Source organism: Salvelinus fontinalis, chromosome 36, assembly GCF_029448725.1.
Source record: "Salvelinus fontinalis isolate EN_2023a chromosome 36, ASM2944872v1, whole genome shotgun sequence".
Taxonomy (NCBI): domain Eukaryota; kingdom Metazoa; phylum Chordata; class Actinopteri; order Salmoniformes; family Salmonidae; genus Salvelinus; species Salvelinus fontinalis.
In genome coordinates, this window is record NC_074700.1 from 3,438,615 (window position 1) to 3,510,703 (window position 72,089).

Sequence of the window (72,089 nt, forward strand, 5' to 3'; positions counted from 1 at the left end):
TTGGTGTCTCTTCTGACAGATAACAGAGTGATAGATATATATTTTAATCTCTTTCCATTATGACATCGCTCAGCTGATGCCCGCACAGCAGAACACATCACCGGGAGATGGGTGACAAATAAGAAGGCGTTGATAGAGTACATTATAGAATGTTAATAATAATGGCAGCATTAATGAAAGATTTCAGATTGGTACTGTACAATGTGTCTTTGCCATGGCATCTCCCACATTTGGTTACTCATCCAGATTTGATGTACAGGAAAGCTGGTTTGACAATGGGACAAACATTTATGATTGTATTCATTTCCTCCTATATGGATAAAATATGTCATTGTTATGCACTAGTACACACCAGTATTAAAGTAGGTAGTTGTGGACAAAGAATAATGGGTTGATTGCATAAGCAATACGTTAATATATTCTTTAGCGCCTATTGATGGAGTTGTGGAGAAAATGTTCATTTTTACCTCATGTGGACATTCAAACAAGATGACAAATATAACTTGGCTATATACATGGGGTACTGCAGAACTTTTTGAGGATCGTAGGGCCAATACCGAATCTTTTCAGCCTCCTGAGGGGAAAGAGGCTTTGCCATACCTTCTTAACGACTGTGATGGTGTGATCATTTCTTAGTGGTGTGGACAAAAAGTAACTTAAAGGGCCTCCCGGGTGGCGCAGTGGTCTAGGGCACTGCATCGCAGTGCTAGCTGTGCCACCAGAGTCTCTGGGTTCGCGCCCAGGCTCTGTTGCAGCCGGCCGCGACCGGGAGGTCCGTGGGGCGACACACAATTGGGCTAGCATCGTCCGGGTTAGGGAGGGTTTGGCCGGTAAGGATATCCTTGTCTCATCGCGCTCCAGCGACTCCTGTGGCGGGCCGGGCGCAGTGTGCGCTAACCAAGGGGGCCAGGTGCACGGTGTTTCTTCCGACACATGGGTGCGGCTGGCTTCCGGGTTGGAGGCGCGCTGTGTTAAGAAGCAGTGCGGCTTGGTTGGGTTGTGCTTCGGAGGACGCGTGGCTTTCGACCTTCGTCTCTCCCGAGCCCGCACGTGAGTTGTACTAGCGATTGGATACCACGAAAATTGTGGAGAAAAGGCGATAAAAATAAATAAATAAGTAACTTAAAGCCCTCGACCCGCTCCACTACAGCCCCTCGTTTCCTGTAGTCCACAATCAGCCGATTTGTCTTGCTGATGTTGAGGAAGAGGTTGATGACCTGGCTCCACACTGCCAGGTCCCTGACCCACTTATAGGCTGTCTCATCGTCGGAGATCAGGCTGACCACCGTTGTGTCATCAGAAAACTTAATGATGATGTTGGAGTCGTGCGCGGCCACACAGTCGTGGTTGAATAGAGAGAACAAGAAGGGACTAAGCACGCCCCTGTGTTGAGGATCAGCGTGGCAAATGTGTTGTTGCCTACCCTCGCTACCTGGAAGTGGCCTGTCAGAACGTCCAGGATCCAGTTGCAGAGGGAGGTGTTAAGTCCCAGGTTCCTGAGCTTAGTGATGAGCTTTGAGGGCACTGTGGAGTTAAAGGCTGAGCTATTGTCAATGAACAGAATTCTCACATAGGTGTTCCTCTTGTCCAGGTGGGAGAGGGCAGTGTGGAATGTAATAGAGATTGCGTCATCTGTGGATCTGTTGGGGCGTTATGTGAATTGGAGTGGTTTCAGGGTGTCTTGGATGATGGTGTTGATGTGAGCCATGACCGGCCTTTCAAAGCATTTCATGGCTACAGACGCGAGTGCTACGGAGTGAAAGTTAGTTAAATTAATAAAAATAATAAAACTGTCATTTAGAAAGGTTACCTTGGTGTTCACTTTCAACTCCTTGTTGGAACCAAAATCATCACATTTTTTGGTCAGTGCAATACAAAAACAATAGACACTATACATCCATTTAGTCCCAAACCCTATCTCTCTAAATTAGCACTAATGGACCACTTTCATCCCCCTCCTCCTTCCTTCCCCCAATTGCAACAAAAATCCTGTACCACTCAACCCTTATCCACTTGGTTACCTTGTCGGGCGTAGATGATCTCACTGTCTATCTACATCCAGGAAGTTATGTCAAGACAGGCAAGGTCATTACTCATGAATAAGCCCCCGAAGTGCTCTCACGTTAACTTACCCTGCTTGGGGACGCCCGAGAGCAACCTTCGCAATTAGCCAACCTGCTATTCATCTGACTGACAGTCCCTAGCCTCCTATCTACCCATGGCGCAAGGATAGAACAGCATCCCAGACCCATGGATGGAGGCGGGGGCCAGATCCACCGGCTGCTACCCGAAACACCAGGGCCAACACTTTGTTGATAATTTATTGAGTTGTCAAAAGATTTCACACTTGAAATCCTATTGTTGATTCATGGTTGAAATCTGGCTTAGAATTATGGATGTCAATAATAATAATAATATGATTTCAAGTTGGAAATCTGTGAAGTATTTCTATAACCACCTGATTACATTGATGATGGAAGTTAAAATAGCATGATACCATTGATAAAGGAAATTTAAATGACAAGGAAACTACCCTGAGGGTAATGTTAGGGTTGAAACAATGTAAAACCGTAAATGACTAATAGCTTAGGGCACGATCACAAAAAAGTATCTACTGTATGTAAATATGTGAAACATGTAAATACATTTCAGATGTTAAGGTAATAAATAAATATACTCACAGTGCATTAGCAGTACAACCCTATTAACTTGTGAAATGTTTTTCAGTTATTTGCATGCAGTGTTTGTGTATGGCTTTAATTTGCTAACATGGTTGCATGTCAATTGACCTTGTTCATCTCTTGGCTCCAGACTGATGGGTGCTGCAGGCATCCCCTTCAGGGTGCATACTTTTACTAGCAAGATGAGTGTCACTGTCTTCGTGATATCTGTAGCCTTCTATACCCACACGCCTTCCTAGCAACGTAGCAATGCTGATCTGCAAATCACAGGTTGTCTGTCTGCTTCAAATGCTAATTTACTGTATAATCATCAGCTCAGTACAGATAGTCATAGACTAGAGTAACGTCCACTTACAGTCACTCACAGTAATGTTTTCTTCATGTCACTTTTATCCATTTTAGTCAAACTCATTTCATGTCAGCTTCTTATTTTCAGTAGAACCATTCACTTGATTTTCATTTATATGTTCAAATATATAAGAGACATAATGGAAATTGAGAGACACGTTTTACTCATTTTCCCTCATTAACTGTACATCGCAGACACCATAAATCTAATCTAAGAAAAAGTGTCTAATTTCTTTATTATTTCAGTACACGCACTGAGCCAATTAGATAATCATTATAGCGAGGCAGGTGGTGCACTAATACAAGATAATAACACACCTTGGGCATTTCGAGACACTGTGCTGCGCGGGGCTTTTCAGCAACAGTGCACAGCACACATGTCTAATTGGCTGGTGGAACAGGAGGGCAAATGGAAGAGAAGAAGAAAAGGAGAAAAAAAACACCAGGTTATAACCAAAACGATTTATGTCTCAAAAATGTGTGTTATTGTATTTATAGCTCCAAGCTGGTTATTTTGACTTGGACAATTAACATGCTGTTTGGTGGATAACCGAGTATAGGCACTAGGCAGCCACATGTAACTTCATAACACATGGAGGATTGAAGTCTCTAGAGAACAAGAGAGAAGTAGATGTTTGTTCGAACTACAAGAAAGGGTAAATGAAAAGAGCCGGGGGTCACAATCTCCTCCTCCCCCTTCTTCTGTCTCCCCTGATTAAAAACATACAAACAAACAGAGAACAGATTGCCATGAATTCGGATGAGGTGCTTCCTTTACACATATTCATTTGATTACAAGAGAACGGGACAACAAAAATAAAGGGATCAAGCAAATATGTTTGCTTTGATGTGGAACTTCCCCGCTAAGTCTTGTTGGATTGTCATAAGGAACTATTCTATTGAGGCACAACATCAGACATGAATCTGAGGCTTCATACTCACACATCTTAAACTTAAAAAATAATAATTGTCTTATTGTCAGAGAAAGGGTACACATCAAAATCAAATCAATGTTTATCGGTCACGTGCACAGTTTAGCCGGTGTTAGTGGGTGCAGTGAAATGCATGTGTTGCTAGCTCCGAACAGCGCTGTAAAATGTCAAACAAGAAGCCTACACGAATCATTTGAAAAAACTTGTAACTCGAAGTTAAGCACGCAGAATGCATCCAATTAAAAACCCAAAGAACACTGTCAGTATTCCAAATGCAAAGTATGCGTATATACACCAAAAAACATATAGTAACAATGATATGTATAGTGAGCTATGTCAAGAATACAGTATGTACAGTAGATACTCAGTGTGTATAAGCAGTGTAACAAAAATTCAATGTGCTGTAGTAGATGTATTCGAATGAGCTACAGTGTATGAGAATACCCACAGTGTTAAAACAGTACGGGAAGTGTCCAGGGTTTAAAAGCTGTTTGTATGAATAGCAGCAATGTGACTGGAGCGCGATGAGCTTCTAATATAAACATACTGCGTTTGACGGTCCTGGCCTGTCAGTTTGCAGAGTATCACAGTCACACATATTTTCTCGAATGCAAACGCTCCTGGCAACAGGTGAATGCTCATGCCTGGATTCTGTACACATCAATTACTGTTTGTGTGTGATGGTGTGGGTGCAGTATTTTCATCATACATCATGTACGACATAATACATGTTCAGTCAAGTAATGTCCAACTGTCTAAAACAAAAAGTTTTTACATATCAAAACGCATATTCAGTCATGCAGTCATCTCATTCCAAGCAGGACTATACATTTGTTCATAATGTTATAACACAAAAGGGAAGGAACAATTTTAGACTCACATAACTTGTAAAATAAGACAGGTGCAGTTATGCCAACTATGGATGGTCTTCAGTGACAGCTATTTACTGTACTGTATGCAAACGACTTCTGCCACATGTATTCAAAGAAACGTAGCTTTGGGATTCAAAAATTGCTACAGTTCACACATGCACTTATATTGAATTATACCCATAGTAACAATGGTGTTATTTCCAAAATTATATTGATTTTAGATTCTGGTACAGTAAATCCATTTGGGAAAATCCATGGTGTATTGGATAAGGAACATTAATAGGCAACTTCGGGCCCACCGCCCTCTCTTTAATAAGATGTTTATGGTGTCCCCCTCTCTCCCGTCAAGGAGCATGCCACCTTGAGTGATAAACATACTTAGGGTCACTTATTCAAATTAGCTTGGTGCTCTGGAGTCATCACTCTTCATTTAATGTCCATTCAGAGCCCTTCCTGACCTGCCAATCATAATCTAATGTCCAATCAGAACCCTTTAGTGTTCCCTGTCACCACTGAGATAACTGCATTAGTGAGGCAGTTTTTCTGCAGCCTCCCTCCCTACAGCGAGACCTGAGATTCCAGGGCTGCACCTCCAGTGCTTTAAGCTCATGTAAATGACCTAAACAGCCACTTCATCTCCCCGGCACACTTAACAACACAGCATAACACCCAGGAGCGCGACAGATACAGCGGGGTGTCACGTTCAGAAAATGGGGTTTCATTTCATAGCTAACGGAGGACAAGAATCCTATCAATAAACAAGGATCAGATAGCTGTTTTGTATTCAATGTTTCTCCCTCCCCTCTCTCACCTTCATGTTTCATTATCAGACATCTTATACGCTGAGTGTACGAAACATTAAGGACACCTGCTCTTTCCATGACATCGACTGCCAGGTTAATCCAGATGAAAGCTACGATTCCTTATTGTTGTCACTTGTTAAATCCACTTCAATCAGTGTAGATGAAGAGGAGGAGACGGGTTAAAGAAGGATTTTTAATCCTGGAGTCAATTGAGACATGGATTGTGTATGTGTGCCATTCAGAGGGTGAATGGGAAAGACAATAGATTTACAGTGCCTTCAGATATTATTCACACCCCTCGACACATTCCACATTTTGTTATGTTACAGCCTGAATTGAAAATCAATTCAAGTGCAATTATTTTTTTTGTCACTGATCTATATACAATTTATTAAAAATGAAAAGCTGAAATGTCTTGAGACAAAAAATATTCAACCCCTTTGTTATGGCAAGCCTAAATAAGTTCAGAAGTAACAATTGGCTTAACAAGACACGTAATACGTTGCATGGACTAATAATAGCATTTAAGGTGATTGTTGAATGACAACCTCATCTCTGTACCCCACACATACAATTATCTGTAAGGTCCCTCAGTCAAGCAGTGAATTTCAAACACAGATTCAACCACAAAGACCAGGGATGTTTTCCAATGCTGCGCAAAGAAATACAAAATAAAACAGACGTTGAATAACCCTTTGAGTATGTTGAAGTTTACCTGTACAGATAAAAAATATTCCAAAACACGCATCCTGTTTGCAAGAAGTAATACTGCTATAAATGTGGCAAATCAATTCAGTTTTTGTCCTGAATACAAAGTGTTATGTTTGGGGCAAATCCAATAAAACACACTACTGAGTTCCAATTGCCATATTTTCAATCATAGTGGTGGCTGCATCATGTTATGGGTATGATTGTAATCGTTAAGGCCTGGGGAGTTTTTCAGGATAAAAAATAAATGTAATGGAGCTAAGCACAGGCAAAAACCTGGAGGAAAACCTGTTTCAGTCGACTTTCCACCAGTTACATATTTTACTTAAATCTGCTTAAAAATCTATGACAAGACCTAAAAATGCGAGACAACCAATGATCAACATCCTATTTGGCAGAGCTTGAAGAATAAAAAAAAAATGTTGCACAATTCAGGTGTGGAAAGCTCTTAGAGATTTACCCAGAAAGACTCACAGTGCATCTCAATATTAGGAAGGTGTCATTAATGTTTTGTACACTCAGTGTATCTCACACCCCCCACCACCACCCCAAAAAATAAAAGACAACAACAACATTTGTTCTGTCTGGAAGATTTGCAGATGTTCTTACCTGAGATATCCAGGAGGGAAAATAAATCTTCAAAAATGACAGCAGACATCAATCTTTTCCACATCCCTAAAGACTGAATAAAATTGATAACTATTAAATGGATTAATGACTAAAAAAGTTTTGTGAAACAAGACAATATATGAATGCTCATCAATGGCCAAGATAATAGATGCTCATATCTGAACAGCCATCACGCCATATCCTGTAGTAAGATACGAAGATAAAATCGCTCACACAAAACACACACACACAGCCAACCCTGCTGTCCCATGTATATAGAGGAATTAATATGGCCCTTCATAGATCCGTAGCGTGTCTTTTATTGTGTTAGCACCTCTGCGGGACTAGAACGTCACTGTCTCTGCCACGTCTCTCTACCTCCATCTTAACTGACACAGTGGTTTGAGCGATGATAGCTGCCGCTGCTCCGAGGGAGAATCTAAATGAACTGACAGCGACTGGTGCCAAGAAGACACCTCGCTCCCGAAATCCTCTGACAACCTTATTTATACTAAGGACTTTATATAGAATGATGAGGCCTGGAATCCATGCAATTGAGGCATCGCAAGATAGCACATAATTCCTCACACCAGGTTTATCTTTTAGACAACCTGCTTAGGGATGTGGTTGCTCTTGACTACTGTCATATTCAGACATGTGTGACTCTACACAACATGTAATATGTATTTATTTTACATTGTAGATTTTTAAGAGGGCAACACAGGTACAATACGAAAGTGAAGTGATCTGGTTTGGCTGAGGGTGTAGTCAATTGACGTCATGATTTCGGAGATAGCATAGAGGCAGGAAACATAACAGTTGGACACCATTTTGTACAGATTCACAGTGATTGGTCAGTTTTCTGTTAGCCCACTGTTACAGTCACAACAAACAAAGAACACAGCCCATGGCAAGAGACCCACTGGACCATGGTGTGTTGTGCACAATGGGGCATTTGTTCAATTTGCCGCCTCGCCAATTCAAAGTGGAACTCTTTGCCGGCCACATAATGGCACGCTGGTGCAGTTGGTACAGTTACTCCATAGTTTACTCCATAGAGGACAGAGGCAAGCGTGAAAAAAAATGAATCACAACTTTGGGGTTTTACCTTGTGTGACAACCACTGTCAGGAACTAGAGGATTTATTAGGGAGAAAAAGAGGATGAGACCAGTTGCTATGCTGCACAACTACTGTTTATCTCTCAAGCTGTGAGGATTAAAGACAATGTCTTAGAAGCTGTTTGCCGGCTGATATCCATCAAGCTTTCATAGCTGGATATGGAGTAGCGAGAGGGTTTACTCAGGCAATACCGGTTTAACAGCCTAGAGCCAATAGCAAGACAGATCATTTGATGAGTAAATATTTAAACAAAGGAAAATCCCATATAGATATCAGGCATTTCTTTCGCTGTATATCTAATCGGAAAATAAAGCAGCAGTCTATGGTTGAAGCGATGACACACAACAGCACCCTCGTTTTCCAATAGATTTTACTCCCAATATGTCCATCACAACTGTTGCCATTCTCAAATATGCTGCGAGAGTGGACCTAGGAAAGTGTGCTCTCTTTAAAAAAAAACTGAGCATTGACACGACAGTAATGCCTTTTCCTTCATTAGCCCCATTACCTAATAAAAAATGCATGTAGTCATATATTTGCTTCACTGCTATTGCTACAAATATAGACCTAGAAACAGACTGAGAGATTTCTGACATTTACATTAGCTTTAACAGTTTGTGGTAATAAATCGAGGCAGTAAGAGAATATTACTTTTTTTGGGGCGTCAGCTGCAATGTCATTAAATGCATTGGGAGGAGTAAGAAAGGAAGGAGGAGAGAGAGATGGTGTGCGTGAATGTTTTTTAGGCTAGTGTGGAATCGCAGTCTGCTGGCTCAGGGAAATAAATAGATCTGCCCGAGCCATATCCCACACCCCATGGTGCCCACAGGAAGATAGGGAGAACAAGGGAATGAGAGAGGGAGGGGGAGGGGGAGAGAGGGCTGAAGAGAATTACATTTAACTTTTAACTCAAATGAAGTTACACCATTTACTCATGACAGATTATATTGGCAAAACCATACAAATCCGTCAAGTGTGGAAAAATAAGGACAGTCAGTCAATTTTGGAACAATTTTAAAAGGTTAGTAGCTCTACCCAGAATTCTTCCTGTTTTTCTTTGTGTATACCGCACACAGAGTCTTCAAGATGTTCCAATATGGCATCCTGGTCAATCTGGAGACAAAAGAAACACACACCTGGATAGCGGAGTAGAACACACTCTTAGCTGGCAAAATGAGATTGTCTGAACAAGTTGGGATGCCAATATTGGAAAAGAAAAGTAGATCCTCACACTCTAGGAGCTGATGAAGACAGCTTGTCTGTTGAAACGTTGGTTATACAATTATTGCGTCTGAGCTCCAAGAGTGTGAGGCTCTCCTTTTCTTTTCCGATATGGCATCCCAACTTGTTCAGCCAATCTCATTTTGCCAGCTAGGACAGCATTTGGATGAATGCGACCATGCTCTTACAAGAAAAAAAAAAACATGTTAGCTACACTTTCACATGTGCCTTTTTCACATGAAAATGAAAATGCAATTTCACATGTGAAAATGTGATTTAGCATGTTAAACTGCTCATTTAACAAGACTTTTTTTGTAAGGGCATGTCCGTGTCTGGCAAAGGAAACTGGGAATTTCCTTCCCTTCCCTCCAGGGATGGAGACACTTTGTCCTAGTAGCAAACCGAACACCTGTTCCTCTCAACCTGTCTCAATTTATCCTCCATATGCTCCAGCCACAACCATTGGAGGTCTGCAGAACACAACTCATGAATAATCCATAAAGTGAATTTATTTTTGAATCCGTTTTATTTATTTATTGTGTGCGGAAGGCTAATGAGAAGCATCAATCATGGTTTAAAGCGGAGGGAAAAACAAATGCCTGTACCCCCTCTGTAGGATATTCACCAGACGCAACAAAGACAGATGCTTTATCAGACGTGGAATGGTTTTATTTGTTGTAGGTCCTTCAAACTAACCCAGGAATAAAGAGGCAAACATGTCAAATGAATTGCAAGCAAGCATTGGGGTTTGACCTTCTGAACCACACCTAAGCTAACTACAAAGCTACGTCACATGCCTCCTGGTCTTTGTACAGTACTATTTGGATTTCAACAAATATCTACTCAATAAATATTTGCACAAACTGCATCTGATGAAGACCTTCAAGGTCTGTGTCTGTGGTTCTCTCAAATTTTCAGCAACTGGATGACATCGAGACATTTCAAAAAACTTATCGGACATTACTGCAGGACATGCAATAATCTCGGACGGGATTCAGCTATTCAAACGTTGACTGCCAGGGCAGTCGCTGTTGTTCTCTTTAAATAAACATAATCGTCAACTTAAGGCTGACTGTTGGGAGTCGCAGTGCCACGTTGCAGTACACTGAGGAAAGTAACAGAGCAGAGAGAAAACAATCTCTCCAGCCTTCCATCGACTTTAGCTAGTGCACTGGGCTCCACTGCACTGTCAACTCAATTTCTTTTGTTCACTGAAAATATACATGACTGAGAGACACTGTTGAGCAAATGTGAATCGCTTACTAGTCAGACCAGAGGGAAAAGGAGGGTTGACAGCATCAGCAGATTTCTCACTGCGGTGCTATCTCACATCATGCCCACTCAGATTATTCTGATATTGTGCGTTTCTTTATGGGGAAACAAATCATGGAAGGAAAAAGTACAGACTGCAAGATGTCAGAAAGAGTAGGTTCCCTATCAAGCTTAGACTACAGAAAGAACAGCCAGCTTAGAACTAACTACACCTTATCATTTCTGGACCGCATACTTTGAATGGGCAACAGGCAACTGCTGTGTTCCTCTCTTTCTCTGCTCATAATCCAGCTGTCTGGTGGTGGGGGATGCATTATCATGCAGAGTTCAGGCATAGTTCACTGCCATACTGTAGGAGCACAGATTCGCCACATAAGGCAGCACTGAGTCGGACCACTCTTTGATTATCTCTCTTTTCTCCACACAGCATTGAAAGAGAAAAACCTGAAAAAAAACACAATGATGTATACCACCCAAGCCATGTACACTACTGGTCCAAAGTTTGAGAACACATACTCATTCTAGGGTTATTCTTTATTTTGACTATTTTCTACATTGTAGATTAATAGTAAAGACATCAAAACTAGGAAATAACACATATGGAATCATGTAGTAACCAGAAAAGTGTTAAACAAATTAAATACATTTTATATTTGAGATGCTTGAAAAAGCCACCCTTTGCCTTGGTGACAGCTTTGCACAATCTTGGCATTCTCTCAACCAGCTTCACCTGGAATGCTTTTCCAACAGTCTTGAAGGAGTTCCCACATATGCTGAGCACTTGTTGGCTGCTTTTCATTCACTCAGAAACTGGCAAATCTGGCGCAGTCCATGAGGAGGAGATGCACTGCAGTACTTAATGCAGCTGGTGACCACACCAGATACTGATTGTTTCTTTTAATTTTGACCCCCCCTTTGTTCAGCGGCACATTATTACATTTCTGTTAGTCACATGTCTGTGGAACTTGTTCAGTTCATGTCTCAGTTGATGAATCTTGTTATGTTCATACAAATATTTACACATGTTAAATTTGCTGAAAATTAACACAGTTGACAGTGAGAGGACATTTCATTTTCTGCTGAGTTTAACAGAAAAAAGATACAGCTACATATGTAGGATCTTAAATTGATTAACCTGATGGAGGAGAACTTTCCCGCGTTGCAGGACATTTATAACTTGTTGTGTATTTGAGGTTGAAAAAGGCTTTTGAAGATTTTAATTTCCACTTTGAAATTTCAGACTTAATTTTCCCTTACGGAAAATGTATCAGCCCCTTCAAAACTGCCCATTAATTATAATCCACTTAATAATTAAAATGTCCCGTAGCTGAAGCATTATTATTATATTATTCCCTGCTGTAGCAAACTGGCTCAAATTAAGGGCCTACATCTGTAGGGAGATGGTTATGTGCTGCCTAGCTTTATAAAGCAGGCAGGGATGAAACATCGCCATCTCCATAAAATGATTATGTTATTAAATGAGATACCGCAATACTCTTGTAAGTGCGTAATCCAAGGATCTCCGGCTGGCATACAAATGTACCAGATGTCAGTGAGTATAACACAAAGCTCTGGAATGAGCAGCAGAATCCTCAAAATCCTTTCCCACATCCTTCTGTTCTGTCTCAGATGCACTGGTAGCCTGATGCTTGTTTTTATGGGCTGCATTGTGTTGTACTGAGTCAGTTCAGATTTTCAAATGAACCAATGCAGACACAAAGAGTACAATTGGGGCAGAATCTCAGAAAATGTATGTTTCTTACTTTTTCGCTTCCCCTGACAAACTTGAAACTTTATTTCAGTATTTCTCTCTTAGAAGTGTTTTGCTTTGCTGTTCACTCGTTCTCAATTCCCAGGTGCACTGGTACTCTAGCCATGTGCTTGTTTGGGCTACTTGTTCTCAATTAGTTTAGGTTACCAATGGCTCAAATGCCATACAGCGTAAAGTTTGGGCAGAAAACTGACTTAGTAGCTTTGCATTCCTGACAAACTTCAAACCACTTCTTTCACAAATTCTGTCTTAGGAGCACTGTGCTTTGCTGTTCTCTCTGTTATCTCCCAGGTGAAATGTTAGGGGTGGGTGGACCGAGTCGGAGTCTCTCGCAAGGCAGGATAAAAGCAAAACATCTGATTTTCCCCTAAGAGAAACATTGACAACTTTACGGCAGAAGCATGCATGGCCGGTGTGCAGAGCCCATCCCCATTGAGTCAGATTGAGTGTTAATTCAGCCTAATTTGCCATCAGTCCCGCTAATTGCATCTGACTGGCTTTCCAGAGAGTATTGTAATTCCCTTAAATTAGTTTAAGCGTCTGTGATGAGGTATGCTTGAACTCAATTAATGCAAAGTGATATGTGATTTGTTTTCCTCATTGTTTACCATTAGCAGCCCACTCAGTAGAAAGTTAGCTAAAATAATAACTGGGGAATGTTTAATTGAATTAATTGTTTGAACGGTGCATTAATTCCATTGCTCTTAGGGACTGCTATGGGCTCCGTTTTACTTACAAAGTCAGAACTACCTCCTTTAGGGGGAACGGACCTCAAGCACTCTAATATATCATATTGAACAAGGATCACATGGTTTTAAATAAAACAAGATAAAATGTGACATTTCTAGTGGTGTAAAGAACGTAAGTCAAAATGCTCGTTTTTGGGGGTATCTGTACTCACTACATATATTGTTGACTACTTTTCCTTTTATTCCACTAAATAATGTACATTTTACTCCATACACTTTCCCTGACACCCAAGAGTACTTGTTAAATGTTGTAAAATCAGTAAAGTAGTAAAATTCTCAAGAGAACATCCCTTGTAATCCCCACTGCCTCTGATCTGGAGGACTCACTAATAACAAGTGCTTCGTTTGTGAATTATATCTGAGTGTTGGAGTGTGCCCCTAGCTATCAGTAAAAAAAAAAATGTAACTGAAAATTGTGCCGTATGGTTTGCTTAATATAAGGAATTCAAAATGGTTCATAATTTTACTTTTAATACTCAACAAATACTTTTTGAATTTAAATCAAGTATTGTTTTACTGGGTGGCTTTCACCTTTACTTGAGTCATTTTCTATTAAAGTATCTATACTATTAGTCATGTATGACAATTGAGTACTTTTTCCACCTGTCACATCTTCTCCTGCTCCTCCCCTCCGGTGTACGAAGTCGCCAGAATACTAACCACCGGTCCTGGGATTCATCATTACGCAAACCTGGCACTCATCATTAGGCTCACGCGTTAATAATCATTATGATTCACACCTGGACTTCATCATTTCCTCCCCTTTATATATCACTCTCTTATGTTCACTCACCAGTTGGTACTATTATTGTGTACCGGCGTGTAGCCACATAGAATTGTCTCGTTCCTGGTTTTGTTGTTTTAATAAACATTGCACCTGCTTCCTGACTCACAGCTCCATTATAACACCACCACTGGAGATTTCTCAAATACTGCTGATGCACAGTATTTCGATATCAAGCATCGTTGTCGAAACAAAGTAATTTAAGTCCATTAAATGTGCATTTTTGATTTTCCAAGGAAAGTGGTACGATTTCTGCAAAGCACTGATTTCGTTAACGACCTTTCTCCCTTTGTTTTATTATAAATGTTTACTCAAAGTTGATCTCATTGCCGGGTACTCATGTGTGAGTCCTCAGCTGGCTGACATGTTGTCACAGAACATGTTTTAACTCCACATGTGGAACCAAAACTCACTTTCCTTGTAATTTTCCTCATCATTCTATTCCCTTTGGAAGCACCTTGATGTAAATTGGTAACATGTCAAGTAATAAGTGCATTAAACCAAATTGTGCCTTTAAAATAACGTATCCTGTCACACACTTAAAATTGACTTTGTGTAGAATTAGTAAGGGTGAAACATACTGTACGTTGTCTTTTGACTTGATCCCGATTTTATGCTGATCTTATCAAACATCTATGTATGACTAACAATAAGTCACATTATACATTACACCACAGTCATTCAATCTATGTTTTCACAATCATGTATAATTATCAGGTACTCAGATCCAGGTCATTCCAAGTGAAAACCTAGACAGCCAGTTGATTGCACAGTAATCTGTATATTCAACTTCCAAGCATTACCAAACTATCACACAATTAGATCTAATATACAGAGAGGAGAAGACCTGGGATAACTATAGTTTTAGCTATGTTTTGTGGAAAGGCTCAATTTCTTCAGGGAAACAAATAGTTACTTTGGAGGTGACTGCAACTATTTGAATACAAAAAAATGACCGCTTTTTGAAACTATTTGCATGCAGACGTCAAGAAGTAACTACTTTAGTTAGCTATTTGAATACAAATCTGAGAAAGCAACTACAGTTCTTTTCTGAAATAGGCTGCCTTCAACTAATGGCAGGGCTGAATGTTGAAGATAGAAATAGAGTAAATAGAGAATGCACAATCTCCTATACTATTCCCATATTTCTGATACAAATGTATTGTGTAGATCAATGTTGACTATCTGAACCTTTTGTGAAGTCCATTTTTTTGAATGTCTGTGTACATAATCAAACGATTAGTTGTATGATACTTGAAAATACCGCAGATACATTCTTAGCCATCTTTGTCCATCTGAGGGTAAGTGTTCTTGTTTCAAAACAAACAATCAAATGTATTTATAAAACCATTTTTACATCAGCAGATGTCACAAAGAAACCGAGCCTAAAACCCCAAACAGCAAGCAATGCAGATGTTGAAGCACGGTGGCTGGGAAAAACTCCCTAGAAAGGCAGGATCCTAGGAACCTACAGTAAATACAGCCGTCAAATCCTGTTTCGTCCGCTAGGGACGTTTTCTTTTTTGACATGACTAGTAATCAATGTATGGTCCATCCTGTGTATATGTAATTTTGTGTGATTATTTAGTAAATAAATAATTTTGCCAATTTTTGTATTGCTGATCAAATTTGTTAGCCAGGGTTCGTGAAGATAACCAATAATTTTACAACGCTCAGATGAGACTGAATATGGTGACGATTAATAATTGACTGCTATTGATATAAAAGATCTTTAAGAGTTTATTCAAAAGAGAGCAGCTCTATAAACACTCTTCCGTGGTGCCACAGGTTATTACCGAGTTAATTGTTGCATGGTTTAATTCAATCACGTTGTCAATCAAACGTTAGGTAATTGATTTGATAAAATAGCCTGTCCATATAATTTAATCAGAAAGAGACACAACAACTACAATGATGTCAAACCAATATACTGTCTGCTGTGACTGTAGGGGGACTATTCTCTCTAACCCCTGCCAAGAGATCAAGATGGCGATGCTGAGAAGGGTACGGCTCTTGCTGGTTCCTGCTGCTTCTTTATGGCTGTTTTTGCATTACTTATTACTTTGTTTGCTCAGAATGTTATTCCAGTCTACTGAGCCATTTACTTTATGTTCATATTCTCATCCTTTTATTTCTTATTGTTGTTGCATTGTCAAGAAATAACCTGTACGTAAGCATTTTGTTGGACGGTGTATACCATGTGTATCCTGCAAATACGACTAATAAAACTTGAACATTGAAATTATTGGACCTCTCTTTTCAACATCAGTACAGCATTGGGGCTGGCAGCGTAGCCTAGTGGTTAGAGCGTTGGACTAGTAACAGGTTGCAAGATCGAATCCCTGAGCTGTCAAGGTATAAATCTGTTGTTCTGCCCGTGAACAAGGCAGTTAACCCACTGTTCCTATGCCGTCATTGAAAATAATAATTTGTTCTTTGTGTCATTTCCCCCCCACATGGTTTTTACTTGTACACATTTAATACTGCAATCATTATATGATTTTCAAACTTCTTAATTACTACTGGGTCAGTGGATCCACTTCTGTCTGACTGATTTTGTCTGATTTGTTATGATTGTCACAAGCCGGCTCATAGCCTGTGACACGAACAACAGGTATAGGCCAATTTAAGTGTTCTTTATTATAAACAAACTATTAACTTAAACTAAGAAAAAGGAATGAGGTGTGGAAGTATCATGATGTAAGGTGTATGTAAAGTGCATGGATGCGTGAATATGTGTGTGAAAATGACTGAGTGAAAACTATGCAAAACTACAAAGGAACAAACAAAACATGAGCATACCTGGAGGAGCAGAGAGAGAGAGAGAGAAGTGATTAGTGAAACAGTTTAAATACTTAGAGCCCAGGTGACTCCAATCACTAACGACCCTCCTCTGCCTGCAGGAGGAACCGCCCCCTGCACTGCAGAGGAGGAGCCGTGACATGATTGTTCTCTATTATATCAACTGAGTGCTTTCCAAGCGTTGCGATGATGAAGGTTTTCTTTCTATTTCAACCAGAATCAACAAATGTGACCCGTTTCAGGAAACTAGGAGCATATCATGGGTTACTTCACAGGAGAGCCGTTGGAACGTAAACTTTTCATTTTAATCATTTTTGTCAGAAATGCCTTCTCGAACATGTCAACTTTCATGTCCCATCTGTAAATACAAATAAAATTGTTAAATTACAAGCCTAGTAAGCCACAGAAAAAGCAAGGAAGCTTCCTGCTAGCCATGATTGACTGAGATAAAGAGTGGGCTGGACATGCCGAGAGATGAGCTCGGATTGGTCTGCCATATAGCACACTTCTGTCTATTTTCAATAGAACTTCACAGCAACAACTGTTTCAGAGCTCCTGAGTAGAGCAGCGGTCTAAGGCACTGCATCTCAGTGCAAGAGGTGTCACTACAGTCCCTGTTTTGATTCCAGGCTGTATCACATCCGGCCGTGATTGGGAGTCCCATAGGGCGGCGCACAATTGGCCCAGCGTTGTCTGGGTTTGGCCGGGTTAGGCCGTCGTTGTAAATAAGATTTTGTTCTTAAAGAAACTGGAGATTGGTTCTCTCTGTTACCAACAGACAAGCACATAGACACGAATCATGGAATGTAATGTTGTCTTATCACCAACCTATCGTAAATCTACTGTCAGGGTTAAATCTCCCAGAGGCCCACCTTCAGCCGACACACACAGATGAGTGTGTTCTAAGAAAACTATTATGTTGCATAAAACAACCATTTGATGCAATAACAGTATTGAAACAATCTTACAATTTCTGTTCTGACAGGTGTCAAGCATCCCTTTCAATTGGAACTGGTTATGTACAGAGACTGGGGCATAAAACAGTTCATCAAATGGAGTTACTCTTTGTATATTCTGTGCTATGACCCGAACTCCTTCTGGTGCTGCACTGCATGCATTCACATATCATTGTTCTAAATCTTAAATCACACTCAAGTGTTTGTTTCACTTGACCCGCATATCCCGCCTCCAAATGCGGGCCAGTTAGTTTAACCTCTCTGGGATATGTGGGACGGTAGCGTCCCACCTGGCCAACATCCAGTGAAAATGCAGAGCGCCAAATTCAAATATATTACCATGAAAATTTAACTTTCATGAAATCACACATTCAATATACCAAATTAAAGCTACACTCGTGTCAGATTTCAAAAATGCTTTACGGCAAAAGTAAACAATGCTATTATCTGAGGATAGCGCCCCAGCTAACAATCACAGACCATCATATTTCAACCCTCCCGGCGCGACACAAAATGCAGAAATAAAGATATAATTCATGCCTTACCTTTGACGAGCTTCTTCTGTTGGCACTCCAATATGTCCCATCAACATCACAAATGATCCTTTTGTTCGATTAATTCCGTCGATATATATCCAAAATGTCCATTTATTTGGCGCATTAGATCCAGAAAAACACTGGTTCCAACTTGCACAACGTGACGACAAAATATCTCAAAAGTTACCTGTAAGCGTTATCCAAACATTTCAAACTACTTTTGTAATACAACTTTAGGTATTTTTTAACGTGAATAATCGATAAAATTGAAGACGGGATGATCTGTGTTCAATACCGGAGGAAAACAATGGCATGCTTTCTGGTCATGCGCCTCTAACAAACAATACACTTCACTGGAGCCTCATTCAGAACATGGCTACTTCTTCGTTTCTCAAAGGAAAAACTCAACCAATTCCTAAAGACTGTTGACATCCAGTGGAAACAATAGGAACTGCAGGAAGGTCCTTTAGAAATCTGGATTCCCAATGAAATCCCATTGAAAAGAGAGTGACCTCAAAAAAAAAATTCTGAATGGTTAGTCAAATCAAATCAAATTGTATTTGTCACATACACATGGTTACCAGATGTTAATGCGAGTATAGCGAAATGCTTGTTCTTCTAGTTCTGACAATGCAGTAATAACCAATGAGCAATCTAACCTAACAATTCCACAACTACTACCTTACACACACAAGTGTAAAGGGATAAAGAATATGTACATAAAGATATATGAATAAGTGATGGTACAGAACTGCATAGGCAAGATGCAGTATATGGTATCGAGTACAGTATATACATATGAGATGTAATGTAGCATTATTAAAGTGAGCTGGAGTTGAGTCAGTATGTTGGCAGCAGCCACTCAATGTTAGTGGTGGCTGTTTAACAGTCTGATGGCCTTGAGATAGAAGCTGTTTTTCAGTCTCTCGGTCCCTGCTTTGATGCACCTGTACTAACCTCGCCTTCTGGATGATAGCGGGGTGAACATGCAGTGGCTCGGGTGGTTGTTGTCCTTGATGATTTTTATGGCCTTCCTGTGACATCGGGTGGTGTAGGTGTCCTGGAGGGCAGGTAGTTTACCCCAGGCGATGCGTTGTGCAGACCTCACTACCCTCTGGAGAGCCTTACGGTTGTGGGCGGAGCAGTTGCCGTACCAGGCGGTGATACAGCCCGACAGGATGCTCTCGATTGTGCATCTGTAGAAGTTTGTGAGTGCTTTTCGTGACAAGCCGAATTTCTTCAGCCTCCTGAGGTTGAAGAGGCGCTGCTGCGCCTTCTTCACAATGCTGTCTGTGTGGGTGGACCAATTCAGTTTGTCCGTGATGTGTACGCCGAGGAACTTAAAACTTACTACCCTCTCCACTATTGTCCCGTCGATGTGGAGAGGGGTCCTCGGGGTTTTGCCTGCCAAATAAGTTCTGTTAAAGTCACAGACATGATTCAAACAGTTTTAGAAACTTCTACTAATAATACTATGCATATATTAGCATCTGGGACTGAGAAGGAGGCAGTTTACTCTGGGCACGCTTTTCATCCAAACGTGAAAATGCTACCCCCTATCCTAGAGAAGTTAACGGCTCCGCTCCATTGGTTGCTTGTGTGGACCACTCACTGTATCTAGGCCGAGGCTTCAAACAGTTTTAGTGACCTGTTCTGCATTAGCACACAATCAAGTTGACTTATCAAGGTTTGCATGCAGTTTCCCTCAGTTTGAGTAGAGGATGTGACAAGTACCTCACTCTGGCTAGGAGACACTGGACAAGTTGTCACTTCATCTTCAAGTACAGGGGCCTGGACATCTGTGGCCACTTGTCTCACAGCAGCAGGGTGCTTTGACCTGGTCAACATTCAGGCTTTCATTTCAGACTGATACTCGTCTAGACGTTCATGTATCTCAGCTGCCATCCACCTATCAGCTGTTTTTTAACTTTAAAACCGCAGAAAGAGAAGGATCTGGGCAGTGTTTCACAAACATCATCGTTACCTCTTGGCTGGAGTCCTTGAAGCTCCAACCCTGCCACCTCAAACACTTGTCAGCCACATCCACTGCCTTGTTCAGACGGATCCTGTACTCCATGGCATTTTCTCCTTGTAACGGCTTTCTTCTGTGGACGAAGGAGAGGACCAAAGCGCAGCGCGGTTAGTGTTCATCATGTTTAATAAGGACAATAGACGTGAACACTACAAAATACAAAACAACAAATGGGAAAAAACGAAACAGTTCTGTCTGGTGCAGACACACGAAGACAGAAGACAACCACCCACAAAACCCAACACAAAACAGGCTACCTAAATATGGTTCCCAATCAGAGACAATGACTAACACCTGCCTCTGATTGAGAACCATATCAGGCCAAACATAGAAACGGAAAACTAGACACACAACAACGAATGCCCACTCAGCTCACGTCCTGACCAACTCTAAAACAAAGAAAACAGGTAATGAATGGCGGACGTAAAGGTAATGGCGGACTGAACGAAGTTATGTAGAGCACCTCAAGATAAAACATAATATTCGAAATATCTGCTAAATTAGACTAAAATATTAGCACTAAATAATCTGGTGGGTGATAACCTTCAATCTGGATAATAACACAAAAAAAATCCTAAGACTAGAGACATTTATCGACAAATATTACGAAAACAAGCAACACCCAAACATGACGGAGAATAAGACAGGGGAACCGAATCAAAAACGAAAACGTGACTCCTCAACCGACACGGATGATCTAATATTCTCAACACCAGCAATGGTAAAGGTCGAAACCGATCTGTTAAAATCAATAAATGACAAACTGGGTATACTTGAATTAGTTAGTAAAGATATAAAAGACTTGAAGGCAAGCCTAGAGATGAGTGATGAAAAAGCTGCGACATTGGAGAAGGAAACACACGCGCTAAAAGTGACGGTCAATAAGATTGAAACCGAAATGAATGAATTTAAAAAGGAGAACAACGTTCTGAAAGAATGCTTACTGGACACACAAACTAGATCCATGAGAGAGAATTTGGTACTTACAGGTATCCAAGAGAAAGAAGGAGAGGTTCCTGAATCTGTAGTTAGAGAGTTCCTTTTTGCAGCGCTTCAGATTCCACGCGAAGTAATCGATAAGATCCAACTTGAACGTGTACACCGCCTCGGATAGAGAGGGCAGAGGTACGAACGCCCAATCGTTGCCAAATTTGCTTCATTTAAAGATAAAAGAATGGTTAAAAGCCTGGGTAAAAGACTTGCTGGGACCAAAATTGGCATGAATGATCAGTTTCCGAAAGAAATTGCAGAACGGCGCAAAGTTCTGTATCCAATTTTCAAAGAAAATAGATTAAAAGCGAAATGAGTAGCTCTCGTCGTGGATAAACTATATATTGATAACCAGTTGTTCAGAGAAACAAAGATTACTCCATGGTTATTTTAAAAATTACAAAGTTCTCATAGATGAGGAAAATAAACACAATTCAAGCCCGGTTACTGATTGTAACAATACAATACAAAATATAGCTTTTCTATAAATCTTCACATATAACTAATTGAACACAAGCACTATTTCTACATAGTGAAGATAAAAACTAAGTAAACAGAAGGCACAGTATGTGTGGATGGTGTGGTGTGTGTTTATTTTTATTTGTTATGTTTGGAAAGTTGAGTGAGTGAGTAATTAAATAGTTGCATATCCCAGAGCCAGTGTATTGCTGTGGGCCGGGTATGAGAGGGCTTTCAATGTTGTTCAAATGATGGATATACTTTTATAATGAATTATACGTCTTATTTATTTATTGTCCTATCATGGGGAACTACATTTTTAAAATAAATGATATCTAATTATTTATTATCCTATTTTAATGGTACGGTCCATGGCCCTATACCCTAGACACCCACATGAATGGCCCAGATACTAAGGAGAAGTCCCTAACTGTTTTATGTGCATGCTGTAAACGGTCTGTATGCAGCCAAAATGAGGACAGGGACCATGAGCAGCGCTGCCCCCTCAAGATTCTGAGCCTGCTTGGCAGGGTTGGTCCTGCAAAGCCAAAGCCCCCTAAAAGGAGAGCATAATAAACAAGGAAATTCTCAAAGCTGCTAATGAGAACCTTGACGACCTTGTACCTAGCCGGTGGGGATTCTGGTGGGGTGCCCCCACCCAGGCAGTGGCAGTGCTGGCAACACTAGCTGCAGTAACCCATGGGGAGGGGGTCACACTCGGACAGTCAGAGAGGGGGTATATTATTGTGGCCCTGGTGGCACGAAACCAATCGGACTGCATGGAGATGCTTGGGAACATGGTCAAAATGGATGACCCTATTGTGGGTGTTTCAGGAAGAGGGTGTACATTTGACCTCCATCATCTAGGATGTGACAATGGTAAATAAATCTCTACATTTATGCTCATTTTTTGCATGGTCTTGCAGGCCTTCTCATGCAGCTGCAACTGCAAGTACATTTGTAAATCATGACCCATCTTGAGTTGGGCTCTGGGATGGTGCAATTGTTGAGAGGGTGAGCTTATGGTTGTGTGGGGGTAAGGGCTGGATGTGTGTGGGTGTATGTGTGTATCCCACAACTGTTGTGAAGGAAGAAGTAAAAGATGTTAGGGACTATAGAGGATGATTCACAGCAATATGTAATAAAAATCGAGGTGAGGGCGATGGAAATGCATTTGGCAATGGATCTGCTTCGGTTCGGTGGATGGTGCTGTGTGCACTTTTCGAAGGATGGATCCCAGTCGGTCCGGGGCTGTGCGATGCGGGGGGTCGGGGGTGGTCTGCCGGGCATTGGGATGACAACCCAACTCGAGATGGGGGCTTTTGGCGGGTGGAATAGTGGGGACCAATTGGAGGTTTGCTTAGTGGAGATGCAAATGTCATGGTACAACTATATAGACACTCAATCATTATGTTACTTTTTAATAGGACGTTTACAAACATATATTTTGATAAAAATTATTGAAAGGTGTGTCTCATTATGGTAAGTGGTGAAATAAGTATAGCCAGTTACAATTGTAATGGCTTAGCAGATAATAAGAAAAGACGATCAGTATTTACCAGGCTAAAAGAGAAGGATTATAATATCTACTGTTTACAGGAAACCCATTCGACAGTTTTAGATGAAGTTTTGTGGAAAAAGAACTGCGGGGGGGCAAAATATATTTCTCCCATGGGCAAAGAAATTCAAAAGGGGTGATGGTTTTAATTAATAATAACTTTGATCCAAATGTGCAACTTGTCCAAACAGATCCTCAAGGTAGATGGATTATTTTAAATATGTTATTGGACAATAAACATATATGGCTTATTAACCTATACGGTCCGAATAATGATGATCCAAGCTTCTTTGACAATATATATAAGAATGTATCAACTCTACAAGCAACACTAGACTCTATTATTATAGTGGGAGATTTTAATACAGTCTTAAATACCTCTATGGACCGGAAAGGAAATCACACTACAAACTATCACCCTCAGGCACTTAAGGAAATCAGGAATGTCATGGATGTATTGGAATTAGTGGATATATGGAGACTTAAATACCCTGACCTAGTGAGATATACATGGCGGAGGCTTAATCAAGCTAGTCGCCTTGACTACTTTCTTATATCATTCTCTCTGGCACCAAAAGTTAAAAAGTGTTTGATAGGGGACAGAATGCGGTCGGACCATCACATAATTGGCATATATATTACTCTTACAGAATTTCCACGTGGGCGAGGATATTGGAAATTTAATCAAAGCCTACTAGATGATAAATTGTTTAGAACTAGGACAGAAGAATTTATAACTGACTTTTTTAGACATAACATAGGTACAGCAGATCCCCATATTGTATGGGACACTTTTAAGTGTGCCTTTAGAGGCCATGCAATTCAGTACTCATCTATAAAACAAAAGCAATTTCGATCAAAAGAGTCCATATTAACAAAGGAAATTGAAGGACTAACAGTACAGTTAGATAACAATAAAAACGGTACCATAGAGGCACAGAATAAGTTAGAGGAAAAACAAAAAGAAATGGAGGAACTTATTCAAGAAAGATCCAGTGTAATATATTACAAAAATAAAGCGAACTGGATGGAATATGGGGAAAAACGCACCAAATTCTTTTTCAATCGTCAATATAGAAATGCTACCAAAAAAAACGTATTAAAACTTGTTACAAATGATGGAGTCACGCATGATTCACCAAATGATATTTTGAAAGAGGAAGTAAAGTACTTTAAGAATATATTTTCGTTTCAGGCTCCTCCATCTCCACTAACTGAAACTAATTGTATGGATTTTTTCCCTAATAATAATGTAAAATTAACATCTGTACAGAAAGACTCATGTGAAGGCCTAATTACAGAGGAGGAACTACTTGATGCAATTGGGGCCTTTAAGGATGGGAAAACTCCAGGACTGGATGGCATACCAGTGGAAGTATACAAACATTTTTTTGATATACTCAAAGGACCATTATTAGCTTGTTTTAACCACTCCTAAATAAATGATAGATTATCAGACACGCAACAAGAAGGTGTGATATCATTATTACTGAAACAGGACCCAAGTGGTATATATAAAGATCCAGTCCATTTAAAAAATTGGAGACCTCTTACACTTCAGTGTTGTGATGCAAAAATCCTAGCAAAATGCTTGGCGCATAGAATAAAAAAAGTTTTGTCAGATATTATTCATCCTAATCAGACAGGTTTTTTACATGGACGATACATTGGAGATAATATAAGGCAAGTACTGGAAACAATGGAACACTATGAAATATCGGGGACACCAGGCCTGGTTTTCATAGCTGATTTTGAAAAAGCTTTTGATAAAGTACGACTGGAGTTTATATATAAATGCCTAGAATATTTCAATTTTGGGGAATCTCTTATAAAATGGGTAAAAATTATGTATAGTAACCCTAGGTGTAAAATAGTAAATAATGGCTACATCTCAGAAAGTTTTAAACTATCTAGAGGAGTAAAACAAGGTTGTCCACTATCGGCATATCTATTTATTATTGCCATCGAAATGTTAGCTGTTAAAATTAGATCAAACATTAATATTAAGGGATTAGAAATCCAGGGCATAAAAACTAAGGTGTCATTGTACGCTGATGATTCATGTTTTCTTTTAAAACCACAACTAGAAACTCTCCACGGCCTCTTAGAGGATCTAGATACATTCGCTATCCTCTCTGGATTAAAACCAAATTATGATAAATGTACCATATTACGTATTGGATCACTAAAAACTACACATTTTACATTGCCATGTAGTTTACCAATTAAATGGTCTGACGGTGATGTGGACATACTCGGTATACAAATCCCAAAAGAAAGAAATGATCTCACTCCAATACATTTTTATAGAAAGTTAGCAAAAATAGATAAGATCTTGCTACCATGGAAAGGAAAATACCTGTCTATTTGTGGGAAAATCACCCTGATTAACTCTTTAATCATATCACAGTTTACCTATTTGCTTATGGTTTTGCCTACACCTAGTGACCTGCTTTTTAAATTATATGAACAAAAAATATTCAATTTTATTTGGAACGGCAAGCCAGATAAAATTAAAAGGGCCTATTTATATAACGAATATGAATTCGGAGGGCAGAAATTATTAAATATTAAAGCATTAGACCTCTCACTAAAGGCATCAGTCATACAAAAGTTATACTTAAATCCAAACTGGTTCTCTAGTAGATTGGTACGAATGTCTCATCCTATGTTCAAGAAGGGCCTTTTTCCCTTTATTCAGATTACACCTGCTCACTTTCGGTTGCTTGAAAAGGAAATAATTTCCAAAATATCTTTATTTTTTAAAAAAGCCTTAGAAAGTTGGTTGCAATTTCAGTTTAATCCACCTGAAAGGACGGAACAAATAGTACAACAAATCTTGTGGTTAAATTCAAATATAGTAATTGATAAAAAAACTGTATTTATCGAAGAAATGTTTAAAAAAGGTATAATTTTTGTGAATGATATCATAAATAGGACTGGTGGAGTAATGTCACACATGCAGCTAACACAGACATATGGAAATGTCTGCTCTACCCAAAATTACAACCAATTAATTGCGGCATTACCACAAAAATGGAAGAGGCAGGTGGAAGGGGATAAAAGTAAGGAACTTGTATGTCGGCCTTATATTAAAGAACATAAATGGTTAAAGAAAAGTGTGATAAATAAAAACATATACCAATTTCATTTAAGGACCAAAAAACTTACAGCTGTGCCATATAAATTGCAAAATAGTTGGGAAGAGATTTTCGATGTACCCATTCCATGGCACATGGTTTATGAATTGATACGCAAAACAACGCCGGATTCAAAACTTCGAATTTTTCAATTTAAATTATTGTACAAAATTCTTGCAACTAATAGAATGTTATATATATGGGGGATACAATCTTCCCAGCTCTGTAGATTCTGCTGTGAGGAGGCAGAGTCATTAGACCATTTATTTTGGTATTGTCCGCATGTAGCTCGTTTTTGGTCACAGGTCCAGGAATGGTTGAAGAATTGCAGCATTTGCGTAGAACTAACGCTACAGATAGCAATACTGGGGGATTTGAAAAGCCATAGTCAATCAATCAATAATATAATAATTATTTTAGCAAAAATGTTTATTTTTAATTTACAATCCGTGGAAGCTATGAGAATAGGAAGATTCAAATCTTTTGTGAAGCATCACAGCACAGTTGAAAAATATATGGCAAATAAAAATCCGAAATGGATGATGTTGGAAGATAGATGGGAAAGGTTGAGTGGAGCTGAAGGGTGGGACTAATAACAAGATAAACAATGTAGGGCATACGGGATCTGTGAAATGTGTATAGGTGCGGAGCTATTGTGAAATAGCACAGTTACAAGTGGAAATCAAACTGGATGGACAACAGAAATAGAGGAAGGACTAAGAACAAACAAGAGAGAACTATTATAAAGTAGACTGTGTCTGTAAAATGTGTATAAGATGTATAAATTGAAGGTAAAAACAGAAATGTTTATCAGTTTACTCCAATTGGGGGATCGGTGGTAGGGTTTGCAGGGAATAATAATAAAGGTATACTCTTTAAAAAAGTATGTATGTCTATGTAGGTATGTGTATGTATATATGTGTATATGTATGCATACGTGAATGGATATATATATTTACCCAAAAAATATGGGGGATTGGAAATGATGCAGACAATTACTTTGGAAGCAACATTCTTTCCGCAATATTAAGCTGATCCACCCCCCCAAAAAAAAAAAAAAAAAAAAAACACAAAAGAACTATGGCCAGAACGTGACACTCATAGTACTGGCAAAGTGTTATTGAAATCGGCAAGAGGCATGGATGAACATGTTGACTCACTGAAATGTTGTTTCGGGAATATCTATTATCACTTTAGGGTTCTCTTGAGGTTGCAGTGATGTATTTGCTGCGGAGGGTTATTTTTACAATGTCTAGCTCTCCCCATACACTTGGACATGATCTCCTGTGACTGTTCTATAATCGGGAAGCCCATTTCATCAGGTAAGCGTCCATGAGCTCCTCCCAGTCATGTACTGAGTACTTGTCAGACCCATCCCCTCTGAAGCATGGAGACTCTCTCAGGTTAGACTGCATGACCAACTTCATACAAGATCAATTAAGTGAGGGTGTGTCAGTGAATGTCTGGCATGCACTGGTGCTCTCAGCATGTGGGCCTCTATCCTCCTTCCTAATCTGAGCTGATATGGACTCTTCTATCTGATGAGCGAGTTGTGTGATAAGATTTCGCAAGTCAAGATTGGTCACCTCTGAACTATCTGAGGAGCTGAGGGTGTGTCGTTAGGCACCTGAGTAGAGCAAAAGATTGGTGAATTTACAACATCCATAGTTCTAGCTGGGGTCTGAGGCAACTCCCTGAAAAACGTCCCTCTCCCAAGACCAAGGTTCAAGCTCATCACTGGAAACACGGTCTCATTTTCCAACATTGTCAGTCAAATTCACTATACGATACACAGATGAATGGATGAGTAATAAAATGAAATGTATGCGTCAACAATTTCAAACAAATCAAAGTTCATTGAAGAGATATACATAACACATCAGTTTTTTCTCTTTACATGTGTAAGAGATTTCACTTCCAACCTATCTGTAGCAAAGCAACTCCCAGCGACCAAGCTGGTGTTGATCAATGGTGATTCACTATGATCCATGTTTAACAGGGTCACTGCACCAATGTAACCGGTTCTGTACCGGTACCTCTCTGCGTTGTGTTCTGGTGAGGTGTAGGTGGAAGGTGGAAGGTAAGGGAAAGCGCTAGACACAATTCTGTCTCTCTTTTAGTGACTGCATGGAATGTATACAAATGCAAGTATATTTGCCTGAAATAAAACAAATGACAATGCATCATACCCGTGAGAAAATCGTCAGAACACTCACCCTGTCTGTACCTGAAAGAGACCCTCTCACACACCCGAAGCTAATGGTACCTGGGCTAGCCTTGCAAAGGTGCACTCAAAAATTAGCTGACATAAGCATACATAAACACATACCTCTCCTTATCACGCTTTGAGCAAACTGAGGAGTAAAAGCAGTTACTTGATGTGGAAGAGTTCCATGTAGTCATGGCTCTATATAGTACTCTCTGCCTCCCATAGTCTGTTCTGGACTTGGAGACTGTGAGGAGACCTCTTGTGGCATGTCTTGTGGGGTATGCATGGGTGTCCAAGCTGTGTGCCAGTAGTTTAGACTGACAGCTCGGTGCATTCAATATATCAATACCTCTCATAAATACAAGTAGTGATAAAGTCAGTCTCTCCTCCACCTTCAGCCAGGAGAGATTGATATGCATATTATTACTATTAGCTCTCTGTGTACATCCAAGGCCCAGCCGTGGTGCCCTGCTCTTTTTTGTTGAACCTGACAACACGACTGAACAGTATTCATGGTGTGACAAAACTTGCTGACAGTGTTATTTAGAAGGCAGCGCATCACTTTATTATAGACAGACTTCTACCCGTCTTAGCTACTATTGCATCAATATGTTTTGACCATGAGAGTTTACAATCTAGCCTTTCACGAGTATCTACCCCGGGTCCGGGATCACCCCCCACCCCCCCCACACTGAGTAGCATAGCCTAGCATAGCGTCACAATTAAATAGTAGCATCTAAATATCATTAAATCACAAGTCCAAGACACCTAATGAAAGATACAGATCTTGTGAATAAAGCCTCCATTTCAGATTTTTAAAATGTTTTACAGGGAAGACAAAATATGTAAATCTATTAGCTAACCACGTTAGCAAAAGACACCACTTTTCTAACTCCATCAGTTTCTTACTCCATCAGGTGCTATCACCAATTCGGCTAAACTAAGATATTGATAGCCACTAACCAAGAAAAAACCTCACCAGATGACAGTCTGATAACATATTTATGGTATAGGATAGGTTTTGTTAGAAAAATGTGCATATTTCAGGTAGATATCAGAGTTTACAATTGCACCCACCGTCACAAATGGACTAGAATAAATACAATGAGCAACGTGTTTACCTAATTACTAATCATCAAACATTTCGTAAAAATACACAGCATACACTAATCGAAAGACACAGATCCTGTGAATACAGACAATATTTCAGATTTTCTAAGTGTCTTACAGCGAAAACACAATAAATCGTTATATTAGCATACCACATGTTCAAACATTACCAGAGCATAGATTCTAGCCAAAGAGAGCGATAACGTCAACATTGCCAAAATATATAACATTTTTCACTAACCTTCTCAGAATTCTTCCGATGACACTCCTGTAACATCATACTACACAATCCATATAGAGTTTGATCGAAAATGTGCATATTTAGCGGCACAAATCGTGCTTACACAATGGAAATACTGTCCAACTACTCAAGCAATCTGCCCGGCAGCATCATGATAATACAACTATTTTTATCGAAAACTATTCATAAACTTGACTAAAAAAATACAGGTTGGCCATGAAATGAAAGATGCATTAGTTGTTAATGCAACCGCTAAGGTAGATTTTTAAAATTAACGTTACTAGACATAGAGTGTGCGTTACAGACAGACTAGTGCCGCAATAACGGCGTCACTATTTACCGTTATTGAGTTTACATTTTTCCACATAAAAATGGAATAACATCATAAATAGCTCTTACTTTTCGACGAGCTTCCATCGGAATCTTGGCCAAGTGGTACTTTTGTCCCAAAAGAATCGTTGCTTGGTTGTAAAACGTTGCATTCAACTTCTGATATAGCAGCTAACTATAGCTAACAATTGCTAACATTAGCTAACGTGTCCAAATCCTCATTACGCAATACTGAGGAAATTCCGAAAAATAGCAATATACTCGCATAATCTGATATAACTCGGTTTCAAATAGCTTCGTTATGATGTTTCTAACACCTATATCAAATTAAATTACAGACTGATATATCTAAAGTTCATTACTGAGCGTTCGAAAATGGCATCCCGCGGTCTCTCTCTGCGTAAAGTTCAACGTTGAAAAGAAGGCGTACCTCACTCCTTGGTGTTTTATAACCTCTGAGAGCTACGTAGGAAGCCCATTCCACTTCTCATTGGTTACTGACATCCAGGTGAAGGCGGGTGCAGTTCGTGTCGTTCCATAGGATATACACACCCCTTTAAACTGAACTGAGATCAGAGCTTCGCTCTCAGACCTTCGCAAAACCTGTCATGGATTTCGCTGTAGAAAGAGTTCTGTTCCACTCAGAGACAAAATTCAAACGGCTATAGAAACTAGATAGTGTTTTCTATCCAATAATAACAATAATATGCATATTGTACGATCAAGAATTGAGTAGGAAGCCGTTTCATCTGTAGAGACAATTATGCTAATTTGAAACAGCACCCCCTATAGTCGCAAGAAGTTAACGAATTCAAAATTACAATTCGTATTTCATCATTTGGCCCGATATACTTGGATGTGTAGTGTCAGCGTTTGTTGCTGGCATGTCATTCCTACGTTTGCTTATCTTGCCAATGAAAAAGTAATTAAAGCACTTTGCAATATCAGTGGGCTTTGTGATGACTGAGTCATCTGATTCAATAAATGAAGTGCCCGAGTTGGCTTTTTTTTCCCAAAAATGTTATTTAAGGTGCCCCAAAGCTTTTTACTATCATTCTTTATATAATTTATCTTTGTTTCATAGTCAAGCTGCTTTTTCCTTTTATTTCGTTTAGTCACATGATTTCTTAATTTGCAGTACGTTTGCCAATCAGTTGGGCTGCTAGACTTAATTGCCATACCTCAACCATACATTTTTTTAAATTCCTCATCAATCCAAGGGGATTTAACAGTTTTTACAGTCATTTCATTAGTGGGTGAATGCTTGTTAGTAACTGGAATAAGTAGTTTCATAAATGCATCAAGTGCAGCGTCTGGTTGCTCCTCATTACACACCACAGACCAGCAAATATTCTTTACATCATCAACATATAAATCACTACAACACTTCTTGTATGACCTCTTATACACTATATTAGGCCCATCCTTCGGGACTTTGGCTTTCCTAGATATGGCTGTTATATTATGATCACTACATCCTATGGATTTGGATGCTGCTTTAAATGTTGTTACATTGTAAGTACAATGTAACTAAAAGGGATATACCTAATGTTCTCCTGTCTCCTAATGTATCCCGGTTAGCCTATTGTCTGCAAAGGTTGTTACATTGTAACTGCATAGTAATTATAAAGGTTATACCCTACTGGGTTTCACTTTACATTAAGTTGCTTGCTCCTGGGTAAGTACATGATAATTACAAGTATATCCTATGTAACTACGTTGTTCTTACAGTACACTTGATTGGCTATAGGTCATATAATAATTTGAGCCAGGTCATAATATAGAAATAAATACATTGAAATGACCGATAGTTAATGAATGGGCGTGCCTTGTTACAATTGTTGTTACAACGTCCTAGCTTATTTATTAAATTATTTATTAAGTATTGCATGTGGATTCGATGGTAGTGGCACCTTGTAGTTACCATGTAGCAAGTTCAGAATTTAGTTTGAGTTATGGTTTATTCAAATGATAATTCAAAGGTGACTTTCAAACGTGTATTTACAAAGCATTCGTTCCATTGTGGAACAAGAGTAGTTACATCCGTAATTATACATGTGGGCTAACCCTCAGAACATGGATGTGTAATTACACATTTCTTGTGCAAATTGTGCAATAACTAATAGTGCTTCAATCTTATTAGCATGTAATTACATACACATTGTAACACCTATGTAACGAATATTTGTTGCTATAGTTATTACTGTGTAGTTACTTAGTAATAGGGTCAACTTAATGTAAATTGTTATCTAGATTCCAAAGTCCTATCTAACAACATTGTTACTGTATGTTACTGTCTCATTCATTATGGAAATATTATTTTTTTGCATTTGAATGTGCAAAAGTGGTCCATCCTAAAGTTGAGGTGATTCCATGTCCCTCGTGTATTTAATCCTGGGCTATAGGCTATATTAATATTCATATCTCAGAGCCCGCCCAAACCATGTGCTTATGATCATATACAGTGCATTCAGAAAGTATTCAGACCCCTTCCCTTTTTCCACATTTTGCTACGTTACAGCCTTTTTCTAAAATCGATTCAATTAATTGTTGTCATCATCAATCTACACACAACACCCCATAATGACAAAGCGAAAACAGGTTTTCAGAAATGTGTGCAAATGTATTAATAATCATAACTTATTTACATAAGTATTCAGACCCTTTGCTAAGAGACTTGAAATTGCCAAGCGTCACGTCTGGAGGAAACCTGCACCATCCCTACGGTGAAGCCTGGTGGTGGCATCATCATGCTTTGGGGATGTTTTTCACCGGCAGAGACTCACAGACTAGTTAGGATCGAGGAAAATATAAACGGAGCAAAGTACAGAGAGATCGTTGATGAAAACCTGCTCCAGAGTGCTCAGATCCTTAGATTGGGGGGAAGGTTCACCTTCAAACAGGACAACGACCCTAAGCACACAGCCAAGACAACACAAGAGTGGCTTCGGGACAAGTCTCGGAATGTCCTTGAGTGGCCCAGCCAGAACCCAGACTTGATTCCGATCAAACATATCTGGAGAGACCTGGATATAGCTTTGCAGCGAAGCTCCCCATCCAACCTGACAGAGCTTGAGAGTATCTGCAAAGAAGAATGGGAGAAACTCCCCAAATACAGGTGTGCCAAGCTTGTGGCGTCATAAAAAAATACAAAATAATATACATTTAAAAAAATGCTTGTTGCATCATAACCAAGAAGACGCAAGGCTGTAATCGCTGCCAAAAGTGCTTCAACTGTAAGGGCTGTCGTTCTCCTCATCCTCGGACGAGGAGAGGAGAGAAGGATCATCAGACCAAAATGCAGCATTAGGGAAATAAGCCATCTTTTATTATTAACGACGGCACACGAAAACAAACACTTTTACAAACTTACAAAACAAGAAAACGACGTAGACGAAAAAAACCTGAACATGAACTTACTTAACTAAGACGTAAAACTCACGGACAGGAACAGACTACATCGAAACGAAACGAACAACCGAACAGTCCCGTATGGTGCAAGACATAACACAGATACGGAAGACAATCACCCACAAACAAACAGTGAGAACACCCTACCTAAATATGACTCTTAATTAGAGGAAAACGCAAACCACCTGCCTCTAATTAAGAGCCATACCAGGCAACCCAAAACCAACATAGAAACAGAAAACATAGACTGCCCACCCAAAACACACGCCCTGACCATAAACACATACAAAAACAACATAAAACAGGTCAGGACCGTTACATCAACAAAGTACTGAGTAAAGGGTCTGAATACTTTTGTAAATGTGCTATTTCAGTTGTACATTTGCAAAACATTCTACAAACTGGTTTTTGCTTTGACGTTATGAGCTATTGTGTGTAGATTGATGAGGAAAACAAACCAATTTAATCAATTTTAAAATAAGGCAGTAACCTAACAAAATGTGAAACAATTCAAGGGGTCTGAATACTTTCAGAATGCACTGTATTTCGACAAATTTAACTAACTGTTGTAGGTTTTTGGCTGTACTTGGCAGACATCAAATAAATATATTTTTATTTTCAAATAACTTCCATATATTCAAGTACCTTCAAATATTATTTGGTTTTCTGAGATCTCTATTAGATTATCGAAGAAAATAGTTGTCTTTTAGTTTAAACTCTATATAAAATATATTTGACTGCCTCGAGTATTTGAAAAGTTGGTCTTTTCAAATTAACTACAAAATACAATTATTTTCTGGCCAGGTCTGCAGAGGATCAGACGGTTAGGTATTGATGGAAGCTGCTTTGTCAAGTCATGTGATTTAGCTCTAACCCCTGCTCCCCTATTTGTCCCTCGGTGGGCATGGCTCAATGCTCTGTGGCACTTGTGATGGACATTTCAAATTGAGCGCCTATATTCTCTCTCCCAGTTTTTCAGTGTCACTTTCTCCATACTATCCGCACTGGAATAATGAGCCATTTCAGAAATTACACTCAGGGGTACTTGCCGAATCCTCCAAGATCCTGGATTTCTCACTTCTTGTGTCTTTGGAAGGCACAGCTCCATCGGCCATGCCCGGCCTTTGTTTCGGGGCGATAACTTGGCCAGGAGAATATCCCGAGCTGGTTGAATGAAAAATATTGGCTTCGTCTGATGCTGAACAGGTGGCTGCCTCTGCTCCTCTTTTCGGATGGCTGGTTAGGCATTTTCCACCTCATAAAGGAATCTGCTGTGCCAGAAAAAAACAATGACAGCCCTCCAATTTATGCCTTGGACTAGTCTCTAGCTAGCTGTCCATCTGCATTCCGGTACAGAAAAAGACCACTGTCGTGTCAGATTCCAAGGCTCGGTCTGAGCCCTGTGGCTATGTTGAGCAGCAGGATTCTGTCAAGCCGCTGAGAAAGCCAGGAAGCCGGGGGAAAAGTCTTGGTAGGAAACATTATTTTTATCCGAAGTAAGGGGGGATTCTAAAAGTGAAAGGTCGATTCATGTCAGCTCATTTCTACTGCATCTTTCGAGTTAAAGAGTATACACTTGTGAAATAGCTGTTTTTACAAGTTGAGTTTAAATGTCACACATTAATCCATACTTCCTCCAAAATTCTGTTTTTCTATGTTATTCAGTTTTCTTATTATCCAGTCTTCAGTTATGTATATAAAGTGCAAAATTGCGATGCAAACTAATAATTTTATAGTTTTCTCCAAAAAATTAAGCCCATAACCATGTGTGTGAGGTGCATACTTTTGTTTCAAATTAGATTTGTTTAAGACTACCAAGAAACACTGCGTGTTAGCACACTGCAGTAAAAAGTTAAGTGACCCATTTCAAGAAACCCTGCGTACGTCGCTCGTAACTACTTCACAGCAAAGGCATTTGAACTATTATATTCAACTGGCAGCTTCATTAAATAGTACCCGCAAAACACCACTCTCAATGTCCACAGTGAAGAGGCGACTCCGGGATGATTGCCTTCTAGGCAGAGTTGCAAAGAAAAAGACATATCTCAGACTGGCCAATAAATAGAAAATATTAAGATGGACAAAAGAACACAGACACTGGACAGAGGAACTCTTTTTAGAGGCCAGCATCCCGGAGTCGCCTCTTCACTGTTGACATTGAGACTAGTGTTTTGCGGGTACTATTAAATGAGGCTGCCAGTTGAGGACTTGTGAGGCATTTGTTTCTCAAACTAGACACTCTAATGTACTTGTCCTCTTGCTCAGTTGTGCACCGGGGCCTCCCACTCCTCTCTCTATTCTGGTTAGAGCCAGTTTGCGCTGTTCTGTGAAGGGAGTAGTACTCAGCGTTGTATGAGATCTTTAGTGTCTTGGCAATTTCTTGCATGGAATAGCCTTAATTTCTCAGAACAAGAATAGACTGACGAGTTTCAGAAGAAAGCTCTGTTTCTGGCCATCTTGAGCCTGTAATCGAACCCACAAATGCTGATGCCCCAGATACTCAACTAGTCTAAATATGGCCAGTTTAATTGCTTCTTTAATCAGGACAACAGTTTTCAGCTGTGCTAACATAATTGCAAAAGGGTTTTCTAATGATCGATTAGCCTTTTAAAATTATAAACTTGTATTAGCTAACACAACGTGCCATTGGAACACAGGAGTGATGGTTGCTGATAATGGGCCTCTGTACACCTATCTAGATATTCCATTCAAAATCAGCCGTTTCCAGCAAAAATAGTCAATTAAAACATTACAATGTCTACACTGTATGTCTGATCCATTTGATGTTATTTTAATGGACAACAAATTTGCTTTTCTTTCAAAAACAAGGAAATGTCTAAGTGACCCCAAACTTTACACGGTAGTGTATGTATTTTTTTTGTTGTTTTTTTTGCAGAAATAACTCATGGAACATGTGAACTTTCATGTGCCTTAATTAGTAACACATTTGTATGCCATCTATAAATATGAATTGAATCGTTAAATTACGAGCCTAGTTGGTTTAGCGACGGAAAAATACAGGAACCTTCCCTCTAGCCATGATTGAGATAATGGATGGGCTGGACATGTTTGGCTAATCCTGTCTACCGGGCTTTTTTGAATGAAGTCAGGAAGAACTGAAAAGGTTTTGCTACTGCTCAAAACATTGCTGACCTGAAGTTAATTGCACTATCGACAAGGCTCAGTGGGAAAAAGTTGTGATGGACTACTTTCTAGAGGATGATCGTGACATGTTGACTCTGTCTGACTCTGAAAATGAATCAGACAATTAGGACATTCCCGATTTAGTTCAAAACATTTTAATTGAACCAGACATTGTAGAGTCTTCTGATGACAATGGTGGGAAAGAAAGTGTGTCATTGTCATGGAAGAAGTTGACCGAGTTTCGAAATCAGTGGAATGCCTGGTAGAAGCAGAGAGATGATTGCCAAATGCGGAGAGTCCAACAAGAGAACACAGAAAGAAGGCCGTTGTATAAAACACCTGTCTACGGATTGCATCTTCAAACTAAGGGCAACAATTGCAATCCATGGTAGAGAGGAAAAGCATTCATCCATGTTTACAGGTAAGAGTGTAGCTACTATTTCAGATATTATACATTTGTAATTTGTCAAAGTAGTTTTCATTGCAAGTTAAAGCATACTGTTAGCTAGCTAGCTATCATTGAACCTAGTTGGTTAGCTTTAGCTACCTGAGGATTCATGCATGGTAGTATTGCCACGTTCAAAACAACTTGAAACTCGGAAGAATACGAGGTCAAATCATGACGTCAGTGATCTTACGGTGGGAAAGTTAGAGCTCTAGAAAGAGGCCCAAGTTCCCGAGTTAGAATTCCCAGTTGGATGATCGTTCAAATTGATTCATCCCAGTCGTAGCTCGTTTTCTTTCCTGAGTTCCCAGTTGTTTTGAATGCTCGGAAGTCTGAGATTTCCAAGTTCTCCGTTGATTTGAGCGTGGCATTAGAGTTGGGATTATGGTTCATTGTTGAACTAGCTAGCTAGATTTCTAAACAAAATACTACACTCTGCAAGAAACCATTTCACTGTACTGTTTACACCTTCTGTATCCTGTGCATGCGACAAATAAACTTAGATTGTATTTGATATATTGTGTGTTTACCAGAGACGGTAAAGTGAAGAACAACATAGCCTGCACCATAGTCAGATTAGGATACAGGCCAAGGACTTGATAAAATGTATTTTTACTACTACTTTTTGTTACTATTTCACCACTTTCAGTCTTGAAATCTTTGGTTGTTTATTACACTATACATCCTTAAAGAGATGGGTGGGGCTAAGGCTTAACTTCTCTAAGGTAGGGGGCAGCATTCGTAATTTTGGATGAAAAGCATGCCCAAATTAAACTGCCTGCTATACAGGCCCAGCAGATATGATATGCATATAACTGGATTTAACTAGATTTGGATAGAAAACACTCTATTTTAACAGTTTTGGAAACTTTAGTGTCTGTGAGTATAACAGAACTGATTTGGCAGGCGAAAACCTGAGAAAAACCCGTTCAGGAAGTCTTTTTTTGTTTTGTTTTCTATTCAATGCCATTACAGTATCCATTGACTTAGGACTCAAATTGCAGTTCCTATGCCTTCCACTAGATGTCAACAGTCTTTAGAAATTGTTTCAGGCTTGTATTCTGAAAAATGAGGAAGTAAGAGCAGTCGGAATGAGTGGACCCTAAAGTGTCACAGAGCTTTTTCATGTGCGCAACCGAGAGAGTTCCTTTCTTGTTAACCTTTTAAATTGACGACGTTATTGTCTGGTTGAAATACTATCGATTATTTAGGCTAAAAACAACCTGAGGATTGAATATAAACATCGTTTGACATGTTTCTATGAACTTTACGGATACAATTTGGATTTTTTGTCTGCCTGTTTTGACTGCGTTTGAGCCTGTGGATTACTGAAGAAAACGCGCGAACAAAACTGAGGTTTTTGGATATAAAAAGACTTTATCGAACAAAAGGAACATTTATTGAGTAAATGAATGTCTGCTGAGTGCAACCATATGAAGATCATCAAAGGTAAGGGATTCATTTTATCTCTATTTCTGAATTGTGTATCTCTTCTACTTGGCTGGTTACTGTTTGTAATGATTTGTCTGCTCGGCTATGTTCTCAAATAATTGTAAGGTATGCTTTCGCCGTAAAGCAATTTAAAAATCTGACACCGTGGTTGGATTCACAAGAAGTTAATCTTTAAACCTATGTAAAATATGTTTTGTTTTCTGAATTTTTATAATGAGATTTCTGTATTTGAATTTGGCGCTCTGCAGTTTCACTGGCTGTTGAAGAGGTTGGATGCTACCGTCTCACGTACCCTAGCCTGTCTAGGATGGGGGTGCCGCTAGCGGCACTCCTCCCACACTCCATTGAAAAGGCAGAGCGGCAAATTCAAAAAATACATTTTTTTTTAATATTTAACTTTCACACATTAACAAGTCCAATACAGCATATGAAAGGCAGACATCTTGTGAATCTAGCCAACATGTCCGATTTTTAAAATGTTTTACAGGGAAGACAAAATATGTAAATCTATTAGCTAACCACCTTAGCAAAAGACACCACTTTTTCTAACTCCATCAGTTTTTTACTCCATCAGCAGCTATCACAAATTCGACCAAATGAAGATATATATAGCCACTAACCAAGAAACAACTTCCTAAGATGACAGTCTGATAACATATTTATTGTATAGCATATGTTTTTTTTGAAAAATTTGCATATTTATGGTATAAATCATAAATTACATTTCAGCTACACTCAAAAATGGCACCGAAAGCAGCCATAACATTTACAGACACCAACATCAAATACCTAATTACTCCTCATAAAACATTTCGGAGAAATACATACTGTGCAGCAATTGAAAAACAGGATTCTTGTGATTCCAGACAATATTTCCGATTTATGAAATGTTTTACATTGAAAACTAAATGTAGCGCTAAATTAGCATAGCCACGCCAGACAGACACACTTGGGCGCGCGCCACCAGTTGACATGCACGACAGATAAATGAAATAACATTATAAATTTGGTCTTACTTTGGCTGATCTTTCATCAGAATGTTGATCAAGTTGTCCTTAGTCCAGAATAGTCGTTCAATCCATTCAGAATGGCAACTTTCCATCTTCCTTTAGCCTGGGTACTAGTCGAGTGGCATGGATCTCTCCAAAGTAAGCAAAGGAAACATTACAGAACACGGCAAAACTCCCGAAAAAATTCAAATAATCTGATTAAACTATATTGAAAAAACATACATTACGATGACATGGTCTCATTTATCAAATCAAATCCGAGCTGGAGATAGTTCACATCAGAAACGGCAGCAAACAAAACATGATATCTCTCCCAAGTCGCGCGCTTCTGACTTCCTGAAATTGACGGTCACGCCAAAGAAATAGGTCTTATTTCACGTCAGAACAAGATAAACGCAAGATTTCTCTTCTGACGTCCTCTTGACACCCAGAGGAAGGCGTACGAGGTGTGTTTCGGGTCATAGATGGCAATACCATATATAGGCAGAGCGTTGAAGCGAGCATAAACATCTTGCATTTTACTTCCTGGTCTTGGAAAGTGCTGCCAAAGTACTTGTGTTCCACTCAGAGAAAAAATTAAAACGGTTTTAGAAACTATAGACTCTTTTCTATCCAACAGTATTAACAATATGCATATGGTAAGAGCAAAAATATATTAAGAGGCCGTTTGAAAATTTGCACATATTTTCCAGTTTTTCCAAAGCGCCCCCTAGAGCCCCAAAAGGCTAGAGAAGTTAAGAGGGTGTGAACAATATTGAATAGGTGTCGTTAAAGAACAGTTATCCAGTAGTTATACCAAAACATTCACGGGTGGGGTTATCAAAAGTGGGGTTATCAACTTTCAAAGCAAAATACTTTCACATTGTTCCTCAACTGCTGTGTATTATATACAATTTTCTAGCTCGGAGTCTCTACTTTTATCCAATGTAAAAAACACCATTTCAGATTTGCTCCATTGGACCGAATCCAGTTGGTGGGTCACAAATTTTGACTTCACAGTTTAACATCACCTTTTCACATGTGTGGATAATAAAAAAAATTCCCTTCGCATGTGAAAATCTAATTTGTAAGAAAATTTCACGTAAAAAACATTTACTCGCGAAAATCATATTTGCAGTTTCATGTGTGAAAAACGTTCACAAGTCTTGCAATTCCACATTTGAAAGGGAAAATCTAATTTGCAGTTTCACATGTAAGAAAACTCCAGCTGTGAAAATCTCACGTATGGATTTGAAAAATCACCTTTTACATAATTTAGCAGTCTATGGATTTGAGTGGTTGCATTTCTCCAGCCCCATCCCTCAGATTTTTACTGAAACTGTGGTGGGGAAAAAGTTTTGTAATGTTTTAATTAACAAGAGACATGGTCAAAAGGCTTCAAGTTTTTCTGAGTGCACATCACTGATGACCTGAAACGTTCCTTTCACGCAGACAGTGGGGAAGAAGGCACAACAGCTCCTCTTCAACCTCAGGATGCTGAAGAAATGTGTCTTGGCCCCTAAGACCCTCACAAACTTCTACAGATGCATCATTAAGAGCGTCTGTCGGTTTGTATCACCACCAGCTACAGCACCAGCTATCGCCACCAGCTACACTGTCCGAAACCGCAGGGCTCTCCAGAGGGTGGTGCGGTCAGCCCAACACCTATTTGGGGGAACACTGCCTACCCTCCAGGATATCTACAGCACCCAGTGTCACAGGAAGATCAAGGACCTCAGCCACCCAAGCAATGGCATGTTCACCTGCTACCATCCAGAAGACGGAGACAGTAGGCTCTATCTCCTTGCCATCAGACTTGTGGTAATCCTTAATTGTTTTCATTTAGCTATTTGATTTAGAATTTTAGGACCCCCTTAGGTATAAAAATGCATTGAATATCAGATTCATATATGGAAAAACAATGCTTTCGGGAAGTATTCAGACCCCTTGACTTTTTCCACATTTTGTTAGATTACAGCCTTATTCTAAACAGTGGATAGAAAACACTCTGAAGTTTCTAAAACTGTTTGAATCATGTCTGTGAGTATAAGAGAACTTATGTATCAGGCAAAACCCCGAGGACAAACCATTCAGAATTTCTTTTTTTTGAGGTCACTGTCTTTTCAATGGATTTTCATTAGGACACCAGATTTCTAAGGGACTTTTTTGCAGTTCCTCCCGCTTCCAGTGGATGTCACCAGTCTTTGGAAATTGGCTGAGGTTTTTCCTTTGTGTAATGAAGAAGTACAGCCATCTTAAATGAGAGTCACTTGAAGTAAATTGTTTGAGAGAGGCACATTACCAGACCAGAAAATTTGCATCAGTTTGTTTTCTTTTTGTATTGAACACAGATCATCCCGTATTCAATTTGATCAATTATTAACGTTTAAAAATACCTAACGTTGTATTACAAAAGTAGTTTGAAATGTTTTGGTGAAGTTTAGATGTAACTTTTGAGATATTTTGTAGTGACGTTGCGCAAATTGGAAGCTGTGTTTTTCTGGATGAAACGCGCATACATATATGGATATATATGGACGGAATTAATCGAACAAAAGGACCATTTGTGATGTTTATGGGACATATTGGAGTGCCAACAAAAGAGGTTCGTCAAAGGTAAGGCATGAATTATATTTTTATTTCTGCATTTTGTGTCGTTCCTGCAGTGTTGAAATATGCTACTCCCTTTGTTTACTGTTGTGCTGTCATCAGATAATAGCATCTTATGCTTTCGCCGAAAAGCCTTTTTGAAATCTGACATGTTGGCTGGATTCACAACGAGTGTAGCTTTCATTTGGTATCTTACATGTGTGATTTAATGAAAGTTTGATTTTTATATCATTTTATTTAAATATGGCGCTCTGTATTGCGTCACACCTACCCCAGAGAGGTTAACGACCGTTCCACAGGTGCATGTTCATTAATTGTTTCATTGAACAAGCATGGGAAACAGTGTTCAAACCCTTTACAATGAAGATCTGTGAAGTTATTTGGATATATACAAATTATCTTTGAAAGACAGGGTCCTGAAAAAGGACGTTTCTTTTTTTGCTGAGTTTATATCGAGAAACAAAGAGGACTACACTACGTGGGAGGAGATCGACAGGTGGGCGATCGACCCAGGAAGAATGCCGGAGCCCGCCTGAGATTCTCTGGAGCAGTGTGAGGAGAGATACCGGCGAATGGAGGCAGCACGACGAATGGAGGAAGCCCGAGAGTCAAGCCCACAAATTTCTTGGGGGAGGGGGCTACAAGGGAGTGTGGCGAAGTCAGGTAGGAGACCTGCGCCAACTCCCCGAGCTTACCGTGGAGAGCGAAAGTACGGGCAGACACCATGTTATGCGGTAAAGCGCACGGTGTCTCCTGTACGTGTGCATAGCCCGGTGCGGTACATTCCAGCTCCACGTATCGGCCGGGCTAGATTGAGCATTGAGCCAGGTGCCATGAAGCCAGCTCAATGCATCTGGTCTCCAGTGCGTCTCCTCGGGCCGGCATACATGGCACCAGCCTTACGCATGGTGTCCCCGGTTCGCCAACACAGCCTATGGGGAGCATTCAACCAGGTAAGGTTGGGCAGGCTCGGTGCTCAAGGGAGCCAGTACGCCTGCACGGTCCGGTAAATCCGGCCCCACCTCCCCGCCCCAGCCCAGTACCACCAGTGCCAACACCACGCACCAGGCTTCCAGTGTGTCTCCAGAGCCCTGTTCCTCCTCCACGCACTCGCCTTGTGGTACGTGTCTCCAGCCCAGTACAACCAGTTCCCGCACCACGCACCAAGCCTCCTGTGCGTCTCCAGTCCTGTGCGCCCTGTTGCTGCTCCCCGTACTAGCCTTGAGGTGCGTGTCCTTAGCCCGGTACCTCCAGTTCCGGCACCACGCACCAGGCCTACTGTGCGCCTCAGCCGGCCAGAGTCTGCCGTCTGCCCAGCGCTATCTGAGCTGCCTGCCTGCTCAGAGCCATCTGAGCTGCCTGCCTGCCCAGAGCCATCTGAGCTGCCTGCCTGCCCAGAGCCACCTGAGCTGCCCGCCTGCCCAGCGCCATCTGAGCCGTCTGTCCCGAGCCGTCAGAGCCATCCGACTGTCCCGAGCCGTCAGAGCCGTCCGACTGTCCCGAGCCGTCAGAGCCGTCCGTCTGTCCCGAGCCGTCAGAGCCGCCCGTCTGTCCCGAGCCGCTAGAGCCGTCCGTCAGTCAGGAGCCGCTAGAGCCGCCCGCCAGTCAGGAGCCGCCAGAGCCGCCCGCCAGTCAGGAGCCGCCAGAGCCGCCCGCCAGTCAGGAGCCGCCAGAGCCGCCCGCCAGTCAGGAGCCGCCAGAGCCGCCCGCCAGTCAGGAGCCGCCAGAGCCGCCCCCTAGTCAGGAGCCGCCAGAGCCGCCCGCCATTCAGGAGCCGCCAGAGCCGCCCGCCAGACAGGAGCCGCCATTGCCGCCCGCCAGACAGGAGCTGCCAGAGCCGTCAACCAGTCATGACCTGCCAGAGCCGTCAGCCAGCCATGACCTGCCAGAGCCGTCAGCCAGCCATGATCTGCCAGAGCCGTCAGCCAGCCATGACCTGCCAGAGCCGTCAGCCAGCCATGACCTGCCAGAGCCGTCAGCCAGCCATGACCTGCCAGAGCCGTCAGCCAGCCATGACCTGCCAGAGCCTTCAGCCAGCCATGACCTGCCAGAGCCGTCACTCAGCCCGGAGCCGTCACTCAGTCCGGAGCCGTCCCTCAGTCCGGAGCCGCCCCTCAGTCCGGAGCTGCCACTCAGTTCGGTGTTGCCCCTTAGTCCGGTGCTGCCCCTTAATCCAGTGGGGTTAATTTGGAGGGTCACCATTAAAAGGAGGCCACGGAAGCGGGGATTAAATATGGTGGGGTGGGGGCCACGTCCAAAGCCAGAGCCGCCACCGTGGACAGATGCCCACCAAGACCCTCCCCTATAGGTTCAGGTTTTGCGGCCGGAGGCCGCACCTTGGGGGGGGGGGGGGGGGTACTGTCACGTTCCTGACCTTATTTCCTTTGTTTAGTATTGTTTAGTTGGTCAGGACGTGAGCTGGGTGGGCATTCTATGTTATGTGTTTCTATGTTGGGTTCATTCAACTAGCCTGATATGGTTCTTAATCAGGGGCAGGTGTTTTACGTTTCCTCTGATTGAGAACCATATTAAGGTAGGCTGTTCTCACTGTTTGTTGGTGGGTGATTGTTGCTGTGTCTGTGTTTGACGTTAGTAGCGTGTCTGCACTTTCGTTTTGTAGCTTCACGGTCATTTGTTGTTTTGTCTAGTTTGTGTTAGTGTTCGTTTCATCTTCTAATAAAAGAAGATGTATTTATATCACGCTGCGCCTCGGTCTTCTCTTTCACCTAAAGACGATCGTGACACAGGCATTGTAAAGTGGCTACTTGCCCCTGGTTATTCATACATGTATTCAGCTGTAGTTTGATCAGAGCTTCAGCAGAAACTGACTCAAATCGCTAGTCAGCCAACCAGATACTTGCCGATACTTGCTTGGTTACAGAGGCTGCTGGTGAATCAATTTAATGTGGGACAAAAAACAAGCCCTGGTTTCCAACAATAGAAGAGAGCGAGATGTGGAGAGAAAGCTTCAGATAGAGAGTGAGAGAGAGACTGAGAGAGCGGGCACTAGATAGAGAGAAAGCCCCTTGAATTGAATTGAATTGAGAGAAGGAGCATGAGAGAGGGAGAAAATAAATCCTGGACGTAGCTAGCTGCTGTAGTTTAACATGGTCATGCTGGTCAGTGTCACTCACGGCTCGACCTTGCAGGACACAGCATATTTAGATTTCACCTGGGCAGGGAAAGAGGCTGAAAAGGGTAGGGAGAAAGCTGGCCTCGCTCAGGGGGCAGCTCTATCCATGCCACCGGAGCACCTGGAATGGCCATAGCCTGGAACTAAGCCCTCATCGCTGCCTCTGCTCTTACAGCATGGGTGACATTTGTCCCCATGCCCCAACACTGCAGACCCAAAATAAAGCACTGTTATTGCATGGGCAGTGACAGGGATAGGCAAGTCTATATGGGCAGGGACTGGGATAGAGGGATACAAGGGCATTACTTTACCCCAAATCATCTGACATTTTCTTACTTACACAATCCTATAACAATTACTCAGTTATATGGGTTTCATGAATGGCTTTGAGCTGTGTTTCCGCCAATCAGAGAGCATATTTTCTTGAACCTGTTCATACGTTTTTATGGCATAGAGAACAATACAACTCTCTCACATCTCTGACATTTAAGATGAGTGTTCCACTGTCCCATTTCCGAGGTCTTACGGGCTGAGCAGTCTCTGTCACTTAACTAATACTCCCCGAGACATTTCCGGTGGAAACATTATTGGTTTATTTTTTCGTGCTAAAATGGGGCTGACTGACACTAATGGACCTGGGTAAAAAAATGGTGTCAATCTGGCATCCGTGACAGTTTACCGAACAACACTTGAGCGTTTTTATAGAATTCCAGGTCCTTTAAGTAGGGCCTGTCTATCTTGAACAAGTAATAGAAGAAGGAAAGTGGCCCCGGGGTTATTTCACGAGTTTCTAGGGGTGTAATGATAGGGGCGGGAGGACACAGAGGACATACACATTTCAACAATGGACAACCTTGGATTGGAAACAGGCTGTTGGTGGGAACATTGATACTGTTCTCTTGGCTCTTTGGTTTGTGCTTTGGCTAATTCACCAGTCGGTGTTGGTTAAGAAAATCATTTTCTTCGCCCAAGATGCATTTGTGAGAACTTAAGATTTGTTTTGGAGGCTGAAACATCCCCACTCAGCAAAGACAGTCTCAGTGCGACTCTCCAACATGTGACCTCGCCCATTCAACGGTGGAGGAAGTGCATAGCTGTTGGATACCAATACACCCAACAGCTACTGCAGTATCAAATAACACCAGAAGATGAATTATCAATTTATAATGATATACTTAACAACTCCAGTCAATAAAGCAATAAAATGGGATTAAGCGGGACAATAGTACCAGATCCAGAGCATTGTGCCAAGGTGATAACCCACCCAGGGGCATTTGCAATGGGTTGTGTTATAAAAGTGAAAACAAACTGCCTTCTTAATAATGTAGGCCCTGATCACAGAGAGAGAGAGATAGTCAGACGCAGTCACTTTCAAAACATGTAATAACCCGGAGGTGGCAGAGGTCAAGTGCCTGCAATTCATCTACAGTCGAGACAACTTGATACCAAAGACAAATAGACAGAGTCATTTTTACCACTTGACATTATTGCAAAATAAACGGTCTCACTTCTTCAACCTGCAACAAGCCATCTTTCAGGACTCAAGTGAGCCCAGCCTCTGACAAAAACTGTACTTGCAGGCTAGAAAGAAGCACTTTGGAATTTGTCTAACTATTTTGCATCACTTTAATGTTAGATCTCCCGGAGACAACAACAGAAAATAGCCATCGCTGAAATAGATTATTTCAAGGCAAGGACCGTTTCACTACTTTCATTACATTCAAATTAAAAGAATACCCTCCAAAGTGTGAGAGATCCCAAATGTAATTTGATGAGTGTTAAGCCATACAAATCTTACGCAATGAGCAAATTCATTATTTAAGCCCTGGATCTTTCCAGAGAGAGAGGGAAGGGGTGAGGATGGAGATTCAGAGGAATGAAAAGATCCTCTATAGTCACTGTGGAATTATCTTACTTTACAGGTTCTATAAATGTAGGGCACTTGGAGAAACCTGCAGCTCTCTACATATCTCTACATAATGCACACACACACACATGCACACACACAGTTATGCTCAGTCAACACACATTAGGAAATGATGTTCCATTAACCTTTGATGTTTGTTTTGCCGCCTCCTTGTCAATGTCATCGAGGGTTAACAACAAACTCTTCTGCAATAACCTCTCCTAACTTTGTAAAGGTGCTTTGACCTTAGCCATCCCTTGTGGAGTAGCTATAACTGAGTTTGCTTGTTTATTGTTTTTCTCTCCTCCCCTCCCCTGCCCTCTGTCTATGATGAAATACTTGTTTTCCATTTGTTTGGCCTCTGGTACTCTTCACAGTGATGTCCTTTCTCTCTAGTGCCAGGGGTACTGCATGGGACTAGGCTGGGAATTTATCAGTGGCATTCCCTCTAGGGTGGGGAAGACCTCACGGCTGAGATTGTCCTATTCCTTCTGATCCCCGAGCATCGAGAGGATTATATTTTGTATTTTTTTCGCCTCATTTGCCCTGAAAGAAACACACACATATACTAGCATCCTCCCTCGGACTCACTGGCACACGCACAGGTCCTCACCGTTGAGGCAAAAAGCAGGATTTGTTGTGTTATTTTACCCACTTTATCCATTTGCATTAGCTTGATAAAGTGTATGATGCCTCTGAGACCTATCATTATTTATGCCATTTTGTGTGCTTTGTGTGCTGTGGTCATTGTTGAATTAATTTCCTGATACAAAACTAGTTGGCATCTTTCCCTCAGTAAGTCTTTGATGCGCATTTTGCAAATGAAAGACGTGAACAGTCTTTAAGAAGTGCTGCTGACAGGAATTTGGTTAAATAATTCCAACACTTATTCCTATCTCCTAATTGGATAATTTACAGTGGTTTAGTGTACAGTTTTCCTCACAATGGAAAGTGAGGACGGTTTAGGCTTTTTTGGTGGAATTGCTGTCAAGTCAGTTAAAAGCTTAAATAGAATGAACAAACAGGAATCCGCTAAGCTGGAAATGAAATCTGAACAGGCCTGGTTGCGAAACTACTCTTCTATAACCAAGCGGTGCATGGACTGTCAGAGGTCCAGCCCCAAAGTCAAGGATGAGGACAAGAATGGTATAATCAGTTTTTTCGAGATCCTTCAAGTACTTCCTCATCGACCAGTAATATGTTGTGTACACTATAGTTGCAACGCCAAATGGTAACACTTTAAGAATACAGTATTCAAATGATTTCAGTATATAGTAGCTTATGGTCAGGAAACAGTTCTGTGGTTGTGTTTCACTGCTATCTGGATTGTGGTTTTGGATGCACTGGGAGAAAGAAAAAAGAAAAGGCTCATATTCTCGGAGGGGCAAGAAAATTGTTTACTAAAATAAACTTGACCTTGCACCTCTCCCAGTTAGAGAATGGTGGTTAATGAAGCAATGCCACGTCAATACATGGTGAAGGCATGGACATATATTAGCTCCCCCAGGCTTAGTGTGAGGAATATAGCAAGCCTATGGCACAGAGTCGAACAGCTCCAACAACTACTGCACGACTGCAGCCATTTGAGCAACTGACACAATGCATTGCCTATTTCAACTTTTTGGTCTTTTATAAACAAAGTTGCTGCTCAAAACAAATGTTCCTATCATTCCTCAGCGCTCTCATAACTGTACGCCCACACATTATTCTAAACATGTTTGACATACCCCAGAAAACACTACATTTACCATCCACATTCAATTGAATTAATGTCCACTTAGGCCTTCTTTTTTTACAGAGACAGTTAGAGGGATACAGTACAGTAACTCGAATGCATGTCCTGGTCTGGAAACCACAACTAATGCCAGGCCCCCATTCATTCACTACCATTATGTCCGATTCTTTCTTCAGAGATAGCAGGGCTGCCTGGCTGTCACGGCATGGACATGAAAGCCCCAGTACAGAGAGTTATCCCCGGGCTACACTTTATACAGTAGGTCTCTCCACACAACTGACGGCTAAATTAACACAGCCCAGTCCTCAGTGACGGGGGCTCCTGCCCTACATAAGCATAATGAACCTAAACAATGGCCATTAGCACAGACAGAGAATGGGCAAAGCTCTCTGGACATGCTGCTTGGTGGGCATGGGGAGTAAGTGAGGTCTATATCCGTTGCAGATACTGCAACGTATAGAAGGGAAAAAAATTGATGGTGATTTGGCTAATTATTAGTGATGTTAATGACCTTGGTTGAATGTAACATGGATTGTGCACCCTGGAGGCACATATCTAAACAGCTGAATAATAAGGATTCGTGTAGTTTAAATGTGGATACAATCTCCTAGAATACCCATAGGAATCCAGGAAATATTGGATAAATCCTATTGGGCCCTGCACATAATATATTTTACTGGAATGTTTACACCATACAAAGTTATTTTACATCATTTTCGGTCTCTTTTTTTAATACTCAACTTGAAATTAGAATATTGATTATGCTGATTTGTGAAAACAGAAAGGCAAGTCCTCACTAGAAAATAAAGAATGCTTAAATATGCTTGTAATAAGGCCCATGGTGTCACGTTCCTGACCTATTTATGTTAGTTGTTATGTGTGTTTTGGTCAGGACGTGAGGTTGGGTGGGCATTCTATGTTTTCTGTTTCTGTGTTGGTTTTGGGTTACCTGGTATGGCTCTTAATTAGAGGCAGGTGTTTGGCGTTCCTCTAATTAAGAGTCATATTTAGGTAGGCGTTGTCACAGTGTTCGTTGTGGGTGATTGTCTCCTGTGTCAGTATGTATGTTCGTGCCACACGGGACTGTAGCGTTTGTTTGTTTCGTTTCGATGTCGTCTGTTTCCTGTACGTGAGTTTATGTTTAGTTATGTAAGTTTATGTTCAGGTTTCGTCAACGTCGTTTTCTTGTTTTGTAGTTTTGAAAGTGTTTTGTTTCGTTTCGTGTTGCCATCGTATTTATAATAAAGATGGCTTATTTCCCAAATGCTGCGTTTTGGTCTGAAGATCCTTCTCTCCTCACCTCATCCGAGGATGAGGAGAGCACCAGCCGTTACACATGGAAATTCAACATCAAGCAAAACATTTCTGTCACTGACCCTTTCAGCTTTGTTCCCCCTCACAATACTTCTGTTTGGACACCGGACCTGGATTATTATAGTTTTACCTGTGCTTTATGGAACATAACTATTTTTCCAGGTAAACAAATATTTCCATTGGAGGTGACTACAACTATTTGAATACAGATTCAAAAAAAGTATAATTTATTTTAACTATTTGAATTCAGACCTCAGAAGTAACTACTTTAGTTAACTATTTGAATATACTGTATATCTGAGAAAGCAACTACTTCAGTTAACTATTTGAATATATTGTATATCTGAGAAAGCAACTACTTTTGACAATATTTGAATTCAAATCTCATGAAGTGACTACTTTTTCTGAAACTATTGGATTGGCTGCCTTCAACTAATGTCAGGGCTGTATCTCGAACTGCATTTTGAAGATAGAAGTATAATGAGTAGAGTACACACAACCTCCTATACTTTTCCAATCTATTTGACAGTCATATTTGATCTACACAATACAGTTATATCTGAACATTTTGAAAATGTTGATTATCCAGTACGTCCCAGGAGCACATAATCACGTCAAACCAGTTAACTAATTATATTTGGTACAGATACGTATAAATAGGTTGTGACGCTGAACTACTTTATGACTCTTTCAACATGCCACTGAAAAGGTCAAAAGCTGCACGAAATGTTATCACACCTGGACATACTGCAGAGTACTTCACATTTACATAAGTATTCAGACCCTTTAGTCAGTACTTTGTTGAAGCACCTTTGGCAGCGATTTCAGCCTCGAGCCTTCTTGGATATGACGCTACAAACTTGGCACACTCCTTACAAAATGGCACCGGAAGAAATGGCAGCAGTTTTACGGGGCGCCAAACCAATTGTGCTATTATGGGTTTTTTTTACGCGTTATTTGTAACTTATTTTGTACATAATGTTTCTGCAACCGTATCTTATGGCAAAGAAAGAGCTTCTGTATATCTGGACAGCAATAAATCACCTCAGATTAGACAAATATTATTTTTTCAACAAGCAAGACGCACAGGACATTCTCCAAACACCCGGCAGGGCCGACATCCCGGTAATTTGCAAGAGGAAGCGACGCAGGTACAGAGGACAAAGAGCCGGATGCCTGGTCAGGACCTGGAAAAGGCGAGTGGGAAAGCTGCCGTTACAGTCAATACTACTCACCAACGCGCAATCATTGGACAATAAACTAGAGGTACGATCACCAATATCCTACCAACGGGACATCAAAAACTGTAATATCCTATTATTCACGGAATCGTGGCTGAATAACGACATGGATATTCAGCTAGTGGGATATACGCTGCACCGGCAAGAAAGAACAGCACACTCCGGTAAGACGAGGGGTGTGACGGCAGCCTTCCCTCTCCTCACTAGAAGAGAGGGTGAAACAGGGATCAGACCAACACGCAGCGTAGCCAGTGCTCAACATGTTTAATACGAACGATAAACGTGAACACTTAACAAATACAAAATAATAAATGTGGCAAACCGATACAGTCCTAGCTGGTGCATAGAAAACACAAAGACAGGAAACAACCACCCACAAATCCTCAACACAAAACAAGCCAACTATATATGATTCTCAATCAGGGACAACGATTGACAGCTGCCTCTGAATGAGAACCATATTAGGCTGAACACAGAAACAGACAAACTAGACACACACCATAGAATGCCCACCCAGCTCACGTCCTGACCAACACTAAAACAAGCACAACACACAAGAACTATGGTCAGAACGTGACAGTACCCTCCTCCTGAGGTGCGGACTCCGAACACACCCCTAAAACTCAAGGGGAGGGTCTGGGTGGGCATCTGTCCGTGGTTGCGGCTCCGGCGCAGGACGAGGCCACCACTCCACCATTGTCTTTGTCCCCCTCCTTAGCGTCATTTGAGTGGCGACCCTCGCCCCTGACCTTGGCCTAGGAATCCTCACCAAGGTCCCCACTAAATTGAGGAGACAGCTCAGGACAGAGAGGTAGCTCAAGACAGAGAGGTAGCTCAAGACAGAGAGGTAGCTCAGGACAGAGAGGTAGCTCAGGACAGAGAGGTAGCTCAGGACAGAGAGGTAGCTCAGGACAGAGAGGTAGCTCAGGACAGAGAGGTAGCTCAGGACAAAGGGGCAGCTCCGGACTGAAGGGCAGCTCCGGACTGAAGGGCAGCTCCGGACAGAGAGGCAGCTCCGGACTAATGGCAGCTCCGGACTAATGGCAGCTCCGGACTGAGGGGCAGCTCATGACTGGAGGGCAGCTCCTGACTGGAAGGCAGCTCTGGCAGCTCCTGACTGGGGGGCGGCTCTGGCAGCTCCTGACTGGGGGGCGGCTCTGGCAGCTCCTGACTGGCGGGCGGCTCTGGCGGTTCCTGACTGGCGGGCGGCTCTGGCGGCTCCTGACTGACGGACGGCTCTGGCGGCTCCTGACTGACGGACGGCTCTAGCGGCTTCTGACTGACGGACGGCTCTAACGGCTTGGGACAGACGGGCGGCTCTGACGGCTCGGGACAGACGGGCGGCTCAGATGGCTCGGGACAGACAGATGGCGCTGGGCAGACGGATGGCTCGGATGGCGCTGGGCAGACGGACAGCTCAGACGGCGCTGGGCAGGCAAGCAGCTCAGACGGCGCTGGGCAGGGAAGCAGCTCAGACGGCGCTGGGCAGGCAGGCAGCTCAGACGGCGCTGGGCAGGCAGGCAGCTCAGACGGCGCTGGGCAGGCAGGCAGCTCAGACGGCGTTGGGCAGGCAGGCAGCTCAGACGGCGCTGGGCAGGCAGGCAGCTCAGACGGCGCTGGGCAGGCAGGCAGCTCAGACGGCGCTGTGCAGGCAGGCAGCTCAGACGGCGCTGTGCAGGCAGGCAGCTCAGACGGCGCTGGGCAGGCAGGCAGCTCAGACGGCGCTGGGCAGGCAGGCAGCTCAGACGGCGCTGGGCAGGCAGGCAGCTCAGACGGCGCTGGGCAGGCAGGCAGCTCAGACTGCGCTGGGCAGGCAGGCAGCTCAGATGGCGCTGGGCAGGCAGGCGACTCTGACCTGCTGAGGCGCACAGTAGGCCTGGTGCGTGGTACCGGCACTGGAGGTACTGGGCTGGAGACACGCACCATAGGCTCACCGTAGTCAAGGTGAGTAAGACCTTTAAACAGGTCAACATACACAAGGCTGCGGGGACAGACGGATTACCAGGATGTGTGCTCCGGGCATGTGCTAAACGAACTGGCAAGTGTATTCACTGACATTTTCAACATGTCCCTGATTTAAGTCTGTAATAACAACATGTTTCAAGCAGACCACCATAGTCCCAGCGAAGGTAACCTGCATAATTGATTACACACCGTAGCACTCACGTCGGTAGCCATGAAGAGCTTTGAAAGGCTTGTCATGGCTCATATCAACAGCATCCTCCCGGATACCCTAGACCCAATATAATTTGCATACCGCCTCAACAGATCCACAGAAGACACAATCTCAATCGCACTCCACACTGCCCTTTCCCACCTGGACAAAAGGAACACCTTTTAACCTTTATTTAACAAGGCAAGTCAGTTAAGAACAAACTCATATTTACAATGACAGCCTACAGGGGAACAGTGGGTTAACTTCCTTGTACAGGGGCAGAACGACAGATTTTTACCTTGTCAGCTCGGAGACACATGCGCCACGCTGATACTCAACACTGGGGTCCCTCAGGAGTGTGTACCCTGTTCACCCATGACTGCGTGGCCAAACACGACTCCGACACCATCATTTCATTTGCTGACAATTCAACAGTGGTAGGTCTGATCACCGACAACGATGAGACAGCCTGTAGGGAGGAGGTCAGAGACCTGGCAGTGTGGTGCCAGGACAACAACCTCTCCCTCAATGTGAGCAAGACAAAGGAGTTGATCGTGAACTACAGAAAAAGGCAGGCCGGACAGACCCCCATTAACATCGATTGGGCTGTAGTGGAGCGGGTTGAAAGTTTCAAGTTCCTTGGTGTCCCATCACCAACAAACTATCATGGTCTAAACACACCAAAACAGTCGTAAAGAGGGCACGACAACACATTCTCCTCATCAAGAGACTGAAAAGATTTGGCGTGGGTCCCCAAAGTTCTACGGCTGCACCATCTAGAGCATCCTGACCGGTTGCATCAGTGGTATGGAAACTGCTCGGCATCCAGCTGTGCACCTGGTGATTGAACGGGTTACCAGGTGTTGATGGGGGAAATGGCTCCAGGTGCCAGCCCTCGCTCAGTAGGCCAAAAAAAAGGGGGACAGAGCATCCAACCTCCGCAGAGGCTGCCTGCTCTGCCCCCCTGACGGACAGTGGAACTACCGTCCCATGTGCTTTTTTTTCACCAACTTCTAACACGATTTTCTTATATTAAAATGTATTTAACAATGGTTTTGATTACATGGAAATGTGCATGCCGGCGTGCCCTTTCGTGCCAAAAAAACCCCATCCAGTTTGGACTTTTACTTTTCTAGTTATTAACGGTTACAGACGAAAAGGGGGTTGAACGAAAAGCGTCCGTGTGCTCCGCCATTGCCGTCACCTGGGCGCAGAGCGGTTGGCTACCCCCTGTATATAGCCTCATTATTGTTATTTTATTGTGTTACTTTTCATACATTTTTTACTTTCGCTTATTTGCTAAAACCGCCTGTATATAGCCTCGTTATTGTTATTTTATTGTGTTACTTTTCATACATTTTTTACTGTAGTTTATTTGGTAAATATTTTCTTATCTCTTCTTGAACTGCACTGTTGGGTTAAGGGCTTGTAAGTAAGCATTTCATGGTAAGGTCTACACTTGTATTCGGCGCATGTGACAAAAAGTTTGATTTAATTTGTTTCACCTCTGAAGGTAAATAAAGTACTTACATTCAGTAATCTTGCTCTGATTTGTTATCCTGAGGGTTCCAGAGATAAAATGTAGCATAGTTTTGTTTGATGAAAAATAAAAATGGAACCCCTGCTGTTTCTGTTTCAAGAATATGCGTATCCTTGCTTCAGGTCCTGAGCTACAGGCAGTTAGATTTGGACATGTCATTTTGGATGAAAATTGAAATAAAGGGTCCGATACTTTAGAATAAGGCTGTAACGTAACTAAATGTGAAAAAAATTAAGGTGTCTGAATACTTCGCGAATGTACTGTAATTCATGTATTTTCATGCTTGTGAAGCAACTACTTTCTATCCCTCTCGATCGTATGTTCTCTCTTCTCTCAGTCTCTGCGTGTGCTCCGCATAGACCAGACAACTTTAAGTGGGGTCGCAATGGATTATGGGCATTGGAGTTTAGTACCACGTTTTCTGCGCTATGCTATGTAGAATATTGGCCTGTTGGAAACTACAGCTCCTTACTACTTCGCACAGTTCAGGCTTGATCTGATTTATCTCTACAGAAACTGCACATTGAAATGGAATTCAAATAATTAATTGATGTCGGTCAATTAGTTATTTAACCTCTCTGGGATATGTGGGACGGTAGCGTCCCACCTGGCCAACATCTAGTGAAAAAGCAAAGCGCCAAATTCCCAAAAATTACCATCATATTTCAACCCTCCCGGCGCGACACAAAACGCAGAAATAAAGATATAATTCATGCCTTACCTTTGACAAACTTCTTCTGTGGGCACTCCAATATGTCCCATAAACATCACAAATGGTCCTTTTGTTCGATTAATTCCATCGATATATATCCAAAATGTCCATTTATTTGGCGCGTTTGATCCAGAAAAACACCGGTTCCAACTTGCACAACGTCTACAAAATATCTCAAAAGTTACCTGTAAGCATTGTCCAAACTTTTCAAACTACTTTTGTAATATAACTTTAGGTATTTTTTTACGTAAATAATCGATCAAATTGAAGACGGGGTGATCTGTGTTCAACACCGGAGGAAAACAATGTGTAGCATGCTTTCTGGTAACACGCCTCTAACAAACAATACACTTCACTGGAGCCTCATTCTGAACATGGCTACTTCTTCATTTCTCGAAGGACCTCAACCAATTTCTAAAGACTGTTGACATCCAGTGGAAGTGATAGGAACTGCAGGAAGGTCCCTTAAAAATCTGGATTCCTCATTGAAAAGAGAGTGAGCTCAAAAAAATAAAAATCTGAATGGTTTGTCCTCGGGGTTTTGCCTGCCAAATAAGTTCTGTTATAGTCACAGACATGATTCAAACTGTTTTAGAAACTCCAGAGTGTTTTCTATCTAATAATAATAATACTATGCATTTATTAGCATCTGGGACTGAGTAGGAGGCAGTTTACTCTGGGCACGCTTTTCATCCAAACATGAAAATGCTGCCCCCTATCCTAGAGAAGTTATAAACTGACACATTTTGGTTAACTTCTTGAGAATACAGGGGGTGCTGTTTCGCATTAGCATAATTGCCTCTACAGATTAAACTGCCTCTTATTCAATTATTGCTGTTACTATATGCATATAACCATATACCATTGGATAGAAAACAAGCTATGGTTTCTAAAACCGTTCCAATTTTGTCTCTGAGTGAAACACAGGTCATTTCACAGCACTTTCCCTGAGCCAGAAGAAGATTGCAAGATGTGTATGCTCGCTTCAACGCTCTGCCTATATATGGTCATGCCACCTATGACCCGAAACACACTTCTTTCGTCTTCCTCTGGGTGTCAGGAAGTTGTCAGAGGAGAATTTTTTTGTTTATCTTGTACTGACGTGAAATAAGACCTATTTCTTTAGCGTGACCGACAACTTCCGGTTTTCTGAAACGCGCGTTTTAGAGGTGCCATTGTCTTTTGTTATGCTGACGTTACGGATGAAAACTATCTCCGTCTCGAAGTTTGTTTGATACATGTGACCATATCACCGTAATGTATGTTTTTTCAATATAGTTTAATCAGATTATTAGAATTTTTTCGGGAGTTTTGCCGTGTTCCGTTCTTTGAGTTTTTTAACTTTGGACAGGGACCGTGCTAGTCGACCAGTACCCAGGCTAAATGAAGAGGGGAAGTTGCCATTGTGAATGGATTGAACGACTCATCAGGACTAAGGACACCTTGATCAACATTCTGATGAAAGATCAGCATTAGTAAGACCCAATTTACGATGCTGGTTCTGGCTGGCCTGGTTATGCTAATTTAGCGCTACATTTTGTTTTCGCTATAAAACATTTAAAAAATCTGAAATATTGTTTGGATTCACCAGATGTTGGGCTTTCAATGTCTGTACGCTGTGTATTTTTTCTGAAATGTTTTAAGACAAGTAATTAGTTATATAACGTTGGTCTCTGTAATTGTTCTAGCTGCATCAGCACTATATCAGATTGCAGCTGCAATGTAGAACTGTGATTTATACCTGAAAAATGCACATTTAAAAAAAAAAAACTATGCTATACCATAAATATGTTATCAGACTGTCATCTTATGAATTTGTTTGTTGGTTAGTGGCTATCAATATCTTAGTTTAGCCGAATTGGTGATAGCACCTGATGGAGTAAGAAACTGTTGGAGTAAGAAAATGGTGTCTTTTGCTAACGTGTTTAGCTAATAGATTTACATATTGTGTCTTCCCTGTAAAACATTTAAAAAATCTGAAATGGTGGTTTTATTCACAAGATCTGTGTCTTTCATTGGGTGTCTTGGACTTGTGATTTAATGATATTTAGATGCTACTATTTAATTGTGACGCTATGCTAGCGATGCTAATCAGTGTGGGGGGGGTGGGGGGTGCTCCCGGATCCGGGTTAGGTACTCTGTAGAGGTTAACCGTACAGCCCTACTGCACACTCAAGTGACCATCGAGTATACAACTGTATCATCACCAGACTCACTGTGGTTGAGGAAAAACGTGAGATTTAATGGCTGGAAGAGAGGAGGACAATGTCAAACTAGTCTCTGAGGTGGACGATTATAACACACATAGACATGTGTGCACACATGCACACGCACAGACACACAGACTGTGCATTTCCATAGGAACGTCACCAGGTAGAAACAGTGGGGGTCTAAGTGTACTTAGGGGACAGGGACGTGGTAATGACAGTTTTAATACCTTTGCTCCTCTGTTCTAGTGGTAGAATAGCAAACCATTTCTAACCATGATTCACAAACTGAGTTATCGAGGCTTCTGATGCACTACAACGAAGGACACATTTAACAAACGCAATAGGATTGGCTCGCGTCTTCTGCTGTAAAGTGGGTCCCTGTAAAAGGCTGAAGGGCTAGCTGAAGGCTGTTCATAAAATAAGGCGCCTAGACAGACACAGACAGAGATGTTTGTGCGAGATAGGATTGGGGAGTGTGAGAGAGAAACATAAGGAGAGTTAGGAGAGAAAATAAGGTGGTGGGGGGAGAGACGTAATGAGAGAGAGAGAGAGAGGAAGAGAAACACTTAGATTGGGAGGAGGAAATATGAGCATGGGCAAATGAGGAGGAAGGGAGGAGAGATTGAGAAAAGGGGGAGAGAAAGGGAAGAGAGAGAGAGCAGGGTGAGAAAGTCAATGCAGTCTGTGTATAATGAGTAATGAATATATGTACCGTGTTGTGACCAATATTCTCTGTCTGTGCTCCTTTGCAACAGGCTGCAGCCACTGTAATTTGAGCGCAATAGGCCATCAAACAAGGCCACTCAATCACCCTAGCCCACAGCAGTATCAGACATGTAGGCTAAAGCCTCCCTCCCATTATTCTGAGGCACAGATAGCAGCTCTACAACACCCTGGTCCTCGAGACAAGGAATGAGGTTATTTATATATGCTTTGGTTGATATTAAACTAGTTGTAGTAGGGCCTAGATAAGAGCAGTATTCAAATGTTTTAGGAGGCAGGACATATATCCCCGTGAGAAAGACAATGGCTTGTCGCCGACACTTTTGCATTTTATAATATGCTATTGGATATATCTTCAGTGTTATTTTAGGAGAAGCTGTCAATTTATGGAATGACATCAAAGGTGAAAATTGGCTGTGAAGGTTTGAAGATACAAAAGGTACATTCTTTTTTTTTATCTTTAAATGTGTCACCTAACTTCATTATCACTATCACACTTCCATGAAAAAGATGTGCTGTATACAGTGGGGCAAAAAAGTATTTAGTCAGCCACCAATTGTGCAAGTTCTCCCACTTAAAAAGATGAGGCCTGTAATTTTAATCATAGGTACACTTCAACTATGACAGACAAAATGAGAAAAAAAAATCCAGAAAATCACATTGTAGGATTTTTAATGAATATATTTGCAAAATATGGTGGAAAATAAGTATTTGGTCAATGACAAAAGTTTCTCAATACTTTGTTATGTACCCTTTGTTTGCAATGACAGTCAAACGTTTTTTGTAAGTCTTCACAAGGTTTTCACACACTGTTGCTGGTATTTTGGCCCGGTCCTCCATGCAGATCTCCTCTAGAGCAGTGATGTTTTGGGGCTGTTGCTGGGCAACACGGACTTTCAACTCCCTCCAAAGATTTTCTATGGGGTTGAGATCTGGAGACTGGCTAGGCCACTCCAGGACCTTGAAATGCTTCTTACGAAGCCACTCCTTTGTTGCCCGGGCAGTGTGTTTGGGATCATTGTCATGCTGAAAGACCCAGCCACGTTTCATCTTCAATGCCCTTGCTGATGGAAGGAGGTTTTCACTCAAAATCGCACGATACATGGCCCCATTCATTCTTTCCTTTACACGTATCAGTCGTCCTGGTCCCTTTGCAGAAAAACAGCCCCAAAGCATGATGTTTCCACCCCATGCTTCACAGTAGGTATGGTGTTCTTTGGGTGCAACTCAGCATTCTTTGTCCTCCAAACACGACGAGTTGAGTTTTTTCCAAAAAGTCATATTTTGGTTTCATCTGACCATATGACATTCTCCCAATCTTCTTCTGGATCATCCAAATGCTCTCTAGCAAACTTCAGACGGGCCTGGACATATACTGGCTTAAGTAGGGGGACATGTCTGGCACTGCAGGATTTGAGTCCCTGGCGGCGTAGTGTGTTACTGATGGTAGGCTTTGTTAATTTGTTCCCAGCTCTTTGCAGGTCATTCACTAGGTCCCCCCGTGTGGTTCTGGGATTTTTGCTCACTGTTCTTGTGATCATTTTGACCCCACGGGGTGAGATCTTGCGTGGAGCCCCAGATCGAGGGAGATTATCAGTGGTCTTGTATGTCTTCAATTTCCTAATAATTGCTCCCACAGTTGATTTCTTCAAACCAAGCTGCTTACCTATTGCAGATTCAGTCTTCCCAGCCTGGTGCAGGTCTACAATTTTGTTTCTGGTGTCCTTTTACAGCTCTTTGGTCTTGGCCATAGTGGAGTTTGGAGTGTGACTGTTTGAGGTTGTGGACAGGTGTCTTTTATACTGATAACAAGTTCAAACAGGTGGCATTAATACAGGTAACGAGTGGAGGACAGAGGAGCCTCTTAAAGATGAAGTTACAGGTCTGTGAGAGCCAGAAATCTTGCTTGTTTGTAGGTGACCAAATACTTATTTTCCACCATAATTTGCAAATTAATTCATTAAAAATCCTACAATGTGATTTTCTGGATTTTTTTTCTCATTTTGTCTGTCATAGTTGAAGTGTACCTATGATGAAAATTACAGGCCTCTCTCATCTTTTTAAGTGGGAGAACTTGCACAATTGGTGGCTGACTAAATACTTTTTTGCCCCACTGTATATGTGTCATGTCAATCTGACTGTCTCCCTGTCTGTTTATCTATCTGTGTTTCTATCTCGCCATGTATACCTTCATTTTCTTGTTATCCGTCTCTCTGTGTTGAATGTAGCTGCATTTGTCCAGTGACAACAACAAGGCTGACAGGTTTCATTTGGAAATGACAAAACTGCCAGGGTTCCTTTAGTTTTATCTTCGAGTTGCAAGGCTGTCCCCTAAAGGTGGCATCCTTGTATATAAACCAAATAGCTGACAACTGCCTCATTCATTTGATGCTAAGTTTTATTGCAGTTGTTGAGAACAACAAGCATCTCACATCTCTGGCAAGAAAAATGTAAATGCTTGCGAAAAAGTGTAACAATCGCCCAAGGCCCTCTTTTGTTTGATATACACAGGATACAATGCAATATATAAAGCACCACCACTCTTTCTTGTCTTATTTGAGCAGTCGCTCTAAGGATTTCTTCAAACTGTGGGGCGATGAATCATATATCAATGGTGAAACAAGACGGCAATTAGACATGTATTGTTGCAAAGGAGACTAATGAAAGTGCCCAGCCTCGTCAATGGCAGCGTAGCCTAGTGGTTAGAGTGTTGGACTAGTAACCGGAAGGTTGCAAGTTCAAATCCCCGAGCTGACAAGGTACAAATCTGTCGTTCTGCCCCTGAACAGGCAGTTAACCCACTGTTCCTAGGCCGTCATTGAAAATAAGAATTTGTTCTTAACTGACTTGCCTAGTTAAATAAAGGTAAAAAAAAAAAAAAAAAAAAAAAAAAAAAAAAAAAAAAAAAAAAAAATGACCTGGAGATTCACAGCGATAGGGGCGATAGCAATTCCCCATACAGGCACCAGCCCATGTGGGAATCTCTTTCTCACACTGGTGATGCGTCACCGAGCTGGCCAATGCGAGATAAGGTGGCATTCGGCGAAGGAGATGAGATGGGTTTCTTTGTCTGTATACTTCTATTGTGGAAAGGTCTCCCCCTATTTTAGTCTCGTTTGGGTTTGCTTTTACCGACTGTGGGCATTCTAATTCGATCCTAAAGAGGGATACTACTGCGTGTGAGAGCTTGTAGCCCTATTCTCTGCTGAAATTCCCATTTAGGTGTAAATATTGTCTACAACTGTTCTTCAGAATAAATTAACATGTTTACCATTTGTTATTTTCTATTTTAGAAGACAAACATTGGCACCTTGAATGATCAAAGCACAGAGTTTGTTTGAAGAATGATACATTCAGCATATTTTAGGCTAACAAGAATGGAATATTTTCCTTCATCTGTTGGGGAGTGTTGCCTTTCCACCTTTAATTGATCAAATATCAGTTTTTTAAAACATATTTATATTATTGTGTTTACAACCCATTTTACAGGTTCTGAATGGTGTTTGTGTCACAAATGAGAGCATCATTATCTCTGATTGACATTTTAAATCACCTCATTTATCCTTAATTGGAGCCTCAACTGCAAGGAAACAAGAAAACAACTGAAAGAGAGGGGATCATTTTCTGTAAATAAACTGCCATTACCGGTCCTTGAAAAAGTATAACAGCATGCAGGTAAAGGATCTTCATTTGAGGATTTCCTGCACTGCAGGATGAGTTTTGTAATTTACATAAATTAATTGAAAACCTGCACTAACACATGATTATATTAACAGTATTGCACTTTTTATGTAGCCTTACTTTGGCCAGCCAATAGCCTAACCAACAATCAAGCAACATTTAGTCAATCTTTAGTCCAACATATGGACTACATACAGTGGGTATCATAAATATTCAACGCCCTTGGATGTTGCATTACAAAGTAGGATTTTTTATGTCATCTACACCAACAAAAAAAATAATGTCAAATTAATATAAATTAAAGGACTAAAATATAGTTGTTGAATAATTATTCACCCCCTCTGTTTAGGCAAGCCTAGATGATTTCAAGAGTAACATTTGGCTTTTAAAATATCACATATTCTCACGCCCTGACCATAGAGAGCCTTTTTATTCTCTATTTTGGTTAGGTCGGGGTGTGACTAGGGTGGGTGATCTAGTGCATTTATTTCTATGTTGGCCTGGTATGGTTCCCAATCAGAGGCAGCTGTTTATCGTTGTCTCTGATTGGGGATCATATTTAGGCAGCCATTCCCCCACTGGTTTTTGTGGGATCTTGTTTTTGTGTAGTTGCCTGTGAGCACTGCATTTGCTGCACGTTTCGTTTGCTGTTTATTATTTTTGTGAGTTTCATTTACGTACGCTACGCCTTGGTCCGAGTATGATTACCACAACGATCGCGACACACATTAATTTACAGTAAAGTATTGATTTTCAAGCACAGATTCAATTACAAAGACCAGGGTGCTTTTCAATAGCCTCATATAGAAGGGCAGTGATTGGCAGATGGGTAACAATAACAAATCAGACATTGAATATCTCTGTAAGCATAGTCAAGTTAACAATTATGCTGTGAATTATATTTTATACCACGCAGACACATTAAAGATACAAAAAACAGAATTGCAGGATAGGAAGGAAACTGCTTAGGGATGTAACCATGAGGCCATTGGTGAATTTAAAACCGATATGGAGTTCAATGGCTATGATGGGAGAAAACTGAGGATGAATCAACAACATTGTAGTGACTCCACAATAATGGCCTAAATGAAAGATTGAAAAAAGAAATAGACAGAATAAAAATATGCAACAAGACACTAAAGAAATACAAAAATAAGGCAAAGGAATACACTTTTTGGCCTAAATGCAGAGTATTATGTTTGGGGCAAATCCAACGCAATACATCACTGAGTAACTAACTCCTTATATACAATTATGGTGGTAGCTGCATCATGGTAAGGGTATGCTTGACATTGGAAAAGACTAGAGAATTTTTAAGGATATAAATAAAAGCAGCACAGGCAAATCTTAGTGGAAAGCTTGCTTCGGTCTGCTTTACATCAGACACTGGCAGGCGAATTCACCTTTCAGCAGGACAATAGCATACTGGTCATTGTTCGGAATTTTGGATGACTGACGTGACAGAAGTAATCTGCCTGTTACTCAGGCCCAGAAGCTAGGATATACATATACTTGGTAGCATTGGATAAAAAACACTTAAGTTTCTAATACTCGTTAAAATAATGTCTGTGAGTATAACAAAACGGATATGGCAGGCAAGAACCTGAGGTAAATCCACCCAGAATTCTTTTTATTGAGGTCACAGGCCATTTCAATGCTAGCCTATTGGAAATACAAATAGATAGGACCCAGGCTTCAGTTCATATGGCTTCCACTAGATGTCAACAGTCTTTATAAAGGGTTTCAGGCTTGTTTTTTGAAAAATTAGCAAGTAGTTGTAGATTTTCCAAGGTGTCTCTCATTAGAAAAATAGTCTTGTTGGCACGTGAATGAGGTGCGCGCACTTCATTATTTATCTTCCCTATTGACAATACAAGTCTCTGTTTTTAAATATAATCATTTATTGAGATATTAGAGTACCTGAGGATTAATTAGAAACATTGTTTTACTTGTTTGGAGGAACATTACCTGTAACCTTTTGGATTCGTTTGCATGCATGTTGAATGAGTGTATTACTGAGATCATTGGTGCCAACTAAACAGACTTTTTTGGATATAAAGGACTTTATTGAACAAAACAACCATTCATTGTGTAGCTGGGACCCTTGGGATTGCAAGCAGAGGAATACCTTCAAAGGTAAGTGATTTATTTAAATCGCTATTTGTGATTTTGTGACGCCTGTGCTGGTTGAAAAAGTATTTTGATGTGGGGCCCTGTCCTCAGATAATCGTATGGTATGCTTTTGCCGTAACGCCTTTTTGAAATCTGACAACACGGTTAGATTAACAAGTTAAGCTTTTAAATGATGTATGACACTTGTATTTTTATGAATGTTTAATATTACGATTTTTGTATTTAGATTTTTGGAATTTCACCGGATTTTGTTGTAAGTGTCACACTAGTGGTTCATGCGACCAAACAGGATAACATACAACACAAGACCTACACTGGGGTTGCTATCAAGAAGACAGTGAATGTTCCTGTCAAAGTTGCAGCTTTGGCGTAAATCTGCTTGTGAAATCTACGGCATCACCTTGACAGAGCATGAATAATTTCGAAAAGAATAAATGGGCAAATATTGCTTAATCCAGTTGTGCAAAAATCTTAGATGTACCCAAGAAGACTCACAACTGTAATCGCTGCTAAAGGTGTTTCTACATTTTTTTGGACTGTGGCTGAAATACCCAAATGCACTAATTTGAAGGGGTGTCCACATAGTTTTGTACATTGAGTGTATTTTTATTTGGATTGTCCACTTTCTCCCAAAATATGAATCTCGATACACAGAATAAATCCCCTTCTCACCTCACTCACGCTCTCCTGTGTTAGTTTGGTCCACCAATGGCGGAATAACAACCACCCAGTCATAAACCCCTAATCACTGTCCCGATTCATATACATCCACACTTCTCCACATCGTTCCCTCTCTACTCACTCCTACCTCACCTCGGCTCCTAAAAGTAATCCAGAGTGTCAATGGGAGATTGCTTCTGCCCTGCACTCCTGGAAGACATGGCAGGGTAGGTTTTTAAATCACTCGGTGCCTGTGGAAAGGCACCTGTTTTGGGCAGCGAGGCCAGGGCCGTAGCTACATATGAGGACACCGAGGTCCGAACCTCTGTAATAAAATGGCTAAATAAAAAACATCGGAAGTCAGTCAGGGTTCCAATTTACTGTTGAGAATTAGAATAGTAAAATACCCAAGGTGCAATTTCGAAACTTGGTTGCTGCAGTTTTCCTCTTTGATATATGTCACGCACTGACAGTCACTCAATTAGCCCATGTCAGTGAAATTGTTTTAGATTGGTAAATTTAGTCGAGTTAATCTAGACTAAATTTGTAGTAATCATGGCCTGAATTACTAACTGGGCACGAAGGGCACGTGCCTGATTTCCGTGGTGCCCATTGATTTTTATAGTCACTCTTACTCAGATATCATATTAACCTGGCATAATTCATGGCACTATGTGTAGAAATTAACTTTAAAACAAAAAAAATATTTTGTGAAGCAAATGTATTTGTGACCATTTTTTGTGTATAAAATAACTTTTCTGCTAACATATCCCTCAGTATATATAACATTTTAGTTTTTAATCCCGGTGCTGAGTTAATGTATAGCTAAATTAAATAAAGGTTAAATAAAAATACATAAAAACAGGCTATGTGTTTGTAGATCAACTGAGGTGAATGAAGCTACAGAAACCAATGTTATAATGGCTGGGGTCATTTTTGCTTGTGTTTGCTGTTCTCCCATCCAACAAATTTTTTCAAGCTCATTTACTGCACAAGTCTGGACCTCACTAACACTCAGACCCTGGCTACAGCCCTGAGTGAGGGTGGTGAATGGTGGGGTGCACCACTCAGGAGTGATTAAGATAGAGTCTGAGTCATGGCAGCTGCCTGAGGAAAAACAAGAGAGAGAGAGAGACCGGGCACTACAGTTGCAGCAGGATGTGCAATGGAATCGTAAATCACAGTTGTAGCCAATTTACATTTTAGGGAAACCCTCTCGCCGTGGGCCACAGAGGTTGTTTTAGTTAACCATCCTGGGATATATAAATTACTGTTGAACCGTGGCAGCTCCTCCACCGAGTGGGGAAAAAAAACTCAGGACTAAATTAGAAAATATCACACTTAGGTCCTGTTGTGCTTTGAACAAATCTATTTAAGCCATGTTATTAAATACTCTCCTTGGTTGATATGATGCTCATATTCATAATCACTCAAGTGCATTTCAGTTTTCATTAGCACAATGACTAGAAGAAGACAGAATCCCTCATTAATTAGATATGAAGCATTTCAGATAAGTGTGCATCCTCGATGTTCTCTGTAGGAGAGAGAGAGAGTTCGCTCTAGCACGAGAAATGACACAGCAGCGCATAAGAGGTAAACATTGTGTATGGCCGTGTGAAAAAGCAACGTAAATAAAACTTGGAAGTGACCGAGTGGCCTCCAACTGTTGTGCTTCTGAATCCTCTGAGCTGTTCCTAATACACTGGCTCACTATATTCCAATGCCTGAGGATACCTTGTCGAATACACTACCGTGTCCTCCCAATTTAGTTAGGAGTTCATCCAATAGCACACGACTCTCTCACACACTTAAGCACACACAGAGCTATGCGTATGCCCAGATATATGCGTACATGCAATAATTGTGAAATGGTGTGTTCAGTACAACCCTTAAGTGTGTTGCTGCATGACGCCCTTGCCCTCAGGCAGTCCCTAATTCCACTATTTCCTGAGTCCCCATAGGCTGGCTAACAGGATTATGTTGCTGAACCACAGACAGCCTATATGAAGCTCTGCGATTGGAGAGGAGAGCATTTACAGCCCGTGTTTCTCACCACAGATTCCCCCTTTGTTATCGTGTTAAGGCCACTATAAACAATGATGTGGTGTGGACACACTTTCAACCCCAGTCCGATAATATCCCATAATGCAATATAGTTGGATCTTAGATGAGGAAATGATAACAAATAAAAATGTTATATGTGTGCATTTTGGAGGGGTTAGGTTATAAGAGGAAGTCAAATTTCAGTTGGACCTTCTGTGCAATTGACCCATAAAGTGATATCTTAATCTCTTAATCAAAGGATGGCAGAGACAGCATGAAGACACAGTTGATAGTGTATTACAAAACAAACTCATCAGAATGTCACCAGAACGTTACAGATGCTGCAAAGCACTCTGAGACGAATGGTGCAAGAAAGGAGTCATGAAGACAGCAGGTCCAGTCTGAAACAAGAATGGAAGGTGAATGAGTCGTCTTTGGAATTTGACGGTGTCATGACTTTCCAGGCTGAGGATCCAAGGCCTCAGAACAGCTTGGCAAATGGCTGATGATAACCAGACCCCTCTCACCCACAGAAGATGTTATGGCGCTGACAGAGAAGGTCACCTCGCTTCCAGTTCTTAGGAAACTATGCAGTTTTTTTAATGTAATATGTCTTACATTGCTACCCGAGGAAATCTTTAGTCTTATTACATACAGCCGGGAAGAACTATTGGATATAAGAGCAACGTCAACTTACCAACATTACGAACAGGAATACGACTTTCCCGAAGCGGATCATCTGTTCGGACAACCACACAGGACAATGGATCTAATCCCAGTATGCCCCCTGGTCAGGCTCCGTAGACGTGCAAATCGCGCACCACTCCCGAGTATACTCGCCAATGTCCAGTCTCTTGACAACAAAGTAGACGAAATTCGAGCAAGGGTTGCCTTCCAGAGAGATAGAGATTGTAACATTCTTTGTTTCACGGAAGCATGGCTCTCTCGGGATATGTTGTCGGAATTGGTTCAGCCACCGGGCTTCTCCATGTATCGTGCTGACAGAGATAAACACCTCTCTGGGAAGAGTAAGGGCGGGGGTGTACGCTTTATGATTAATGACTCATGGTGTAGTCATAACAACACACAGAGACTCAAGTCCTTCTGCTCACCCGATCTAGAATTCCTTACAATCAAATGCCGGCCATTTTACATACCAAGAGAATTCTCGTCCGTTATAGTCACAGCTGTGTACATTCCCCCTCATGCAGACAGCAAGACGGCCCTCAAGGAACTTCACTGGATTCTGTAAACTGGAAACCATATATCCTGAGGCTACATTTATTGTAGCTGGGCATTTTAACAAAGAAATTTGAGAACAAGGCTACCTAAATTCTATCAGCATATTGATTGCCCTAATCGCAGGGGTAATACTCTCAAACACTGATACTCTATTTTCCGCGATGCATACAAAGCGCTCCCCCGCTCTCCCTTTGGGCAAATCCGACCACGACGCCATCTTGGTCCTACCGTCTTACAGGCAGAAACTCAAACAGGAAGTACCAGTGACGTGAAACATTCAACGCTGGTCTGACAACCACCCACGTGAAGCCACGCTTCAAGACCTTTTTGATCACGCGGACTGGCATATGTTCCGCTGAGTTTTGAGTGAGTTTAGAAGTGCATTGGAGATGTTGTACCCACTGTGACTATTAAAACCTACCCTAACCAGAGACCGTGGATGGCGGCATTCACACAAAACTGAAAGCTCAAACCACCGCATTTAACCTTGGAAAGAAAAATAAACAGTGCAGTTATTCACTCCGCAAGTCAATCAAACAAGTGAAATGCCGGTACAGGGACAAGGTGGAGTCGCAAATCAACGGCTCAGACTCAAGACGTATGTGGCAGGGTCTACAGACAATCAGGGATTACAAAAAGAAAACCAGCCACGTCACGGACACCGACATCACGCTTCCAGACAAACTAAATACCTTCTTTGCCCGCTTTGAGGATAACACAGTGCCACCATCACGGCTTGCCAACAAGGACTGCCCCCACCCCCCCTCTCCTTCTCAGTGACTGACGTGAGTAAAACATGTAAACGTGTTAACCCTTGCAAGGCTGCTGGCCCAGACGGCATCACTAACGCGTCCTCAGAGCATGCGCAGACCAGCTGGCTAGTGTGTATGGACATATTCAATCGCTCCCTATCCCAGTTTGTTGTCCCCACATGCTTCAAGATGTCTACCATTGTTCCTGTACCCAAGAAGGCAAAGATAACTGAACTAAATGACTACCGCGCCGTAGCACTCACTTCTGTCATCATGAAGTGCTTTGAGAGACTAGTCAACGATCAAATCACTTCCACCCTAGACCCATTTCAGTTTGCATACCGCCGCAACAGGTCCACAGATGACGCAATGGCCATCACACTGAACACTGCCCTATCTCATCTGACATGATGATTACCTATGTAAGAATGCTATTCATTGACTACAGCTTAGCATTTAACACCATAGTACCCTCCAAACTCGTCATTAAGCTCGAGACCCTGGGTCACAACCCCGCCCTGTGCAACTTGGTCCTGGACTTTCTGACGAGCTGCCCCCAGATGGTGAGGGTTGGAAACAGCATCATCACCCCGCTTAAACTCAACACTGGGGCCCCACAAGGGTGCATTCTCAGCCCTCTCTTGTACTCCCTGTTCACCCACGACTGTGCGGCCATGCACGCCTCCAACTCAATCATCAAGTTTGCAGACGACACAACAGTAGTGGGCTTGATTACCAACAACGACAACCTCAGGAGCCTGAAGAAATGTGGCTTGTCACCCAAAACCCGGACAAACTTTTACAGATGCACAATCGAGAGCATCCTGTCGGGCTGTATCACAGCTTGGTACGGCAACTGCACCGCCATCAACCACAAGGCACTCCAGAGGGTGGTCTGCACAACGCATCACCAGGGGCAAACTACCTGCCCTTCAAGACACCTCCAGCACCCGATGTCACAGGAAGGCCAAAAAGATAATCAAGGACAACAACCACCAGAGCCACTAACTGTTCACACCGCTACCATCAAGAAGGTGAGGTAATTACAGGTTCATCAAAGCTGGGACCGAGAGATTGAGAGAGGCTGCTGCCTACATGAGACCCAATCACTGGCCACTAATAAAAGGATCACTAGTCACTTTAAACAGTGCCACTTTAAATAATGCCACTTTAATAATGTTTACATATCTTACATGACTAATGTCACAAGTACAGTGGGGCAAAAAAGTATTTAGTCAGCCACCAATTGTGCAAGTTCTCCCACTTAAAAAGATGAGAGGCCTGTAATTTTCATCATAGGTAAACTTCAACTATGACAGACAAAATGAGAAAGAAAAAATCCAGAAAATCGTGAAGGATTTTTTATGAATTTATTTGCAAATTATGGTGGAAATAAGTATTTGATCACCTACAAACAAGCAAGATTTCTGGCTCTCACAGACCTGTAACTTCTTCTTTAAGAGGCTCCTCTGTCCTACCTGTATTAATGACACTTGTTTGAACTTGTTATCAGTATAAAAGACACCTGTCCACAACCTCAAACAGTCACACTTCAAACTCCACTATGGCCAAGACTAAAGAGCTGTCAAAGGACACCAGAAACAAAATTGTAGACCTGCACCAGGCTGGGAAGACTGAATCTGCAATAGGTAAGCAGCTTGGTTTGAAGAAATCAACTGTGGGAGCAATTATTAGGAAATGGAAGACACAAGACCACAGATAATCTCCCTCGATCTGGGGCTCCACGCAAGATCTCACCCCGTGGGGTCAAAATTATCACAAGAACGGTGAGCAAAAATCCCAGAACCACACGGGGGTACCTAGTGAATGACCTGCAGAGAGCTGGGACCAAAGTAACAAAGCCTACCATCAGTAACACACTACGCCGCCAGGGACTCAAATCCTGCAGTGCCAGACGTGTCCCCCTGCTTAAGCCAGTACATGTCCAGGCCCGTCTGAAGTTTCCTAGAGAGCATTTGGATGATCCAGAAGAAGATAGTGAGAATGTCATATGGTCAGATGAAACCAAAATATAACTTTTTGGAAAAAACTCAACTCGTCGTGTTTGGAGGACAAAGAATGCTGAGTTGCATCCAAAGAACACCATACCTACTGTGAAGCATGGGGGTGGAAACATCATGCTTTGGGGCTGTTTTTCTGCAAAGGGACCAGGACGACTGATCCAGGCCTCATCTTTTTAAGTGCGAGAACTTGCACAATTGGTGGCTGACTAAATACCTTTTGTATTAGATGGGTAAAAATGAGGTTGGCCCAACAACATTGTAGTTACTCCACAATACTAACCTAATTGACAGAGTTAAAAGAAGGAAGCCTGTCCTGAATAAAAATATTCCAAAACATGCATCCTGTTTGCAGCAAGGAACTAAATTCATAACAAAAAAAATAATCATGCTTTAGGCAAATCCAATACAACACATTACTGAGTTCCACTCTCCATATTTTCAAGCATAATGGTGGCTTCATCATGTTATGGGTATGATTGTAAACGTTAAGGACTGAGGAGTTTTTCAGGATAAAATTTTTATGGAAAGGAGCTAAGCACAGGCAAAATCCTAGAAGAAAACCTGGTTCAATCTTCTTTCCACCAGACACTGGGAGATGAAT